The sequence below is a fragment of the Toxotes jaculatrix genome, chromosome 15 (genome assembly GCF_017976425.1).
Source record: "Toxotes jaculatrix isolate fToxJac2 chromosome 15, fToxJac2.pri, whole genome shotgun sequence".
Lineage (NCBI taxonomy): Eukaryota > Metazoa > Chordata > Actinopteri > Toxotidae > Toxotes > Toxotes jaculatrix.
Window position 1 is genome coordinate 11,976,735 of NC_054408.1, and position 62,540 is coordinate 12,039,274.

Sequence of the window (62,540 nt, forward strand, 5' to 3'; positions counted from 1 at the left end):
GTTGCTACCAACTTTTGCTCCCATATACTGTCCTGTGTACAACAACAGGCTGTTTTCAGCTGACTGTTTTCTGAGAGAAACCATCCAAATCCTCTGGGGAGCACAATGGGGGCTTGAGACAAAACTGTTTTTGCATTCTTCTCGGGGTGGTGGTAGTGTTGGCCAACCTAAACCCCACACAGAAGATTATTCATCTGCTGTAGTCTTGAGGCTCAGGGATTGACGAGTTGTTCCCAGTGGTCTGGGCCGTGGAGTATTTTGTTTTTCATAAAGTGACAATAAATCTTTCCAGAGCAAGTAATAAAGCTATTTAGAATCACGCAGATGTTGTATAGGAACAAAACACCATAACAAAGTCTCTTGTTCTGCGAGTGCGTCCTCAACGGTCTGTTTCTGGGTTTGATACCAGTAATTTTTCTGTCACAGGAAAGGCAAGAACGAATGAATTACAAACTTACTGGGTGTCCTTTCTGTCCTGACATCATGGAACACGTTTCAGAGTATGCATGCAAACATGACCAGCAGTTAATAATGAAATTAAATTATTATAAAAGTATTCATAAACATTATCATGTGACGTAGGTGGACTGTAAAAGCAGACTAACCTCTTTGGGAAATAAAACGAGTCCAGGAATGTGACAGATTCTCTGTTGGTACAAATGTTCTGTCAGCACCATCAATCAAGCGGTGCCACTCTGCCCCGAGGCAAACCACAGTGGCATCAAACCAAGAAGGGCACAGAGTGGAAAGCTGCTTGCTTTAAAACACACACCCAACAAAACAGACCACGGCCTGCTGTTGTAAATCACATGCACACCAAAGGCCTTTGAAGAATTACAGAAAAAAAGAATGTATGAGTTATAACAAATAAACATATAAATAACTGAGGCATTTTTCAGAGCAGTAACTATGCACAAGGGATTGTGTTGGGAAATTCAATGGTTATTATAAATGTATTGTATCATATTATTACAGAGAGGAAATTATCTCTATTTTGGATAACAATTAAAGCGTTGCCATGCTGTAATTATTGCCATTGTGTGACTTCTCTGTGTGACACTTGTGCTATATACTGTACACAGAATAGACATGAAATCAATATAGAATCAGGATTGGACTGAAATAACACTTCATGTTCAAGTATGAGGGTTTATGCAACCGTTTCCTCTCATTCGTGTTGTGCTATCATTACACAGCTTTGTGCTTTGATTTATTGCTGTCTCTGTTAGAGTGATAAAATGTTGAGTGATAAAATGTTGAAAGAAAGTGTGCCCATAAACAGCTCAGAGGAGTGTCCAAAAGGAGCGTTTTAAATCATAGCATAAGGCTGACGAATTTTGTTTCTCTTTTGCAGTTGTTATTGCTACAAAAATTACTTTTTTGAGCTATTATAGCATTTGTTAACCTGGGTGTGGTATTTTTACTTTGCGGCAGCAAAACTATGCTTTAAGTATAGATGTCACTAGTAAACAAAAAGCAGTTAAATCAGCCATGTGATGTCCAAAAACAACTCCTATGCAATAACCCTGTAATACTGACTCAGCTCACAGTACATACTGTACATGTGATGTGTAGCATGTAGTATAGGATACACATTGTGCAGTACCATTAGTATCTTTTTATTATCACTTGTTAATCCAGTCAGGCTGTATAGGCTGTACATTTTTGACATATTTTTTAACACACATAATCTATCTCTGTACATAAGAGGAATTTATTATTTGCAATATGTGTTCAATGTTCTTGGCACTTCTACGAATGCTTGTACTACATACAATGTGCTGCTCCCTAAACCAGACCACAACACATCTCGTCATGATATAGACACTGTATGTTTGTTGTTGTTTGTGTGTGTATAGTATTTCATCTATTTTAAAATAATTGTGCATGCGCTATCTTTGTTTAACCTTATTGTCTTTGTTCAGTTTCACTAAGTTTAGTTTTGATTCTGATTCTGAATCCATTTTTGTATTCCATATTAAAAGTATAGATGAGGAACTTCCACATTAAAAATTACCACTGCCTTTGACTTCCAACAGCTAATTCTCTGTACCTCCGTAAACAAAGAACAGTATGATCGTTCGTGTCTCAAGTGCCTCAGAGTTGTCTATAACACACATTTGATATTCCATCCACACGTCTCCATGCAGCACCAGTTTCAATTTTCTCTCTCTGGTCCCATTTACAGTGTCCTACAAGGTGCCTCCAACAGGGCAGTTTCTCTCCGTGGGGTCACTCTCTCTTGGACTGGCCATCATGAAAACAACTGTCAATATGTTAATCTGAAACACTCAGAGCCATTGTGGGCTCACTCAGTTACTCCTTTTATCCCTCACATTTCTGCCCTGTGCCGCAACAACACCATTGTCCACTCCTGGAAGATATTGAGAGGAAGCTTTTGCTTTGAATAACAATGTTTTGCTCACAATTTCTCATCCACAATTCCATGCAGATCTGTTAATAAGGCATATGATTTGCATCGTATTTCATCACCACACCTACCAAAAGAAAACTGAAAGCTAGAAGGTCTGTGGACATGCAGTGTAAAGATCATGGATGCCCCTGTTTACAGTTACATCTACCACACTGAATCCTCATAGATGTAATGAAACTCCCACTACAGACTTCAGAGATTCTTCTCATGAGGTGAATACAAGGTCTGTCAATACAATATGATTTCCTTTGTTTGCAGCTCTCGCTCAAAACAACACTCACAGATCTGAAGACAAACACTGTGGCAGTTATATGTCTCTTGTAGGCCACTGTGTCCTCCGGGGTGTTGTTGGTTTTAGGATATTTGACTTTTGCTTTAACTTGGAGGTCTTTGTAGAAATTGTTGATATGCTTCCAAGGACTCCTGGAGTAAGACAGACATAGCTGCAAGGTTTTTCTAAAGCTGTTTCCATTGGCCTGTGTTTACCTGACACTTGGATTGACAGCAGAGTGATTGGAAATATCCACCATTCACTGCCGTGAGCTCCTGAGTGCACGGAAAGTGCTTTTGTAGTCTGGCTGTAATGGGCCAAGTTTGAATTGAAGGTTGAGAGAAATAGCCTCACTGCAGTCGCGCACTGTGAGGAACTGACACACCACAAATAATACTCAGAAGTGGGGTCCTGATAGCATCACAGGCACAGAGCAGGTACAATAGCATGCAGGTTCTCATTTCAGTGCACTTTCACAATGTTGTAATGTGCACAATCAGATGGAGGGGAAGAAGTCCAGTCAAATGCAAACTCAGATTGTGTCTTATTGTGTGTTTGTTAACATAATCATTGCAAAAGACATCTTAAAACTCAACAGCTGATCACTTTCTAATTCACAAGTGAAACACTGCCGCTGTTAGTTTTCAAAAATACATGAGAGCAAATAAATGGCATAATGGCAGAATTCAGATGCATGATGGGTCAGATTTTCACATCAGTGCCATCAACAGGGTAAATCTGTCCAGTAAACTTCAAAATAGGTATACACTGATCTAATCCACTGGATTGATGTCAGCCATGACTTGACTGATCCACATGAAATACATTAATCTCTTTGTCAATGTCTTTATAAAATTCCCTGTTTCCTCTGTTGGTTACATTTATCCAGCAACAGCAGGCCACCGACTCAGTTCTTAAATCCTATGCATTCTTACCAGTAATAAGTGTTACATGTCTTACATACTGTAAAAATGATTACCACAATGAGGTAAAAAGATTTTAACTTTGAAAAACAGACGGCACTGGTATTACATGAAATAATGTATCTGCTTGGAAATTAGACTGCCTTGGGTTCTGTTTCACCTTCAATCACAACACATGATATATCCAAAAAGTTTTTTTACCTGGTGCTAAAGCATGCTGTGGCTAAATACTTGAAATCCCCATTTGCATTTCGGGAACATTTGCAGTTGTGTGCAACATTTTATTGATCAACATTGCTAATACTTACAAAAGTGCGTTCTAAAGATGTGTATAAATGGTAGCAACCTATGAGGAAATGGGCGCATGTTCATGGTTTCCTGCTGATGTTAAAGGTGTGGGACCTAAATGGTATTTCATAGCAAAAATCATTATGTGACTACTGACAGGCTATTTAGCGGACTGGTAATTAGTGCTGGCCACATTGCTCCTGGGTTAAATGCTGAGGATGAATCCCATGTATTTGGAAAATGGGTAAAATATCTCTGTCTAATTTTATCCATATGGCCTCTAGTTGTTATTTTGAGCAATACAAATGCTTCAAGCTGCCTTCTCACTGCACAGGTCTAAATCATTAGTAACGACAACGCAACTAATAGTAAACGATTACTTTAGCTGCATTGTCGTACTACCATTAACGCGAATACTGTAAAACTGAAAATGCATAATAAACAGGAAGAATCCAACAAAGGATGACTGGCATGTCGAGTGGCCAATAATAAAACAGTGTGCGACGCGATTAACCAATCACGTTGATGAAGAACGGCGGGATTTCCTGTGTGTGACGCAAGCGCTCCCAGTCAACAGTGGAGGCCCCACCCTTTGTGTAACCCACCGCCCGTCAATCAAAATACAAAGAAATCTGACAGTTATCATCTTATTTCTACGCGTATACAATCAATATAATTTGCTCATCATGTCCGGTGGCTTGTGACTATCAGGACTCTTCGTTTCACGACAAGTCACGCAATGACTGGTATGTAACATCTGTCTTACTCTTCACCCTCCGAGGCTAACAAGCTACCTCGGGCATCTTCTGGCTACATTAGCTCGCTAGCAGGCTAGCAGGGAAGTCTGTGGGTGATAATGCTAATCACCGCCGGCTAAGTTAGCATTAGCAGCTAACTAGGCTAGCTTGTGTAGGACACATCACTAAAAGTCAGTTCTTCTTAAACTAATCATCGCCACATGGCTGTTTTCTCTATAAAGGTTTGTAGCGGTGGTTGTGATTGTGTTTTAGCTTGTCAATTGACGTTACAACAATGTTACAGATGTTGTATATCTGGTTTGTTTAGATAACGTTAGCTTCGCCTGCTCCCACTCTGTAAGCTATATTCTTTTTACTACACAGCCCCAGAACAGCCAATGAAACCAGAGGATATGGCTGCCTTGGACGTGGACAGCAGTCAAAGCGACTTTCTTCAGCAGGAGGAGGGCAGGGGCAGTCAGGTAAGGGTTCATTCTCCGGATTTTGACTCTCTGCTGTTTTCAGTAACCGAGTGGCGCTTACTGAAGTTCACACATTTCAAACTTGGAGGGGGGTATTGTACCCTGATTTGAACCTCTCAGGCAACACTTCCTCGAAGGCTGCTTTCAAATCCCGCCTCTTTGGCTGGAATAGAAGTGACAGACTGTTAAATGCCAGCCAGTCCTAAACATTACCAGCCTGTTTACTCTGGGTGCTGCTTGAGGGGCTCAACACAGGGCAAGAAAGTCCTTTAACCTCCAAAACGTCAGACTTTGCTCTTTAGCAATGAGTCACACTTTCTATGGGGCCCAGACTAATGGCCACCCACTTTCTTCCTTTTAAATTCACCCGTTGTGGGTAGGACTCTCAGCCATCACCCCTCGACCTTCTAGCAACCACCTGCACAAAGGTTGGGTCACCGTCTTCAGAGGTGGACAGAGGTGCTGCTGCTGATGTGGTAAGTCGGCACCTCTGCTAGACCCGACACAGCCACAGCAGATGTGAAGCCTTCAATGACAGCTGAGCAAAACTGGTGGTGGGAGTGTAGCTTGCGCTTGCTTTCATGGCATTACAGCCACTGCATTTTGGCATCAACACTGGATGATATCTCATTACTACAACTGGAATGTTTTTAAGATTTTAACTACTGGAATAAACTCACTAAGGGTGCCCATATCCTTCTAATCATGTGACATTTATAGCCTACATTTACTGGGGCTAAACCTAGTGGCCTCTATGTATGACCAATTGAGCGCAGATACATTTATCAGTGGAAAAGCAGTGTAACTAGACATTCCATATTTGCGGTATTATACTGAAATGGTAACTCATTCTGATGCTTCAAGCTCAATTTGTTATGTGCTCTGATAAAACATCAACCGTGAACCACAATTGCACCAGGGAAAAATGAAGTTATTTAATGATTCAAGACCAGTTGATGTAGGTCAAGATGTAAATTTACTGTTTTTGTTGTTAGATTTGGTTGTGCATTTGTCCTTTTTGATGACATTGTTTATCAGCAACTGTGTGAGTATGTGTTTTAGGTTTTAGGGTACAGCTCAAACAGCCAATTGAGTCAGGGTTGTAGGATCTTATTGTCCCAAGTTTTTGTTGACAAGTTGTTCTTCAGTCACCTTCAGCTCTTCAGTGATAAGTTTTAATAATGAGGGTATATAATATAGCACATATAATATTTGTCATTGCTTATTTGTGTTTTATTCTGGAACAATAAAACAGAAGTGTGAACTAGGGGAAAAAATATATATATAGTTTAAAATATCTAGTGGTTTTCTTTTTTTGTCAGATAAAGTTGATATGCTGTGTTTTGGTGCCATTTCCAGTTGGTCCCATTTAATCACTTTATTGACACTAACTGTATAGTATTTCTAAATATTTCGCAGTGTCTCCATCAAAACCAAATGAGACCAAAACACTGCTGAAAATCTTCCAGTCTGACAGAAGACATGAAGCAAGGAGAACCACGTAAAGGCTTTCACTTTAAAGCAGCTGCAGTAGAGTTGAGTTTGTATTTATAGTAAATTAACATAATTACAACTGTGGCAGAATGGCAGTGTATATAAGAAATCTCTGTCTGGTTGTGTTCACATAGCACCCTCTTTGATACAGTCAAGACAATCCCTGGTGTGTTCACCCATATGTTCTGGTTAATTTTGATTGAATTCTGTCATTCAGAATATGTTTTGGATCAAACAAACAACACTGAAAAGGCTTGAAAAGCTGGTTCTGACAACCAGAGACTGTCAGAACCAGCAACTTTTAAATGCATTTTGCTGCTTCCCTTTCCGTTGTGTGTCTGTGCAGCACTGATGATGCACTGCAGGATGACAGGACACTAACATTGTCCAATGAATGAGCTGTCACAGTCAAACCTCAGTTGTGACCTAAGGTTTACAACTCTGTTATGATATGTGATAGTGTCATATTTAAGCATACTAGAACTGAAAGACTGAAAGCCTACAAGGGACCCAGGGTATCAAACACAGCCATTGATTTACAGTAAATAAAGCTGAACCTTACATTTCTTGACTCCTCAGCTTCTACTGACCCAAAGAATTTTGCTCATTTTGCTCTTTGCCTCCCAGTGTTTCTGATGCTGATTGTGTGAACTGCTAGCATCATTTGTTTTTCATCAAAATACTGGGCCATGTGCAACGTTACTGTAACTGGATGTCTGCTCAGGTGCTATGCATTGCCTAAGCCATTTCATCCACAAAAGGTGCTTGATCATTTTTTTTAATGTCAGTCATTTTCTTTCTCAGACATCTGATCCGTCTACTCAGCTTACTGGGACTGATAAATGGGAGGTGTTAACACCCACAACAGCAGCAAAGGATGAATCTGGAATGATACAGATCCAAAGTCAAGGAATATTAACATCAAATGGACAGTATGTTCTTCCTCTCCAGAACTTACAAAGTCAGCCAATCTTTGTGACGTCGGGAACAGCCACCTCCAATGCCAATGCAGTGCCTAACATTCAGTACCAAGTAATTCCTCAGATTCAGACAGCAGATGGACAGCTGAGCTTCTCCACATCCGGCGTGGAAGGAGCGACTCTGACTCAGGATGCCACGGGGCAGATTCAGATCTTGTCTGATGGTAGCCAGAGTCTCAGTGTTACATCAACTGCAAACATCCTTAATAACAACCAGAACCTCATATCACAGACTGGTAACATCCAGCAGATCCAGGGGGTTTCAATCGGCAGCTCCACCTTTAACAACCAGGGTCAGGTTGTTGCTAATGTGCCTGTGGGTTTGCCTGGGAACATTACTTTTGTTCCTATTAACAGTGTGGACTTGGACTCCCTGGGCCTGTCTGGAGCTCAGACTATAGCAACAGGGGTCACTGCTGATGGCCAGCTAATTATGGCAAGTCAGCCTGTGGATGGCTCAGAGAGTCAGGTGAAGACAGATGACCACCTCTCACAGACAATACCAGTCAGTGACTCAAATGCAAATCCTGAGATTTTTGTGCCAACGTCTTCCTCTCAGCTACACGTTCCAGCAAATCAATCAGGTCTGTTGGCACAAGATTCCTCGTTGTCATCAGTGGCTACGGAACAAGCCGACTCAAGTTCTGCTCTCCAAGAAAGCTTCATCCAACAAAATCAGGAGCAGAGCATCCAGGCATCCTCTGCTCCACCCATCATCCAGCTGCAGCAGGTGCCTGTTCAGTCCACCAATGGTCAGGTGATGCAGACAGTGGCGACAGGAGGCCAGAGCGTGCAAAACGTGCAATTGATCAACCCAGGAACCTTCATCATCCAAGCCCAGACGGTCACACCATCGGGTCAGATACAGTGGCAGACCTTTCAGGTGCAGGGAGTGCAGAACCTGCAGAACCTCCAGCTGCCCACCACACTGCCCCAGCAGATAACCCTGGCTCCAGTCCAGACTCTGTCACTGGGTTCCAGTCCAGTCAGCATCAGCACAGGACAGATCCCCAACCTGCAGACAGTGACAGTCAATTCAGTGGCTCAACAGGAAGGAGACACAGACACCCCTGCAGGTACAGTAGCTCTTTCTTTTTGTTCACAGAAAATACACAGGAAACAGCCTGAAACTCACACAGGTGTTTTCACTCATGGTGTCTCAGCAATGTGTGGCCGTGTACCAGCTGTGCTTGACTGATATATCCATGGCTCTCTTATTAGCTTTGATGCACTTGTTAGGGCGGGACAGATTAGACCTTCATCATTCTGATTAGTACATGGAATTAGGTGACCTCATGTCAAAACCTCCTCCCATCTTTAACCTGAGCATAGGTCTACGTAATTTTTATTTTGTTGCATTTACATTTAAAATCCTACTCCTTTGACATCTGTCAGAAGGGTGAATCAAAGGTGAATTGAAGTTTGCCTGTGTTACTCAAAGCACATAGTCCACAGGGGCATCTGTGTGCTCTGTCAGGGCTTTTGTCAGATCTATTTGTCTTTTTAAGATCATCTGTACTAGTGAAAAGATTTAAGACAAGGTTATTTTCATTGTGAATTAATCTATCTTTTTTCTTGTCTATCAATAAATAGACCTTTTTCACACAAGACAATTTGACATGTCACAGTAGGAAAAGCAGTGTAAATAATAAAATCAGTGATGCCTTAATTCCATTTACCTGCTTCAGCTTCAGGGTCCTGGTACTGTGCATGCTAACACTGTCACAGCGTACTGGGCCGCCTGAACAGAGCAGAGCCATTTTTCATATTGTTAATTACACCTATGCTTTTCCTGCAATGACAAGTCAAAATGTCGGCTGTGAAAAAGGTTTATAATTTAATCTATAAAGTAATGAGAAATGCAGACCAACAGCTGCTTAATTTGCCTGTCCAGCAATAAAAAAATAAGAAACAAAGTTTCTGAATTTACAGTTACATGAAAAGGAGATCAGCAAATCCATCATATTTAAACAGCTGTTAACAGCAAATTCTTTTTTTGATAATTTGTCTAAACATATAGAGTTTTCATTCTAAACATAATTTTTCTACATTAAGAGTCTCAACAAAATACATTGTGTGTATCTTTTAAAGCCACTTTGTGTTGGATTATTGTGTAATTACAGCTATCAAAACATGGCAATGAAGTTTCTGATTGTAGCAAAGTCCATCCATCTATTTTCTGCCACTCATGTGGCCCAAAAAGTCCACAGGGTGCATTTAATTAATTATCAAAATTGTCACTGATACATTTTCTGTCAATCAACTAATTATTTTATCCCTGTGCTTAATATGGAGTCTTACTTGTGAAATTCGCTGCCATTCTGTCAGTCACATGCAATTATAAAACACCTCTCACTGTTCAGACTGTTGGGCATGTTATTACCAGAGCTCATGTTGATATGAACGTACACATTAATTTCAGACATTCAGATAAAGGAAGAGCCAGACTCTGGAGACTGGCAGCTGAGCACCGACTCTACACTGAACACAAGTGATCTGTCCCACCTCCGCGTCAGGCTGGTGGATGAGGAGGATCAGTTGGGCCAGGAGGGCAAGAGGCTGCGCAGAGTGGCATGTACTTGCCCCAACTGTAAAGAGTCAGGTGGAAGGTGAGTCAATCTTTATACTCTGTACACTGTGTGTTCGATCTTAAGTGGTTCTCACCTCTGCACGGAAAATAAAACATACTGGGACCCTAACTGTCAGTGCATGTGTTTCTCAGAGGATCCAGCATGGGGAAAAAGAAGCAGCACATCTGCCACATTGCGGGATGTGGGAAGGTATATGGAAAGACATCGCACCTGCGAGCACACCTGCGCTGGCATTCAGGGGAGCGACCTTTTGTTTGCAGCTGGATGTTCTGTGGGAAGAGGTTCACACGCAGCGACGAGCTGCAGAGACACAGGAGAACACACACAGGTGCCCTTTTTTTGCTCCCACAGTGTTTGCACATCAGGAAAACATCAGTAAAATCAGTAAAATGTGTTAATTTGTGCCCCACAAAGTGTGAGTCATGTAAGAAATAACAGCATTTGTCCCCTTCTGGATTTACATGTAAAATGTAAAGGTTAGGATTGTGATAACCATATCCAGATTTCACAGACTTGGTGGTAATTTTCCTGTTCAGAATGTTTAAACGGTTTGTTCTGCACCATAATTTGCAAGATTTGTTAACATCAAATTATATAACAAAAACATTACAAGAGATGCCTGTAGTGAGCTGTAGCTTTCTTTTTTATTTTTATCCATGATTCTCTGTTCAGTCTGGACACAGCTTTCTGTCAGCTCGCCTGATCTGTTTTGAATTTTATAGAATATTCTTTTGTAATTATAATCGTTGATGGAGTGACATGCACATCATGCTTTTTTTCTTTTTGTGTGTGTGGGGCTGGTTGGCACTCAAAAGCTTATGCAGTAATATAACTTTGGCTGTAGGTTACTGGCAGTACACAATAAAAATCAATTTTTTAGATTTCATTTACAGTTCTACCTTTTATTATTTTATTTTACGTCTTAATTTTCTTTAATTAGATTTTTGAAACAAGCAAATCGAATTGTTGTGCCACCGTCTTAAACTTATCTCCCTACCTAAGAAATATGTCCTCCAGCTAGATGGCATGTTTGACCCTCTCCAAAGGTATTCAGACCATCCAAACTATCTTTCCAACTATATTTTCTCTCTGGCAGGAGAGAAGAAGTTTGTCTGCCCAGAATGTTCCAAGCGCTTCATGCGGAGCGACCACCTGGCGAAGCACATTAAAACCCATCAGAACAAAAAAGGTGTGAACTCTGGCAGCTCAGTGGTGGCCTCGATGGAATCCGCGGGGTCCTCAGACAGTATCATCACCACGGCAGGCGGGACCACCCTCATCCTCACCAACATCCAGCAGGGCTCCAGCACCGCCCAGGACATCCTGGCCAATGCAGAGATCCCTCTCCAGCTCGTCACCACGGTAGCGGCCAGTGAAGTCATGGAGTGATTTACACTCCACTTATGAACTTCTACAAACTCTCTCATACTGTATACTCCTACCTATGTTTTTATTCAAGTTTTGAAGAAAAACTAAAATTATAAATATATATATATATATTTTAACACAAATAGTCAGTCCATGTCCATACTCAGTTTTTACTGAGGAAACAGTAAAACTAGTGTTGGAGACTAAAAGAAGATAAAGGTGGAAAAAGACATTGCAGTAAACACACAAGGAAATGCCTTATTTTGTACAATATTGTGTAGTTGAATATGTAGGATATCATTTTGTTTTGAATCTACTTATTTGTTAATATTGTGTTTTTCATGAAAAAGTATTGGTAAGTTGAGCGATTTTCTCTTTGCCTTTTGTTGATGCTATGTTCTGATGATGTCCTTGGTAAGCAAGATTTTCTCCATATTCCTTTCAGCAAAGACTAAATCTCACAACAGAGATAATTTTATCCAGCTGAAGTAACGTTATTGCTTATGTCCATGCAAATTTCTTAATGTATTTTTTTTTCACTGTCCTCCTTAGAGTCAGTCTGTTTGCAAATTAGCAAGCCCTCCTTGCTACTTTTATTTTTTAAAAACTTTGCTCCCACTAACTTCATTTTGCAGGTGAAAATGAAAAACAATCAAAATTTTGTATTGCAATTCCTCTTGAACATATATTGTTGATATTATACACATTACTTGCTTATTAAATATTTTGACTGAACCGCTATTTATATCAGGCTTTACATCGAAAATGCATTTGTGATATTAAAAGTCCGAAATATTTCATATGGCTCCATAATATGTGATTCAAATGTGTTTTTCGTTTAACCTTTTTTGGAGGTCTTCAAAACAAAACAAACAAAAGCAAACAAAAAAAAAACAACATTCATTTTAAAATGAAGTTAAAAGCCATTTTTTGAAGGTCATTGCCAAATTAGATTACAAACTCAGGGTGACTTGTGACTGTGTGATATGAGTAAAGTAAATCACCCCTATAGCTTCTTGGACCATGGTGGGGTGTTGTGAAGAAATGTAATTTGATGGACCAAAAGCTGAGGTGAATTAAGCTGTCACCATGTTACCTATGTTTGTTGAATCTATGTTTTTTTTGTTTGTTTGTTGTATTTGTTTTTTGTTTTGTTTTTTTGTTTTTTTTTTGTACCAATAAGGACAACCCCCTTAATGGAAACAGCTTTGCAGAATTCTTCACCAGTATCTTGCTCCATCAGTCCTATCATGCAGTTGAAAAAATCTGTGTATTACTAAAAGCGGTACTCTTTTAACAGCACTGTTGTCATCACTTTCATCTTGTTTGTTGTTAATCCTTTTGTATAAAAATGTTTTGTATACTTCCCAAAATACTGCTTTATACCCATTGTCAGTAAATGTACAATGTTTCTGTCTTTGTGTTGATTCTTTTCATTTACTGTATGTTGCATTTCACTGTTCCATGTTAGTTGTCTTTTTTCTTTTTTTTTCTTTTTTTTTTTTGACCCCGTCCCAAATCTCAACAGTTGAAAGTCATGTAATGTCTTCATTTTTTCCACCCATTGCGACATGGTCCTCGTCAGGAGATTATACTTAAGCCTTTAACACTGAAGTTTTATCATCAATCAAGTCTTCTGTATAAATATGTCAATATAACATCAATATAAATCTTTCTGTTACACCTGAATTTCCTTTGATTTTTGCTTCATTTTTAAATTTTTTTTAACATGTCTTAATATGTTGCACCATGTCTGCTTTCTGAAGGCCACAAGTTTGAATTTATCCTTGCACCTGAAACCTTGTGTTTTGTTTCTTTTTTGAAGACATGTCATCCAGCCAGGAGCTTCATCCTCCCTCCCACAGGGATTACACTCTGGGTTAGTAGTCCAGTAGATGTCACTACAGCCAAGGGAGCAGGACGAGAGGTATGTCTGACCCCTTGACCTTCACTGTGTAGCGCTGCTAAGATGAAGACAGGAGTCACTGAGGCCAACAGGAGGTGTGGACCCTCAATTAACTGCAAGTTAATGTCACACAGAAATGTCAGGAACATATTCTGCTGCCGGAGAACAAGGTACTGTCTCATGACTTTGAACAAATCCTACAGAGGCATGAGAGGTAACAGCTCCCTTTGTGTGACCTGGATTCATGTATATTTGAGCAATAAGCTGCTTTGTTTTGTTCCTTACTCTGTACACACAGTTTCCTGTCCTTATACTTTGCCAAAAAATACTAATTGTTGTGTATTTGTTTCATATTTTGTTATATGAGCCTGATATTATCAACCCACAGCAGCTCACACATGCTAGATGACTGTCTTCATACATTAAATGGGGCATTTTACTAATTAGGCACTGTTGCTATTTTTTTTCATTAATGTAAGGCTCAAGACAGCAGCATGAGGGAGTTGAAATGTATTATACTCTACCTGGTTTTAGTGCCTGTGAACATAATTAAAACGATAGTCTATGAAAAGCTTTATCTGGTAAATCAGAGTGAAAAGCACATGCTTTTTGAATCTTAGTCAATTTGCAGAAAACGAGTCAGAAAATGTGGCCTATAACATTAAAAAGGACTCGTCCGTTTTGTCGTTCCTTTCATTTGCATAATTTAATGAATCCAATTCATTGTAATGCAATACCAAGTGCACCAGGAACATAGAATGACAGTTTGAGTTAATGAAATGTGTTAACGGTATCATCATTTACTTGTATGTTAATTAGTCCAATTAATTTCCCCTGCTCGGTAATCTGAATATTGTAATAATCTTTGCTCCCCTGCAGGAATGAAGTCTATGATACACAGACCTCTGGGACAATCTGCGTCGAGAATTGTGGTTTCTCCACTTGTGAAGTGTGGCATATTTGAAAAATGTAAGTGCCTTGAAATGTTTTTTAGGTGTGAGATTCAGGAATGTGTCTGCATCAGGATTTTTTTTTTTTTTCCCTGTGCTTGTTTTTTTTTTTTTTTTTATGACTTGCCTTAAGCTTTTTTTTTTTTTTTTTTTTTTTTTAATGTAAATCACACCCACAATTGGAAATGTGAAATGGAGGGACATTGTCTGGTGTCAGAGCCAGGATAACTTTGTCTTGCTTGACAAAGTGCTATTGCCTCTTAACAGGAAGAGGCATGTTTCCTCTGGCCATTGCAGATAAAAGCTGCCATCAGTGGGCAATCCTCCCCGGCAGCTCAGCGGGTTAAAGGAGGAAGAGAGACCGTGTGTCTGCTGAGCATGACACTGTCCACAGTGTCATTTCAACTGACCACTTGGACTGGAGGCCAAATTTGTCAGCAAACTGTTTAGCTCTTCTCTCTTACATGTTTATGTCAGCTTAGAATAGAAGAATGATCAGCGCAGTTAATGAATCTGGAGACGTAGCTTCAGTGTATAGTTAAATTGAAAGAAACACACCCACACGTGCCAGACAAGTAAAGCTTCTTGTGGCTTTGATTTGCTGAGGCAAAAAAAGTTTTTGCAGCACACATTTCGTTCCTCCTTCTTACATATGTGGTTTGAAAATTATGCAGAGCGAATTTTGCGAAAGAGCAGTGTCTTATTTTGGAGAGTAAAAGGAAAGCTTTTTCAATTATGCAGCTTTAATATTGTGTTTTTGTGACAGACAGGTATCATTTCAGACAGTACTTCCACCAGAAGTTGTTTGTGTGTTTTTATTGTACCAAATAGCTTTGGTTCTTCTAGCCCAGTTTGAATAGCGGTGTAATTGTACATGGTGCTCAACTTCTCTTCCAATTCATGTGCAAAATGCATAAATACAATAACTTTGCTGAGGGAGAGGAACACTATAATCATGCAATAACATTTCCGACTGTATGTGTGATAGAATTCAAAATGCTATTGGGATTATGGTTCTTAACCATTGGGAGGTAATGTGAACTGCTGGCAGAAATGACTTATTTCATTATACTGTCCCAAATATACAAAATACTTCAGCAAGAGGGCTGCTTCTTCCCTATCCCTGCCCAATTTTAACTGTTTTCCTCAGTTGTTGAAGGATAGGCCTGCAATTTTGCAAAATGACTATTATTTGCCTTTCTCAAGGAATCAACAACTTGAAAGTACAGTGCAATGAATTGTTGGGGCTCTGCAGCTGCATTCATTTACAATATGTCTTTTCTGTGAAACATCTCACAGGATTTAGAGCATAAAGCCTTTATTTAATTTCCGTTTGGATATAAACTGCAAGTCTCTTCATAAGTGAAAAGCACTTACCACCCTGCTTAATATTTTGCTTGCAGCAGGGTACTAATGGTGTTTTTCTCTTAAACCATTAGGACATTTGAAACTACATTTAAAAATGTATCTTGTGTTTCTACATTCCTGACACATTCTTGCCCTTGATCAACTGCAAAAGGCAGACAATAGCGCAGATCATTTTCCCCAGGCAAGGAAACACAGCATGGATCAACTCAATAACCTGATATTCTCTGTCTACTGAATGTGGCCAATTTAGCAAAGGTCAGCGCCTTTTTTTTTATTCCAGAGACAATTTGGTGACCTCCCTCTGGAGCCCCAGCAGGACCAGAGGAGACAAACAGAATCGTCGAGCTAGAAAGTGCTTGTGTTGACATTGCGTTTAGGTCTGGACTTCTCAAGGTGAACGGATACCTGGTGTGGGACAGGGGGGCTATTATGCAAACCTGATAGCCAGGACCAGCAATCGCATGCTTGTGAATTTAGTTTGTCATGTATTTTCAGCCGTTACTTACGGTATCAGGGTGGGTGGTTCAATTTGAAGCTGTACACTGGGTAGAAAAGTATGGTCCACGTCTGTTGGTGTAAATCATCTGCAAATCATCTTCCATCAACCTTTTATATGCAAAAGTGCCATTCACAGCTTCAAATTAAACACTCTTGTTTCAGGGAAATTATGGTCTTACTGTGTTCTATTTTGAGAGCAATCAATCTTTGCTATCTTTATAGTAAAATATGTACTGTATGTATGTTTTTTTTCAGAATGAGGTGTGAAAATTGGAGTGCCAACAATGAGACACCGCCATCAAATTTTCCACATTATGTCATCCTTTGTACTTGCACACAGTGTAGGTCTCCTTTTAGCGGGGAGACAATTATACAAGATTATGTTAGAGATGTATGAGAAGATTGGGAGGGATCATTTTTAGCCAGTCCTCACAGCAGTCATAGTTCTCCCACTGTATGAAATAACTCTTTGTCTTTATTGTGCACCTCAAGGTCAAATGTGACGATGGCTTCAACTTCCTCGGACTCAAGTCGGAGAAAAACTGCAAGTGTTCGCTCAATATTTTCTTTTGGCGACAAGAGCTGGCCTTCAGTGTTACTCAGCCCATCAAAAACGATTTCAGATATGAAAGGGGACGTTTTGTATCTGAAAATGTACATTAAATGGTGTCAACAACATCCTGGAGGTCAGAGTAGAGTCCCCATGGAGACTGAATCTGGCTGCTGCGTTCGAAGACTCGACACCCCCCTGAGTGGCGGCTCTGTGATGGCTCTCAGTTTCTCTCGTCATGTCCCTGGCAGCTTTGACACAGGTAATATGCATGCAGGCTGACAGTGCCTGGGATGTGCTGCAGAGACAATGATGTACATATCATTTTCCTCCCTGACTGATTGAAGACTGTAATCTGTGCTGGACTTTCTCTCTGATTACACACGTCTCAGGGAGCAAAACAAGGACTCTGAGACGCCACTGGGCAGTGGGCTCATCCAGGGCTTTCAGCCTTCAAGAGGACTGAAGTCCGCCTTTAAGGTGAGCTCAATTTTCGTCCCATTTACACTATTGTTACAAGTGTCGGATAGAATGCATCTGGTAGATAGTGGTCAAACAGTGGCTGTCTGAAGATGACACAGGAACAGAGATGTATCTGGCACCCAAGGTCATCCTATTCCCATCTCCAGCACAGTCGCAAATGTTTAGGGCTTCTGTATAAAGGCACTCACAAAGAGAGAAACAGTGTCATGAATTTTACATTCGCCAGCTTTGTGCTCTCTTACTAAATGCAAAGTGTCCCCTACAGCTCAACAGGCCAATACTATACCTGTCCAACAAGCCCAGGCATGAAATGCAGACAGAGAAAATGTTGCCTGCAGCTGTAATACTCTGTCGTTTTCTGTACAGCGGAAGAGTTCCACTGGTCTAATGATGAAGCAAACCAGTGTTTCAAGGTTTTTTCTTGCATAATATATAGTGTTAGCAAACAGCGCTCTCAGACATTTAACATGCTCTTAACCTGCCTGTGTAACCTTGTGAGGTACACTTGTGTCTTTATGTAAAACCAGAGAGATTTCTCTGTTGACAATAGGTCAGTCCTTTACAGAAGGTACCTAGCACATTACAAGGTTGGTCTCGAGGGAGAAGTAATGGGTTCTGGGCAATTGACCAACCTGCCATGCTTTACTGCACCTGCACTGAGTTAGAGCTGTCATCATTACCACTTCCTCTAACGTTCCCCCGCAGCAACCCAGACACTCCCACTTACAGCGATATTTCACTTTGGTGGAACATTTTCACTTTTTATCATGCATCCCCTCCGTACACGAGTGGAGGCAGTCTAGCTTTAAGATTCAAAGCAGTGAGGTAACCTCTAACAGGCCTTTGGGGTCCCCACTAAAACATAACGTTTCCAAAATAGCCCCCAGTTACCAGCTATGATTCTGACTTGAACTTTTCAGATTGAGAACCATGCTTGCCAAAAAGAGAAAAAAAATCTTGAAGATAAAAGGTTCTAAAAGGTGTCTACTGACATTTTCTCTGTGTCAAAATATGAAGAATATGAGTTCAGTCAGTTGAACGGCATTTATCCTCTATTTTAGTTGAGTTATTCAAAATGATTGCGAGATTGTGGAGTCTGAAAATAATCATTAGGCAGTTCTGTAAAAAAGCAGTTTGAATGGTTCATTAAAATGAATCAAAAAAGGAGCATGCTTCTACGTGTTAGTTAATCAGGATGTGCTGTTAGGAAGAACCTTTAATGTAATTTGTATTTTCCATCTTTCTTTTTCATTAGTACAATCCTGTAGAAAATTGTTGTACATTAAAATGAGTGCAGCCATGCCACGTACAGGTCAGGAGTCAACACTGTGAAGGTCACAGACACGTACAACTTACTGATTATAGAGCCGTCTGAAATCTGGTCTAATCAACAATTACAACTAGTCTCCTGCGCTTTAATAGTAGTTACAATATTAAGACCAAGGAGGACAAGGGTCAGTAGCGTTATCCTGAACAGACAACCTTCTCTCTCTCTTCACGCCTCAACAAGGTTTGACATCAGCTAATGTCACGACAAATTACAGGAAGTTGAGGCTGAAATCTGTATGCTAACACTTAACAATCCATCACATTATTTTATTTATTTAAATTATTTTGCCTTTACTGCAGTTATCAAAGCTCGCTCACTCAGTATGTAACAGCTATTCTCAAGTACAAAGCAACAAATGACATTACTGCAATAAACATTTTCAGCATTCAGGCTTTTAAATGACAAATACCAGAAATGATCAAGGCCTCAGCAAAGCAAGCCTGGAGCAACTTCGCTGTGACTTGCAGATGTTTTTCCCTCAGTTTTCACTTCCTCCTCCCACACATGTCTTGTATCAGTATTTGCCGGATCCAAAACGACCAGCTTTGAAAATGAAGGAGAGGAACTTTACATTGTGCCAGAAAAAGGAATGGAAATTACGGGCAGTGTCAGATAATTGAGCTTGTCGTAAGAGACATGTTAATAACAGACGGAGATGCAGAAGACTTGTCACTCCGTACCCTGGGTGACAGACTCTCTCTGCTGTTGATGAGCTGTTTTAGAGGGGAAATTGTTCCACGCAAACACCATCGTTATTACAAGCTGGCAAGCTGCTCGCTTGTGTACCCAATTCTGCTTGAACTGACAGAATCCAATTGACCGGCACATATTCATGCACTTTATTTTCTTTATTCTCACCAACAATGCAGATAATTACTGCACCAAGTAAAACTGAAAATAGAATTTCACTGTGTCCCAGAAAACAATGCCAGAGCTGTCTCAGCAACATGTCTGCTGAAATTGCCGTGACTGGGAGACCTACTGTAAGACAAGCAGCAATCCAATATTACTTGTCAACTTAAAACCTACTGAAACCATATTGGCATTCTCTTCTTTTATAAAAGTGTGAAATAACCTGCATATTTTATGCTGTCACTGTCCTCTCTGCAACAAAGCCAGGCCACATACAAACCTTTATTCAGCAAAGCACTTAGAGATCTATCAATGTGCTCAGTGTTATGTTATGAACCAGTCTTTTCTTATGGGCCTCTGTGTATCCTGTCTTGGGTAAACACATCCATCTACTATATCACTCAGTTTAAGAAGTTTGTTTCACTCTGTTTCTTTGGCCTGAGACAGTGCAATCAGCGTGAACATTAAAAAAAAGAATCTACCAAAGTCTGAAATTACAGTATCAACATTTGAACTTGGGATGTCATTAATAAGAGCAGCTTTGGCTTACTTCTTAGGCAATCAATGGGAGACTGATCGTGTGTGCAGAATATCCTTCGACTTTTAAAACTTCATTAAGAGTTACTTACTATGACACTGGAAAGTGTAGCCTTATGTTCTGTATATGACAGTCTTATGTGGGTTATCTATAAGAAAATAATAAGAATACAGGCATGGTGTAATAAAACAAGCCATATTTAGGTACTGAAATTACATTTTATTCTCCAATTTATTTTTTCAGTAAAATCATCTCCTGATTAAGTACACAAGCCATTTTACTTTAAACTGCATCAATATGCATCACTGAAATCAGGCTACATGGCTTCTTTACCACTGATGAAATGAAATTGTAATTTGCTACTTCATGTTTTAATCCAAAAGACAGAGCTGTACGGTGATTAATTTACTCTTCATAACTGGCCTTTTCGTGAAGTATTTTTTGAAAGTGGGTTCTTGAACTATCAGAAGGGTTGCCCTGAAAATGATTACCTTGTTTTTTTGTCGTTTGTTTCAGTTAAATTCACAACTAACTAGTTATTTATCGAAGTGCATGTGGTTTTCATATTACATATTACATATTACAGCTGAATAAAGTTGAAAGAATATATATGGACATTATCCTGATAAGTTTAACTACTAAATGGATTTAACTGACTAAAAATGACCAGACAAAGATTTTGGTGTGGTTAAATTTAGCCTGAATTTCAGGTCTACGTTCCTATCATTAATCCCCTTGGGAGTTAATGCGATCAGCGGAGTAGCAAATGGGACTTTGTCTCTGATGCTTGTGCCCTCAGAGAATAGCGTCCATGGCGGGATGGTTAAATGTCTCCCAGGAACCAGATCACATCTGCTGGGTTCACGTCCCTCTGCCACCTCTAACACAACTCATTAATGAGGATCCTTTTCTGGAGCCATGTCAGTGTGCCATGTATGGTTTTTTGGGTTTTTTTTTTTTTTTTTTTTAACTCTTTTTAACTTTGTTGTGAGGCCCACTGTTTTGTGGCTGTCATACTAATGTATAGGGACACTCTGGTGCCGCTGTCCAACAAGTCGTCCGTTATCTGAGGGAAATGTGTCCGTCCAGAGGTGAGGGCGGCTTTGTGCTCTCAACCAGGCCACCTCTCAGCCTTTGTGCCAGTAACAAGCTCAGCTCAGGCTCCAACGAAGCGAGAAATTGTAAACTCTCCGGAGAGGCCCAGTGGAGAGATAAGGGCTTAGTGTTTGCTGGCAATGTGCATGGGGATGAATCTGATACGGCCGAGTCCCACGCCAGAATGGGAGTGATGATACCTCCCCTTCTATGGAGAGTTATGTTTAATCCCCTTTGCCAGTGTATTCACTTGCAAATATTCCTGTCACCATTAATATGTATTAACATCCTTCACACACTGTTCAATACAGATTTATCAGACTCTATTTTTCCTCTTGTGCTCACCATCGTCTCTCTGCTGCTCTTGAACCACAGCTTTTTATAACGAGAATAGACCTGAATGTGCTGCTGATGTTCAAGCAGCAAACCTTTGCCTGGAGATACAGCAGGGTTCAATATAGACTCCACTGATAGTCTCCAAATAAAGCACTCAGCCGAGACCAAAACCACCATAGTTTATCATTCATTTGTTCAAATACAGTTTTCATTACCTTTCAAAAAACAAATATTCCACTTTGTGACTATAAGGTCTTTAATGAGTGTGATGTGATTGTAGCATTAACAAACAAACAAAAACTGAGTAAATTTGCGGTGTGAATTAGAGTTTAATCAATGTTCTAAAAAGTCTCAAAACAAACGAAACTCAGAATTACAAATCCCAGAAATGAAAAATTCTTGAAAAGTCTTTGAATTTGTAAAGTGTTACATAAACATTTCAGCGGATTTTATATTTTTTTGTCAAAAAATTTTAGGTGAACCTAGTGTTTGCCTTTACACTGATCCTTACATTCATATCTATTCTATTCACCTGCCATGCATTTCTGTTTCTTTTGAGACGAGAAGCAAACCAATTGAACTGTTTTGCCTGAAAATCAGTATTGAATTCATTTTTACATTTTGTCTTAAAAAGGTTTTAAAAGTATTAAATAAAACTCTCTTATATCTGCAGGCACATTGTAGAGGCTTGACTCACCTCTCTGTTTATCATAGTCAATTTAGATTTAAATGTAAAATTGGTCACTGTTGATGTTTGACTTCAAGTCGTTGCTAATTCTGAGTTACAGAACATGATATAATCTAACAAGATAAAGAATGCTGGATAGGATTTGTGTGAGATTTTGTCTGTTTGGTGGTCTAATCCAGACAAAGCCCAGAGAAGCTCATTACAGCCTCGTGAGGCCTTAAGCCTGTGCTGTCTGCATTAAAGCAGCCAAGAACTGTCTGTCAGCTTCCTGGCAGAGCCCAAATCAAGCTGTCAATTACTGGACGTGTTTATGGAAATTACATGTTTGTTAACATGCTGGAAAAATGTGCTCTCGGCTCAAGCAGCATGTGTTCGGAGAAACAATTTTGCTCGGAAATCACCTTTCAAATGGATGAAGGTGATCCTCATCAGATCACAGACACGAGAGGCATTTTAACTCTCCCTGTCCTGATACGTGTGAGGAAAAGCCCAGACAGAGAGAGCCACAACTAACAATCAAAGGTGGAGTCCGGGTATGATGCTGTGTTTTCATTTATTAAGTCATTTCACTCAGTCTTGGCTGTTGTTCAACCTCTTTTGTTACTCTCAAAGATGCAAAAGCACAGATTTGGTGACAAACACTGCAGTGAATAGGGAGGCATATTCGAGCTTGAGCACTAACTCATGCGTTTGACATCAAACAGTACAAAGAAAACATTACATTAAACACATTTGATTAAATATACAAAAGGTGAATTAGCCACTAGAGGGAGCGGCATGCTCTGATTTCTATCAAATTAATGATTTAAACTCAGTATTTCCTTTTTCACCATGTGTATATTTACGTCTCGCAGCGACAAAGACTTAACCATTTCCACCTGAAGAACGGTTCTTTTAAAGTATAGCTTCACGTTAAATAGATTCACAACAATGCAGTGTGAAAATGAAGCTATCTCCACCTTTCAGTGTAATGTCTCCGATGAGATGTTTATGTCAATTTCCCTGTTGATTTTCTCGCACATAAAGGCCTTGATTTCAGCCTCCAAATGATCATGAAATTGAGCCAATCGACATGCATATCTCAGATGTCTGGTCGAGCTCATCTTAGACAAGGTAATTTTGTCAGAGCAATTACCATTGTAATGTATTCCAAAGTCAGGGCATTTTCTGCTGCTTAGGTGAGCCGCTGACAGCATGTTTTGATTTTTAAGCAATTGTGCTTTTCACTCCGAGATCACGCCAAGGTCTGCATTTCTCCCTATGTAACAACCCGCCATGATTCCATTATTTCACATTAACATCTAATTACTCTCAGACCCGCAGCTATATTGAAAAAGCCACTGCGAGTTCTGGGGTTTGACAAAGCTGTAAGTAAAGATGGGTTAGGGGGTTGGTGGGTGTTTATGAAGAAGAAACTCCAACTGTAAGACATACCCAATTCCCAGTGGACCCGTATTACCTGTCAGGGATGATGACAATGCCCTAGAGAATGTCACTGTGCAGTAAAACTGTCATCACACAATTACTCTCACCATTACTGGCCCTACATCTCCATGTAATGACTGTGACACACTTTACAATTCAGATTGTATTCTCAGTCATTGGCACTTAAATGCTGCACTCCGTTTTTATGAAAAGATAAAGATCTCTGTAATCTGCCAGAGCTCAACCATCCCTTGAAAGCTTGTCAGGCGGCATTTTGTCGTTCACAAGAAGTTGTCATACCCCGTAGCATCTCCCTTTGTTGGGCTGGTGAAAGTGTCTTTTTGAGTGCACTATTGTGTGCTTGTTGATATGTGCTTGCTTATGGAGTCAGACTGTGTTTTGGTCCAGCTAGATATGAGTTATCACAAGAGAAACATGCAATGTGGCGTATTATGTACATTTCGAATGAGAATACTCATCAGCACATAACACCAGAGGATCCTTTAGTCATGGATCATCAAATTAAGACCTGAATGATGCCTGTTTTGTTGTGATGTGGCTGAGATGTTCAGTATGCTGTGCCCTCAGATTTAGATTTAAACGTTCTCCCCGGATTCTTGCATCTTAAAGGGAACAGCTGGAGATATTCTATATTTTTATTACTCTCTGTGGCCCAGCTACACATTTTAAAACTAGTCACAAATACAAACTTCCATTTTTAATAAAAGGCGAAATAATTTCCTAAAACAGCTGGCTAGTGTAGTTTTTAATGAAACATTACTCAAACAATCACAATTTTCATTTGTGGATTAATACACATTAGGTGCTCTTGTGACTATTTAAACCAGCAGGATGGTGTATGAGGAATCGACTCTAAACAAACTACATAGTTTATTCATATATATGGCACATGTCACCCAGTGAACAGTGTGGCTGACTGATGAGATTTTGACAGCAAAGATCTATGGCACAGAGGACTAAGATGTATCAGACTTTAGCTACGCAGATGATACTTGTTAGTAGTTCATGATAGATCACTGTTGTGATAAGAAATAAACATTTGATTAAAGCAAAGCTGCAATAAAAAGAATATGGATGAGATAGAGTGCTCACCTGTGCAGGAAACAATGAGGCAGTTTATGGTGCTGTAAATTAGAGTTAAGTGCACTGTTATCAATAAAATCTTGAACATGTTGCACCTAATGTTTGGAAACTTGTATATGTGACCAGAGAAGATCAAATTCCTTAAAAAGAGGAAAATACCGATTTGCTGTGATGGATTTAGCTGTCGATGTGATTGACCAGTTGAAACTGTCAGACAAAGAAGAAGGTTGCTATTCACCAGTGATTTTACTCACTACCGTGACATTGTTTTCATTTTTCTTACACATTTAAATTCCCAAACAAATCAGTGACAGTCAGGACTGATTCTGTGATGGGTCTCTGAAATAATCCCATCAGCCCGCTGTTATCTGTCGAAATTGAAAACATCGAGCCTCCGCAGAAAATAGAGTATTTGTAGCCCTTTCTTGCTTAGAAGGATCAATTCATTGTTGGTTTTGCTCTCTTTGTGAGCTTTGTTGTTGACCATAAGAAAACTATAGAATATCAGAAGACTTATCCTTTAAGTGCAATCCAACTGCACCACCAACTGCAAAAAGCCAAACTGCCAGCCTGCGTGTGATAGCAGATTGAGTTTAACAAGCCAGATGGGTTGTAATTGTCTGATCAATCCAATGTTTGTGAGCTTTTATGCCTTTTATTATGGTTTGTTTTCCTTACGTGCTATTTCCTCTGCTGATTGGCCTTCCCTTGGGGAGTGTCTGTGTCAAAAACACTTTTGCTGCCTGACCAGCGTTACTTCTCTCAGGATGTGGAGTCATACTGTGCTCTGCCTGAGTTGGGCAGCACCTCCCATGAAAGTGACTGGAGCAGCATTATCTTCCACGCCTGTCGGCCATGCCACTGCAGTTTCACCTTTTCAGAGCAGTTGTCTGGCACAGCGCTCTGTGATTAATGCTGTCCTGCTTTCCTCTGTGCAGGGGTTAGTGAAGAAGCGTTTCTTCTTCGCAGCAGTAAGGAGTAAAAAATTAGGTTAGACATTTTGAAATGTCATTTGGCTCTGCTAAACCTTTTGAATTCTCATGTAGCTGTTTAAAACTTACAGGGATCAGCCTTTGCTCTCTTCCCTCACTTTACATTAAGATATCAATATACCTGCATCGACCAGTTGCTTCTCTCCTTTAATACTTTTATTTTTTTTTAAGCTTACACAAGACATATACACATGTCTTACTTAGAACTTTACTTAGAGTGTTATAATGCAGGCATTGTTATTTTCATGGCACATGTAACAGCAGGCCCTCTTTCCAATCATAACTAAAGAGTTGGTCCCTGTACGGATGTGAAGAGGTTAACCCTTAACTTTTGGAAGCCGCTGACTGGTTCTCTTGCCTCTCCTTTACTTTATCACAGTAATTGAGACTCTTTCATGGCACTTCTGTTTCTTTTCCTAGATATGTAATGTACTGGATAGATCCTTAACATGCTCAATCACAGAGAACTAATTTGACTGTATTGTTTGACAAGTGTTCCTTACAGCTTGGTGTGAGTGAGATGCAATCTAAGAACAATTATGCCATTTTCTGAGAACAGTATGGGGCAGGTAACAATCATTTTAGATTTTCGCAGGTTAAATGTAATGACCACTCTAAGTGCTGAGTTTCAGAGTTTGTGAAGGATTTTTTTTTTTTTTATTCAAACCTGACTACTGTTGCTCAGGATGAGAAAAGAAAGTGAAATATTGGCATGGTATATGTATATCTAGTGTAATATGTGAATTGTGGTTTGTTTTAACTTCTTTAAATTTTCTGTGGGTTCTGTGTCTGTCTGGCACATGAAAAGAGGATATAGTCATTTTCATACATGGTGAGAACTTAATTCTAATTCTCCAGCACATCAGGCACCTAATCTTAAAAAATGGTACGTAAAAGACCCTGAAGGTGCTCTGGCATTTGGGAGGTAGTGAAGTAAAAGAGCTCAAGGTTGCAGAGGACTGAAACCCATCTGAGCCCCGTCTTTGAAGCCCCTGTTGGACTTTTAAATTTTTATCACTCCTGATATTTGTTCTCGATGGCAAATTAACAGCCTTCCTTGTGCCATTCAGTTTCCTTTCTGAAGACAAGGCTTAAATTTTGTCTAACTGCCTGAATTTACTACTCTTCTATTTTTCACACGACAGAATCAATACCAGGACTGAAGAAGAGAGGATAAAAATTTATGGTATCTTGCAATTTAATGGTTGAAAAGATGCAATTTGAAAGATCATAAATTGTGAAGGAGCTTATGCTTCATTGCACTTGATTCAGTGCTTGCTGTTAGAACTTGATTTGCGAGTGTCTGCAAAGTGTGATTAACGAGGCGATCAATGTGCAGTGCAGCACACTATGGCACTCCTAATGCTCTTCATTAGAATAAATAAAATAAATTGACTGCAGCTCTGTGAAAACTCTGTAATGGTTAAAAATCAAAGAATGTCATCCCCCAGCCACGATTTAGCTTCTCTCAGCCTGCATCCACCTTGATCACATTATCCTGACAGCCTTGTCTCTGAACCTGCAGGGGCCCTGAGACAAGCTCGGGGTGAGGGGAGTAAAAGGAAGTGGTGTGTCGGCGGGGGCCACAGACTCTTGCTTAGTTGACTGGTAATCATAAATCGGAGGGCTTTTGTACTGCAAGTGTTCGGGGGAATGCAGTTTGTGAAGTATTAATGCATGAAATAGCATTTCAAGCTGATAAACAGTTCGCAGAATGGTCAGTCCGTGCAGATTGCTCTTCCCTCTTTCTTTTCCATGAAGGCATATTGTTTGTAATAACATTTACCAGGAGAATTTATTCCACTTCATTTCATGTTTTCTTGCCAGACAGCTTGGTATTGCTGTTGTGGAGGGAGGTGGCGTGTCAAACTCAACTGTAACATTCACTCCTCCTGCCTGTCCTCTTGGGATTATTGTCTTTTCAGATTACACTACGTTGGATTGGCCACAATATGAGCTGTCATGCAGTCACTTAACTCGGCCCTGCAATTGATTTCTTGCTTTGTCTCCCTGTGGCTGTTAAAATCAATTAGCTATAAGTAACTGGGCAACAAAATGCATTTGTAAATGAGCTGGTATTGATATTTTCATCTCTCTCCATTAAAAGCAAAGTATCGACTCAAAGGTTTATGTTATGTGTCATGTTGTCTCCTTGTCTACATTATTATCTGGAAAATATGAAACACGCCGTTACAGATCCATGAGTATACACCTGATGAACATCCAACCTGACTGCACAACACCAATAGTAATACTGCATGTGTCAGCCACAGCAAATATCACATTCATAACATCAGAACAGCTGCAAGAAAACACATATTTGTTTATATCTGTTTCTACGTGCGTGGATAGAAGCTGTTTATTCTGTGTTACTCTCTCAACTTGCTGATGTGATTTCCTCTCCAGGGAGAAGAGATTTGTGCGCAGTTGCAGGCTTATAGCTACTGATGAGATGTGGCTCTGTGCCGGAAGATGATAGGGTACCTGATGGAGTCCGCACGACGACCGTCGACCCTTCCTGCTCTTGTCTTTGCAACACCTTTGTGCTGCTGCTGCAGGGTGAGTCACCTCTCCTGCCACTCAGCCCAACCTTTATTAGCTCTCTGCCCATTAAACATGACCTGAGTGCTCATTTTGCATGGAGACATCTAATTGTGTGCTGCTGAGGCACTAGTCCTAATAGGCTAAGTGCTGGCTCCTACGGTGACTACACGAACTGTGTATGAACTGCAAAACTTTCCTCCCTCCTGTGACCCCCAACCACTCATTATTGTAATCATCTGAGAAATCACACTTTCTGATCTAATCACGTTATGTTTGTGTAAATTAACTAATAAATTACAGATAAAAGCATTCCCTCCTCACAAATATTTCTATTACAGAACTGTTAAATGGTTTACAAAAAAATATTCATCATTTAATTCCAGTTACAACTAAAACTAAAGAAACTTTGTACACGGTCTAATCACCATTTTAGGAAATTATTGGAAGTGATGTTTATTGTTTGTGAAGTTTAAAATGAGCAGTATTTTAGTAAATGTGTCATAGCTTCAAACTGAAATGCATTCATATGTATTTGAAGTCCCTCATAAAAGAAGAATTTCTGTTGTTTATTACAGTCCAGGTAAGCTTAGCATGGCACCACCATTGCTGAATTTTGTGTTTTTCCTGCAGAAACCATCCATGTCAAAAACATATAAACCTGTGATACTTTTTTCTCAGGGTTAAGGTCAGACAGTGCAACAGAAACTCCCAAGAACCTGTTAAAGTTGACTATGTCTATTTTAAAGATTCCATTAAACTCTGACTAAGACCACTTTTAATCAGAGTTAATAGAACAGGTTTAAGAATAAAGTTCCCCTGCGAAGACAAAATGGTTATTGTGAGCTTGCGAACATTGAACAATCAGATTTTTTTTCTCTAACCCTGTAACAGATGTCATGGATTTTAAAGAGGTATAAAATGTTTTCATCGTAGATACACGATCAAAAATGTGAAATGAAGACATTTTTAAAATTAAAAAAAGATTATTTCTTTAAATATACACTTTTGTTAATTAATAAAATCCGGTAATCCAGTAACATAATAATGACATTTATTTATTAAGTGTTAATTTCCTAAATCGTATGTTTTCCAGTTTAATATTGGTTTCACCAGGATATACTTAGAGTATATTCACTGTTTTCTGCCTTAACTTCTAATAATTTTCCTCTGTTGTCTGAGTTAAAGACCAATTCATACCTTTTATGTCTAAAAAACAATAAAGATACACTTACGATTTTTGATCCATTATTCCAATACACTGACATTTAGGCGTCAAATCTTTCCCCTTATTTTACACCTGATATTACTTTTTATTTTTCTGAAGAGAAATACAGTGGACTGTGAGTGCTGTTGACAGTCTGGATGATCATTGTCCAGGTGGTTAGTTTCTGCAGGGTTTTCTTTTCTTATCCAGGGACTGTTTTAGTCATCCATAATGGGAGGTTCATTTCTTGTCCCTTGTTTGCTTGAGATTTCCGCAGCAACTGTGGGTCAAACCCCAGACATGGTGGCCACTGATATATTCCATGAGAGAGTACTGGATACCCTAAAGTAATTATTGCAGCATCCCAAATTTTTTTGTTTTTTTGTTCTCTTGATGATTTCCCTGGGTATCTCTTTTCAAAAGGAGGACAATGTGTGCAATCATTTCTATATTTTTGTTTTCCACCATCAGCCAGAATACTGCTAATAATCCATGAAGGCCTTTTTTTTCTGAAAGGTAAACTGTAACCGAGCACAGCCAAATGGGAAGGGTCAGCGCCGAAACAAAACAGATCACGTTTTTTTTGTTTTGAAACTGTGTTTAGAGGAGGCTTCATGTTACATGGCGTGTTTCCATGAATCACAGACAGCACAATTTATTTCCAAAGATTGCTTCAAGATCATGCTAAATTGCTTACATGAGATAAACAGATGTTGACTGGACGTGGAAAACCTTGTTTTTTCAGTACATGATGTGGTAATGAAGTTTATGTTTAAAAGTTTTCATTTCACTATAGCAAACAGATGCACACAGCTCAGTGTGAGGTACATCAAACCGAAAAACAATTGCATCCACCTCTCTTCATGAGTGTTGGGCATCCAGCCAGAGTGAAATCGGATACTAACGAAAATACAAAAGAAGAGCTTCTTCTATGAGTCTGTGAGTTATTCACTCCAATAAAATAATAAAGAATAGAGATAAAGAATTGATTTAGGAATGTGCTACCTTGGATACATGCAATTACAATTAGAGTACAGAAATATTCCTTCGCAAGTAAAAGACCTGCACTGAGAATGTTACTGAAGTAAAGACACATAAGTATTATGTATCAGCAAAATATACTAAAACTATGAAAAAAAAGAAGTACTCAGTGTGCAGAATGGCCCCTTTCAAAGTGTTATTGGATTAGTATTATTATAGATGTATTTACAGTTTTTTAATGCTCAGGCAACAGTATGAGTACTTTACATACTGCTGAGCAGCTTAATCTATTACAAATAAATACATTTTAGAGGCGAAGAATTTGTTTTGAATGTAAAGGAGTAGGTTTTTAATCCGAGACATAATTTGCCGCTGTGCACTTTCTGTTGTGTCTTTTAGCTCCCACTGTCCTCCTCCATGCTGAGGACAGAAGCAGCATCGGTCCATTGCTTCCAGGGGGATGAATATCGTTGTGTAAAATCATTGCTTTGAAACTTTAACAACACACTCCTCATCACGTTGCAGCATAAGGAGCTGGGAGGGGGCACAGGGCAGCCAAGTTGTGAATAGGCCTCATCAGTGAGGGTGAGGGTTCAGATCCTTATATTAGTTATACAGGAGTCACCCTCCCCGACCTAAGGCAAATAAGCCACTTAACGCAATTATTTGCAATCACTAAAGGTGGTATTCATTATAAAAGGATTTTTCTTTCTTGCCTCAACATAATTTCCCATTGTTCATGTGAAAATGGCAACCAAAAGAGCATTTTAAGTGTTATTGTGGAGAGAAGGGCATCTTTTCTTTAAAGACTGCTTCAAAGTCTGAATAAACTTCCAAATTGTGTGATAAAACTGAGCCTTATTGTGCATTGACCCTCGCTGAGAGAGAAAATGGCAGGCTTCTGGAGCACATTGTATTGGGCTGATTTGTAAATATAAGCTTTTGATTACTCCATCATGAATATTTCAGCCGTTACACATTTCATGCTATTGTAATACGTGGGACTGTTTTTATTAACCTTATCAGTAGGTATTGTGGTGGGAGATATTTTATCTCAGCCATACACTTTTTATCTGATACCTGGCGCCTATAGGTGTGAAATCACGGAGATGGAAGTGTCTATAATAAGATGATTTCTCACAAAAGAAGAGGCAGCTCTGCGAACAGAGAGAGCGGGTGCATAATTATTCCAAACTTTCCTTCTAATGTTTATCTGTACATCTGTCTTTGTTTGATTACAGTTTCAAGAACAGAAGCCTCACTCCCTTTAGCCTCCTATCTGCGCAGGGCGTAGTGTGCTATTTGGTAATGCAAACCAAATATCTGACTAATTAGCAGTTCCCTCACGTTGCTATATGTTTTTTCGCTCTGCATATTTCTGCCTTCCAGATAGTAATGCAATTAAGCACAACATTTTTTTTTCCCTCCACAAAATTGCTTAAGTAGATGTAATTAGGGAGTGAATGTTTTGATGAGGAGAACAGAACTTATGGAATATATCCATAAACCTGCAGTCTGGAACATCATACAGTTGCTATAGGAAGTATGTGTTTGTAACTTTGTGTAGTGTTTGTCATTTAGTAAATAGGTTCTTATTTTTTTAAGGTATTTTAAGGCAGACTGTTTTTCTGCTGAGCCACAGGGAGGCAGAGTGGCAAAAAGAGTTAATTTTGTACTAAAATGACTGTAACTTTGCAAAATACCCACTTGATTTGACTGACTGTAACTGCTGGAGCCCCGTATTAACTTTGGTTAAACTTTGGGAAGCATTCTTGCACAGATAGAGGACTGTGGATTTTGTCCCCTCATCTCTCGCATAGAAATAACTTCAGTTTCTTTACAGCCGGAATGAACAGGAGCGACCAAAAATTGCCATCCTGTACCGGTGCATATGGGCATCTAAGCACTGTTTTAAGACAGACTTGAAAAGATGACAACCTATTGTTGTTATTAAAATTGCTCATTAAAAATAAGGCATCTCTTATTATTTTGTGTCATTTAGACTGCTGCGAAAAATCTTCATTTACTAACGAAACAACCGAACCCATCCCTTCTCCCATTGAACACCATATACTGAGCTGAGAGTGTGAGAACTTGGGGTGGCATGCGCATCTGTATGAAAAGTGGTGGCAGCATGATGCGTCACAATCGCCTCTGATCAGTTACAATGGAAATAAATAATTCATGCTGGAGGAAATGAGTCTAATTAGCAGGCAGTTTGGGTCCTTTGATAAAGCTGAGGACTAATTCTATGAAGGGCAGGAAGCTCTGTCATCAGTCAGCCCTGAGCAGATTAGCATCTATTATGAATGAGGGATGCGCACCCTGGTGAAACCAAGTGTGTCCAGGAGACAAACTTAATAACTCCTGCGATGGGACAAACTTCCCCGCGCCCTCCACCTGCACCTCCTCCCCAGCAAACACACATATATCCACCCTCCTTTCTCCCTCTCTCTCTCTCTCTCTCTCTCTCTGTCATCAGTCTACACTCCCATCCTGCAGGTCTATTGTGTGCAGGTAGAAGCAAGCGGCTGCAATGGAGGGACTCGCCCCTCTGTCCATCACCCTGACAGCTGTGGAAATACATTCGCCATGCTGCATTAAGGAGCCTCCACAGTATTTAACAGGAAACTTAAACACAAAAGGAATGTGGGGCACCTTCTCTCCGCCCATTTTCCATGTCCGCTCACCAAATTCCCATCATTTAAAGAGCATATCACTTCATTTTAGTGCGTTATTTCCTCACAGGACTTGTTTTACCAACTTCTGAAGAATGAAGAGTGGCAAAGGGATGCTCAGTGTGATGTAGATGTGATACTTGTGAAGCAAAATCATGCCCACATTTTCCCTCTTTCTTGCAAGAACAACACAATTGAGGCCAATTAGAACTGAGTGCAGAGCCGTTGTGACAAGCAAAGGTCCCGGTATCAAGGAGGACACGCGGGGGCGGGGTGGACCTGTCAGCGCTACACTGAGGGAGATAACAATAAATAGCTAATAATGACACTTAATGAGCTTGATTAAGTTGATTTGTTATGGAAAAAGTGCAACAAATGGTGGATGTACGTGATGTGATGAGAGATTGATTTTAATAGATAGGAAACTCTGTTGGGGCTTTGCTGCACAATGGAGCTGCAGAGGGAAAATAAGGTACAAGGGGACGCTGAATGGATTCTCACGAGACATATTTGAGATAATTAGATAAATTTCACACTAACATACATCATTTACTCAAGGACATGATGAACATGTTACAATTCTCAGCATACAGGGGATGTCATATATTTTCAAGAAACGGCTGGCCTGATTATTTTCAACTTACATGTTTCCAACAAGTGCAATATGTTCATACAGTATATGAATGTCGTTAAATGCTATTATGGGAGCAGTAATGACTGCCAGATAATTATCCCTCCCACTCAGACTTGACGGCTGCTGAATTTCTCTCATTTCACCACATAATTGTCTATGATTGAATTGGAGATTTTATATACTTTTCTGTTCTTTCAGGCTGAGTTGACTTTCCACAGTGATGGTGGAGGTTATCACAGGCCCTACAAGTCGCCCGAATTGCCCTGTAAACAACATGCAACAGTGAACAAAGTTTCCCTGGCTTTCAATACGCCTCTCCCAATTTTCCCTCGAAAGCGACAGAAAGTCAGATGAAGGGAAGTTTAATTAAGTAAGAACCTGTTGAGGAAGATTTCCAATCATGGTCTTCAGAATGAGTGCATTCAGCGTATTCATCTCCAGGCGATATGCTCTCTCTTTATCCAAGTGTGCGCTTCTCTAGTTCTCTAGAGGGACCCCAGTTAATTGAATACATTAAAGTAGAGCGCCGGGGGCTTTATTTATTTTTCTACTTTAGTCAGACTTGTTTAAAGGAGACCAACTGCTGATGTTTGGTCCCTTCTAGAGTTTAAATGGTCTCCACACTGGGAGTGGCATGCAGGAGTAGTGGTTTGAGAAGAGATTTGATGTAATCCACAGCCTTATTTATTCGCCATGAACCCCTGCGTGAGCCTAGTTTATGTATTTGGCAGTCATTCAATTCTGCATCTTGGCCCTGAAGCCTTATGTATCTATAGGACTCAATATGGAGGAACCTATGAAGGTTTCATTTTGTTCCCTTTAATGTTTGTGCACTGCTGCTCCTGCTGTATTCTTTCTCCCTTATAATGTTTATGACTAGATGTATAAACTGACCTACGACATGTGGAGATATCTCATAATTGTGGTTCTTTCTCAGCTATTTTACTGTAGTTTTTGGGTCAAAAAACAAAACAAAACATGAATTCACATCATGTGCCTTTTGGACACATCTTGTGATTTTGTATGAAAAATGTTTTCCCATATTATACTTGGCTATGTCTGACAGTTTTTAAAGATATAGAAACTCACATCTATATTTACATTTAACATTATATGCTTTAAAAGGGATTTTTTTTTTTGGTCAATTTAATTTGCCTGTTTATTTGGACACCCTGTAAAACTGACAGAAGTGTAATGACTTATCATAAATAAGTGTACCAAAAACTTTAGGTCCGTCAGTTCAAATGTTAGTTTCCTCATTGGTTGCCACTGAAGCTTACACCGGCTAACGGGAAGATGGATTTGAAGTTAATGCTGTTACAAAGCAAACATATAAGAAGCTGTGAGTACATGACTTTCAATTACATTTTACAGACTAAAGACTGAACCTGAACCTGGATGGGTCAGAACGAGTGCAGAAATGACAGAGCTGATTCTTTAACGAGCAGCTTGACTGGTGGACTTTGGGGGTATTAACATCATGTGATGTGTGAAATCCAGACGGTAGCTTACTCCCCAGAGGGCACCGAGATCACATCCCTGGACAATACTCATTAGTCAACATGCTCTTCACCTCCATCGTCACATTTATCACAACCACACAGAAAACTTACTTGTACAAGCACATTATATGCTCATTAATAACCTGGTACAACATTCATCTTGCTGGAAGGGAATTAATTTCCTTGCTGTGGTGCACTTGTTCATTTAAACCAATTGTCAAAAATCCTATTCTTTGCTGAGCAGGAGTTTTTGTGTCCCTTCAATCATAGTTTAAAAGCTAATGGGACAAATATTATTTTGCATTCTGTTAAACTGGCTGGTCATCAAGAAATAGAACGTTTTAAAAGGTCACAACCTGCTTTTTTTCCCTTAACAAATATTTAAATTAGCAATATAAAAAAAAACAAAAGTGCTTTTTGAAGATGTGTTTTCTATGAGAAAGTTCTTTAAATTAACCACAGTTTAATGTGAATATGTAAAACACTGTAATTGGAATACTGGGATGCCTTTTAATAAAAAGGGCTAAAGTGAGATTTAAAATGAACAAGGTGATTAAGAGCGACTGTGCTGGACATTTATATAGCAGGACTGCACATAATGAATAAAGATTCATGCTTTAGTCCCAAATTTAAATTTTTGCACAAAATGTGCCTGATGTAGGCAGCTTTTAATCACCTTACTGACAGGAGTAACTGCTTTCGTTTAACCTTGACTGAAGATCATGAATTCTAAAGCATTTAATTGGATACATCATTTAACAGAATGAACAGAGCAAATTTTCACCAATTCAAAGGCTCAGATTGACAGACAGTGGCAGTAAGACCCACCACAATTAAAGCTGATCTGTATTCACTGGCCCTGTCACCCATCGCCATTAGTGATGTGACTGTTTGATCATCTCTGCAGAGAAACTTTGCTGAACTTCACCTTGTTTTGAAAGGACTCGACGTTGAATGAAAGACGGAGGTTGAGGAGGGGAAGGGGGCTCTGGAGGATAGACACACACACACGCGTACGTACCTACCTCTGGGACCAAAGCTCCCTCAGATGCACCTCTGGTTTAGCAGCAGTAACCATCCTGAAAATGGACTTGACAGCTCAAAAGAAAACAGTGCAAGTCTCACACCATTATATTTATTATCTCCATCAGTGGCTTAATTGAAATGTTTCAAAATCAGAAAATAACAATGCCATCTTTTTTGAGACATTGGAAGTAATGGCTTTGTCTCGTCGCTCTCTGCAGACAATTGCCCCAGTGATGTGAAAAACTGTGTCAAGTGGTACACAGTGAAATGTGCGGCAGACACTTAATTGTTTTCCTGCCTTTGACTTCAGAGAGAACAAATTCAATCTGTGTGCCAGACATATCCTCTGTGACTAAGCCTAACCAGCCAAAGCATGTTTGGTTAAGCAACCAGCCCCAGGGTTAAATTTCAGATTTTGCAATTACAGTTTTTTTTAATCCACAAAAATACAATGTGTTATTTAAATGAACATAGCTTTGGGATGTTTCTGTTAACCAGATCCAATATAGTGGTTCACAAAGTGAGGTCTGGGGACCCCTGTGGGCCCCATGCAGTGCCCTGAGGGTTCTTCAGAAAAATGAATTGTAGATTAATTTCACTCTATTTCAACTCACAGTTTCAAACAGGGAGAATAAAGTGTCTGTTTTTGGGTCATCAGCAAGATGTCTCTATATGTATCACTGACGCCTTTAATATTTTATGAATTTCTTGTGAAACTAATTGAAAATCCATATTATTTTAAGTGAATTAAGCATTTCTCTGAATAGTAATGTTTGTAATATAGGCAAAATCAACACAATGCAGCTTCATTTCAAGAGGATTTACTCACAAAAACATGAATCTGCATAAAATCACAGGCAACAGCTCGAAACACACTCAGACCAAATGCTTTCATTCCATCCTCTTGGGAAAAAATCTTCTCAAAGATTTTGCAACTGGGATGACACACACTGGCCTAATCCAGCTGGAGTTGATCAGCACTGACATTTTGGAACAGAAGAAAGGCATGTTAAAGGAAATGCAGATTAGGGAAACCAAATCAAATCCACTCAAGTGTTGTTCATTCTGCCCCCACCACAATACAAACCATGTGTGCTGCTTTTAAGTGGTGAAAATAATCTTAAGATTATAGAGTGGTCTCTGGTGCTAATTGTCTAAGAGCCGTTTTTCTTTTGCTCCCATTAATTCTTCCTTTAAGAGCTTGCCCCGAATGTTTTAACTGGATTTTGTCAACTGTTAGCTTTGGAGATATTGTTTGATGGCAAATATAATGAGAGAATCATCATTTCAACATGTGTGGTGAAACCGATCTCACAAATGTTCGCCAGGACAGCTGTCGTAACAGATTTGAAATGTTAAGAAGTTTATCCTGCCTCAGAGGAAAAGCACTTAGCGCCTGCTCACTGATGTGTTGTTCTCATGCTCAGCGAGGGAAGAGACTGACAACAGTTTTGAAGCATGAGCAACTTTACAGCCTCCATGCGAGATTCAGCACAGATGCACTCAACTACATACAAATGTTGTATTTGAAAAGTCTCAGATTCAGCAGTGTCAGACATTTTATCCTTAAAAAAAGAAAAAAGAAAATAAACAAACTTGTGTGACTCATTTCTATATTACACACACACACACACACTCAGAACCGTGTGTTGCTTTTTTCATTTGAATGTTTGCCACTGTGCAGAATGATGCACACTATGTGTAGTGTTTGACACTGGAAGGGTGTTTTCACATTCTTCTGCTGCACATGGGAAAATCGTCTCTGTCCTCACATTAAATCAGAGTTTAAGACACGTGCGTACGAGCGTGATTTGATGACATCACAACTAGTTTGGAGCCAATCATGGTCCAATATGCAACTAATAGTAGTGTGATGTGGACACTCTAAACCTACAACACACATGCACTGAGAATGGGCTTCTTTTGGTGCAGCAGAAGAAATCCTGAACAATATGAAATGAAAAGTATTAGTGTATTCACACATTCTGGATTTTGCCTCACTGAAAAATCCAGAATGTGTATTCACACATTCTGGATTTTTTGAAGTAGCAGATGTGATGTTAAGAATTGAACCTTTAATTTTTGTGCGGGTGTGTGATGTTTTTTGTTTTAAGAAATGACAAATTATAATTTAAAACGGAGTATATTTATACAACTGTAAGCATGCCTGGAGGGGATTTTTAAAGTAACCTTAAATGATGGATACAATAGTTCATTACAAACTGAAACTGTTCAGCTGTAGTTCTGTGCCACAGAGTCTTTCTCACCTACACTAAATGTACTTTTACAATGTCTAAACACTCTCAAGAGTTCTGCATCCACTGTTGATTTTTCACCGTGGTGCACATGCACACTCCCATTCATCTGAACAGGTCAATCAGTAAAAAAAAAAAATAGAAAAAAAAAAAAGTCCAAAGCAAACCATCCACACCATCCATTTATCCTACTTTACCTCCCAACACCCTCCCTTCTCTCGCCTTTTACACCAGCAGAGGCCATCACTTGTCTGGAGTTAATGGTGACACAGGGCAGAGCAGCATGCATAGGTGCTTTCATGACTGATTGATATTGTTGGGTTTAAGGCTGTAATATTAAACAAATGGTCCATTCTAAAAGGTCCATGGGGAATTTTGAAATTCCTTGCTGTGAAACAAAAAGAGACTGCTACAGCACCTATTGGTTTGTAAGTGGTAACCACAGAAGTGAGTACGCACACGGCAGGAAAGTACATTGGCTATCTAAGGATGAGGGTTTGTAATCTGTAATTATCATGCTGGATTTTAACCAGTCACTGATCCATTTTGAAAACAATGATAATAACACTTATTCCAAAATGTTCTGTTGTCAATAGCAAATTTTTGTATTGTTGAAGAGGAATTAACAAGAAACACTATCTGTATAAGATTTCTGGTGAACTCTTTCTCCTCAGCGTCCAGGAACAAGTTTTTGTTCCCATGATTTTTGTTGCTGTGGCTCTTATGACTTTTTGACAGCTACACTGATGCAGCACTTCATTTTATTGTGACCGGAACCACTACTTTCATTCCTTATGAACATGTTTTTTGTTTTGTTTTTTAATGTAAAACCACAAGTTTGAAAGAAGTGACCCTGTGCATGAATACAGATTGATGTGAGGTTATGTATATTTCACATGTTACTGATTTGTTTGGACAGCGTTACTCAGTGTATCCACTCCGCTGAAAGTCGTCCTGGGCTTGTCCATTTGCCTGTAGCCTGGATTCATGGCCAGCCATGAATTGTGTGTTGAAGGGTCTGAAGGAGAGAGTTAATGAAGTAAAAATTAATGAAGCACGTGAGCACCACCATCTCAAGGCTGTAAGCTCCTCCATGCCCCATTTATAATGTATGATCTCAATAAAATCAATCCAATGTACCAGTTCTCACTCAGGGTAAGAATAGATTTACAGATTACAGCCCTGTGTTCCCCTGGTCATAATTACCCACCACCTCTACCTTACCCACCCACCCACCTCTCCCTCCTAGAGTTAAAGTGTGCTGCTGGACTCCTTTGGAAAATTTAATGCAATCTCTTCTTTAAAGACACAAAGTGTATCAAAATGTACTGATTTCCTGCCAGACACACCAAGACTCTGGGTCTTTTCTGGTTTGCAGAGCAGCATATTTGTGCTGTGTGTCATTTTATTTGATTAAATGTGAGGTAAAGCTCTGAAAGTCTTTCACTCTCTCCTCCTCTCCTGAAGACTTGGTGAAAGTTAAAGAAAGATAAAGTGCAGCAAGTTGCCTGTATTAGAGCTCCCCCTTCAGGTGTCACAGAGCACTATGTATCAGGAGACTGAACTCCAACACATGATGAGGAGCAGCAGCGTTACACTACAGTACGGCCAAATATGTATTAGGAGCACTGATGAATAATGACCATCTATTTTAAATGCTTATTCCATTTTTGTTATTAATTTTTTTGACAAGCACCCCACTTTGTTCTTGCTGACAAATACAAAGAAAATACTTTATGTCCAATACAAAATGCAAATAAAATCCCCCAAATTATTCTTACTGTGTTGTTTATTATGCAAAATGTGTAGGAGCACTCCTGAGAATTTTTTTAATTATTTACAGCCCGCTGTATACCTATTATATGCTCTACACTCACTACATATAAAGTTTGCAGGATATTATTTGCATAATTTTCATTTGTTCTATATCATTAGTGTTTTTTCCTGGTTTGTCTTTTGTCATGGAACTGAAGCTGTAAACTGAGTGAAGCTGCTGTCTCGAGTAGTTTAAAGTATAAATGTCAATTACCGTTTAACACGTTTACGAAATGTATGAAACCCAAGAGGATAAGAAGCAGATTTTGTTTTAGATAAAGCCATACAGGCTTAAGACATGCACATGAAAAACAGAATTGTCAAGTTCAGCTGCCTGATGTGCCTACCCCTCCACCTCCATGAACAATTCTGTATTTATAATGTCATCTTATCACGCTCCCCTTGAAGGCAGCAGCAAGTGCACTTATGCCTTCCTTTGTTAGGGTGAGTTGGCAATTTCCTGTGAGATGGAGCAACTGCAGGCAGCCCTTTTCTTTGATAATGTCTGACACCTGGACCAGACTGCTGTTTCCATCACTTTGCAGGCTGGAACAGGAGGAAAGGAACATGTCATAAGCCTCCTGCCACCCAGAGTCACTCACTGTGCATTTAACAGCACTCTCCTCACCACACTTTCCAGGATGTAGAGGTCAGAGCCAGAGGAAGATTCTTGTGGGGAAAGTTGCCTTGCTGAGCTGCATCAAAAAGTAGTTACAATCACTATTTTTTTTTTTTTTTTTTTTTTGGTATCTTAATGCTTCTTCTCATTTTCTCATCAGAAACGTATTAACTTGTACATATTCACTGCAGTAACTTTACATGGCATACCATGGTGCACCATCTAAAGCTGGTTAATAAGCAGCAAGCCTGAAAGGGTGTTTATTACAGAGGCCTGACAGATTGATTCTAAATTATAATTAATCAGTTGATTTTGACCCACAGATTGTGATTGTGCCCTGTGAGTTTCATTTATTCAGCTTTTCTTCTGGCTCTACTACAATCACCGTAGACCTGCAGGACTCTCAAGCAAATTAACAGTCTTCACGCTACCCTGCAGCCATAATGAAAATATCAGTCAATCAAAACCCATATTATGCTGTGAAATCCTACCACATATCTCCACACCTGCATACAAATAGAAACTGCAGAATAAGCGCTCAACCTGTTTTAACTTTATGGCTGACAGTATATGGGCGAAACAATATTTAAAAGCCTTGCTGTGCTGAGCACGTCCACCTGAAGCACCACTGTACTGAGATTTTCTGCTGTGCTGAATGTTGACGTGCAATAAAACAGATAATCTGGACATTAAGATGCTTTGGGGAAATTCAGCCTTAATTCCAGGAGGCTGGGAAAGCAGGGCATGCAGGGATGCGGGGGCCCATCTGTGACCTGTCTGCAGGTCCGGTGATGTATTGCTGTGGGCTGGATGGCCACATTCAGGGCTGTGTGTTGCTGCTCAGTGTGCCATGGCACTCAGGGCACTTCAACCCCCAGTCCCTCCTTACAGGTACCCCGCAGCCCGCCACCGTGCGCTACTCATTTACTGCTACACTGGTTTTCATAATTAGCGCCGCAAGGCCTCATTAAATCTGCTCTAATGAATAAATATTGTATTTCATAGCCTGATTACCAGATCAGCTCAATGCTTGAGCGTTGTAAACAATTACTTCCCTAAATATTCATCACCCCAAAGTGGATGATCATTGGTATTTAATACAGGACTAGTATTTTCAAGTGCATCTTTATTATACTAATAATAGTTTTTGAAATGTTCCTTTTGGAGGAAAAACAGAAGGAAAAAAGAAGAGATGTTGTGTTGGAAGTTACATTTGTACTGATGTGTTCTGATTTTATTTATATAGCATTTTATTGTTGCAATACAATACAACCACCCTGCAAGAGATCCTGTCTTTAATTGTGAAGTTTATGTTTTTGTGTCAGAGGAGTCATTTCAGCTGTAATGTAATTTTTAATCATTGACCATAATTAGTCCCACTGATTTGCAAAACATAGTGCATTTTACCAATTTTTACAAATGTCAATATTAAAATAGTTATCCAGTGTATTTTTGTATGGCTGGTGACATATGACCGGGCTTTTTTTTTTCATTGCTTTGTCAATAATATTTTATTTTATTATTTTGTTTTATTGTTGTGACAATAGTTGTGTAATTAACAAACACTAGATTTACAGACTTAATTAGCAATGTACTGTCAGACTACTGATTGGATTTGTAAATCGACACAATTATTTGATGGTAATATCTTATGAGCTAGTAAATGTTTAGTCACTGTTCTTTTAGTCACTCATACCACCAAATGGCTCAATCACATGACTTGAATCGTGATTTAGGCTCTTGAATTCAAATCTTTAAGACACAGTCAAATAAAAAAAAAAGACCTGTGGTAATTGTACTGCTGTCTCTATAAATAAGTAAATTAAAAACAAGTTTAAAAAAATCTATAAATATTTATCTAAAAAAATCAAAATGCTTCAGTTTTCTCTTCCAGTGCAACATTTTTTTCGTGTCTCATTTCTCAATCAAGAGCATGTACATTTGCAAAATTCTATCCAATCAGAAGCTGTTTGAGTTGACGAGCTGACCTACAAAGCAAGGTAAATAAAATACCAGTTTCAAGATTATTTTCTTATCCTTCTTTTTCGTGGCATGTTAGCTTAGCAGCTATACTTTTGAATCATTATTTCAGCCAAAAATATGGGAGATTGTCAGTAAGGTTATCTGCACCTGAAAAATGCATCTCTACACATGAAAAGCATGTTTGGGCAGCTAGCTAGACTTAGTTTCTTCTACCTATTTATAACTATTATTAGGGCCCGAACACATAATAGTGCAAAGGCCCTATTGTTTTTCTAATATTTATTATTCTTATTCTTTTTCTTCTTCTTCTTCTTCTTCTTCTTCTTATTGTTATTATTATTAGGCCCTGTTGTAATTCTAATGTTTATTAGGGCCCGAGCACCGAGTGGTGCAATTTTTTTTCTAATGTTTATTATTATTAGTGGTGTGGGGTGTAGCACCGCACACTATTGTTATTCTCGTTTTTTATACACCTAGAATTTCGGTTCGTAACTCGTCCCACACTGTTGAGCGCACAGAATACATCAAAATGTGTGGCTCGATCGTGCTTGTATTTTTTTTCTCCAGAATATTCAGGTTTCACGACATAATTCATGAAAAACTGCAAAAGATTTCCCATAGAGAATGAATGGCACCAGGTCAAAAAAGTGTCAAAATGTTTTTTTCAAACATCAACTGCTCTGGCATACTTTCGCCTAGAAACACCATTCAAACTTTAAAATGTAGACACATGTCTTGTGTATTCGAGGTGTATTCAACTTTTTTTCTAAGTTGTGTAATTTTTGAAAGACCCCTCAGAGGTCGAAAAATTCAGTTTACAATGGGTATGTATTGCAGAACATTCCAGCCTAGAGTGGGAGCTTAGAGTGTAGAGGTTTTTAAAAAAAAAAGTCTCAGAAATTTTTTATTCACACGACGACTACAGCCACAAATTTTACTCTACAACAGTGATATTCTCCAACTTTGTAGCCACACTTGTCTTCTTTGTCACAATGTGTTTACACAATGTATCTACTTCTTATCTTTTGGATTTACGTTTTTGAATAGTCTGCCTTTTACTGACATGAGTCGCTCTCATCTGCTCCATTGACTCCAATGTAAATCGAGAAGAGGATGTTTGGGGAAAAGCAGAAAATACTCTTTTTTAAACTTGCCGTATTATCCACATTTTTGACAATAGGACAATAAAAAAATACATCACTGTGTTCCTTAAGGTCTTGTGGCTTTGATGGTGAAATCTGTTTGGCGAGATCATGTTTGGCTTTTGAATAAATAGCAGTAGTTTGACAGGCCCGAATTGTTTCTGAACAAAAACCTATAAATCTGTAGCTCTAAACATGGGGGACATGAACCAAAAGGGGACCTTAGCCAAAGTGACAGCCAATAGTAGTTTTTGCTTATGTTTAGTTATTTGCACTTTTTGCCCTCTTCTGTTAAAAACTGAATAAAAATCTTAACTGAAAAAGTAAAATCATAATAAAACACAGGACAAGGATTTTAGGCAAATAAAAAAATACGTTTTAAGTCAAAATTTAACACAAAATCATTCAATGATCATGAAAATTCAAATTTTCAATTTTCATTCAGGTTTGCATTTTGCAGTTACGTCATTATGACGCGTTGCTCCGCCCTACACAAAAGTAGATAAGCTGCTTTTATGAGTAAAAAAAAGTATTGATAGTGGTACTGGTATCAGAAGTACTGGCCCTGTATTTATTTGGTATGGGATCATACCAAATTTTGCGGTATGGCACACTCCTATTAGTTTCTATGTTTTGTTTCGTAATACATGGCCAGTGACATTATGGTCTGGCTCAGTTATCACTGGCCAATCATTAGCCAATCAGAGACGACGACCCACCTGGTTGTTAGAGGGGTGGGACTTAAAAGGGGCAGGTGGAGGCCGCGAGCACGCTAGAAACAGGTGAAGACAGAGACGCTGCTCGTGTGTGTACATTCAAATCTGTGAAATACTGTCGTTCATCAGGTGAAGACCCGGGACTTTGAGTCATTGTGTAACCTGATAGAAGCGGACGCTGAGCCGTGTGTTGGAGCTGGTTTCAGCTCGTAGTTCAGCTAAACCACGGTACCACTGCGACCACCACACGCTGCACCGAGTCCGCCATTACCGCGCCGGTTTGGAGGAGAGGAGAGCGTGTGCGCGGAACGCCGACTTCCACCGAGTTTCTGAGTGAGTATGGAGACAGTGCGAGCACACCGAGGGAAACAGACCAAGTGTATCAACTTGTGAATCTCTGTTCTTCAGATGCTGCAACAGTTGCGCCCGGGGCCTTTCCACCCTGTGAGCCACAGGCGCCACTTTGTGCTCACGCACGCGCACACGCTCGCGCACACAGCCTCAGTGCGTGTGTCTCCATCGCATCGCTCACCTTGGACAGACGGCTGGGAAACGGTTTTTCTGGACTTTCTATGAAAAGTGAGTACACACAACATTTCAGTCCACGATTTCAGACGAGCCCCAACGAGCGCGCCAACGACATCGTTCCGAAGACAGTCACAGTTTACGGTGCCATGTTGCGCTGGTGCCACCTGGAGTTATGTTTTAAGGTGGAGCTCACCTGGTTCTGTAGTAAATATTCCTTCAGTCTTGGTGGTTTGACATATTTAAATTCTGGACCGTGATGTGGTTCATGTGGTAAAGATAAAGGCTGAATATGACACGCGGGACAGCGCAGCCGCACAGAGATAATTAGGCCTCAGCGGCCTCCTCAGTTCACGTTAGTAAACCCTCGGTTTACTCCCAACGTGCTCAGGTTATCAGGGGTATGTGGAGACAGGCCTGTAAGTCCTCAGAGTTTTTACCCACATAAACATTTATTAGTTATATTAGAGTCCAGAACTGCGGGTAAGTGCGCGCGGACTGTGGCTGTCTGGAGCGCATCTGCGGCTCACAGGTGCAGCAGCGGCCTGGGTGAAGGTGAACCTGAGGGTGGTGGTTCGCTGAGTGAAGCTCGAACTGTAAAATACCGTCATCATTTTGATCAGTGTTGATTTTCCGTTTTACTCGTTGAGCAGAATTTAATCAATAAACAATATTTAAAGATTGTGAAACGCTGCTCAGTGAAGAGAACATGCTGCCGATCTCTAAACCACCTGCATTCAGTCTGAAAATCTTCATCTTTCAGCTTCACCATAGTCATCCTCACTCACACATCACAGTCTCCAATATGATCAATAACTATGACAGGAATGTTCTATAAGCTTGATCACAGCAGGAGAAATTATAATTCCCTGATCAGTGTGAGGTGTGTGTGTATAAAGCTTCACACAGATGGATTTATATTCAGTGAACTGATGTCCACAGAGTGTGAGTGTTGGACAGGATCAGTCCACTCTGTCTTTTCACAGGTGAACTGGCTCTGACCTTCAGACTCAGACTGAGCTGCTGCTGCTTCTTCTTTTTTCAGGTCCACAAACAGATCAGCATAACAAGAAATCAACTAATTGTAAGTGAAGTTTTTATTCTGCTGCTGGGGTGTGTGTGCGTGTGTCTTTTACACACACGCACACACGCACACACACACACACACTCACTCACTCACACACACACACATACACACACACACACACGGCCACTGTGCCAATCTGTCTCACCCTCTTTTTCTTTCTGTCTCACATACTGCCACCATGCCATAATTATTTGTCCGCCCGACCGTTTGCCCGTCTGTCACTCTCTCTCCCTTGCACACTCTCTTGCACTCTAACCCTAACCCTAACCCTTTCAGCATTGTAGCGTCGATTTTGACTACGTTGGATGAAGAGGCTATACGAGGTATTAGTTTCATTTCTTTGATGCTGGGATGTCTGGCCGCCGTGCCATAACTTTTCCTCCTGCAGAATTTGTTCCTGTCCATCCAATGGGACTGCCATCGGTTGTGTCTCACTCTATCGGGCTGTTGGTCGGGCGGTTGTTTGTTTGATTATTGTTTTTTTAATTATTGTTTGCTCGTCGATTTTGACCACGTGGGATGAAGAGGCTATCCGAGGTATGCAACGTTCATTTTTTTTGATGCTGGGATGTCTGGCCGCCGTGCCATAACTTTTCCTCCTAGAGAATTTGTTCCTGTCCATCCTTCCAACCTGGCTGCTGTCCGTCCATCCAGTCTTCAAGAGGTATGTGATATGTGGTGTTTGCTCGGCCACCATGCCGTCACTTTACCTTGTCTCGGCTGCTGTGCCATTCTCTGTCCTTCTGTCTCACTCTGTCTCACACACACATACACACAGACTGACACTCACACCTCTCTCTCTCCCTCCCTCCATCACTCCCTCTAATCAGCCTGCTTGGGGTTTATATGGGGGCCCAGCATTGGGACCGTTTAGGGCCTGGCTCCCCCCCCCATTAGCTTTATTGGCTGATCAGATCAACCAAAACACCAAATTTCCAAAGCAGACAGATGATTGGCAGAATATACAGTGATATATCTCAGCAGTTATGTCACATGACAAAAGGCTTCAAACAAGACAAATTGAACTTATGACCATAGTCACAAGTGTGGCATTTCGTTAAGTCAGACCCTCCTTTCGGCTTTCAGTTTGGGTAGTTAAGGTCAGGTTAGGTTAAGGAGCTAAGGATTTATGCTTCAGTGTGTCCTCGCAACTGAAGTAAGACTGTGTGTGTCATAGGTCTACAGTATATAGAAGAGATTACTGTTGAGGTAAAAGGTAGAGTGTGAGCAAGGAGGCGTCTACAGCTGCAATGTTGGTGTGCTGGCCATCTGTTATGCTCTGATGGCGTTTCCTCCAAGTAGGTGCTGTATTTTAATCAGATTTTTTAATTATTTATTTTTACTGTCTCCACATGTGCTTCCCTGTAAATTCTTTTAATCTGTTGATTAACCTTGTTACTTCCTGGTGATAACTTCTCTAAGATCATCATGATTGATTAGTACTATATAATGATTTGCCTGTAGTTTTGACTGGTCTAAATGGAATTATTGATAGAACATTGCTATTCTGATCTGATTGGGGATCCTCCAAAGTAAGACTTGTTGTTTTTTTTGTTGTTTTTTTTTTTTGTTTTTTTTTGTTGGTTATTTTATTTTATTTTATTTTATTTTATTTTTTTTATTTTTTTTTTTTTTTTGTTATTTATTTATTTATTTATTTTAAATAGTATTCAGCCTGTGTCCTGAGCACAGTTGCATTGCTGTTCATCATCACCACCCAAATTTTGATAGAAGCTTTATTGTACAGGCAGGGTGAGTTGGACTTTGAGGTCAAACACTGGCTTGTCTCGCTCTGCCAAGTTTCGTTCCAAGGGGAGACTGGAGTAGGACCTGTCTGGGTTGATGCAGGTGTGGTGAGGAAAAGTTTTGCAATTATTAGGGTCTTTTGGTGTCGGCACATAGGGAGGCCTCCCGCCAGGGGAATTTTTCTCACCCCTGTAAAGCGCTACGTACGGTAATTATTTGGGTCAGGTTTAAGTGTAGGTGGGTTCGTACTTTTTTTTTTTCTTTTTTTTATTGCGTGGTGGACAGGGTAAGGGAAGGAAGCCTGGCAGAGAGACGACTCAGATAGCTCAGACGACTGTAAAGATGCACCCAGTTTGGGTATATTTGCTTCATTTTCCATCTAGTGGTGATGATAATGAACACAGTGACCACTGTGAAAACCTAAAAGATTTGTCAAGTCTACCAGGTTGAACAATAATGGTATTTTGCGCCTACTGAGCTATGTTCTATTGTCATATGTGAAATGAGACATTGTCATGGGCTGAATTGAAGAGAAGGTCTTAAGGATAACCGGCTTTGTCTTGAAGTAGAACTGCTAATCTTTATAAACCTGAGCAGAGTGACAGCCATTTCAGAAGGCAAACCTGAAAAGATGTTTACAGATGATAGAGAAACCTTTCACTATGTTTCAGAAACCATGTCAAAAACACTAGAGGGGAAGACACATTCAAGGCCTCGTTCTAGTGCTTGAAGAAACTGAGGAAGACATGTTGAAGTTTGGACAGACCATATGTTCTGCTTAAATTATTGTGTAGCTGCTGTAGTTCAATTATGAGCGAACTGAGGTTTTATTCTGTGGCTGAACCTCCAGTGATGGTGATACTCTCTTTATCCATGTTATTTACTTTCACCTTGTCTGTTGCACACATTGCTCCCAAATTGTCAGTTTTCTGTCCTTTAGCACCTTTATCATACACTTGTCATTTTATTTATTTTAGTTTAACTTTACATATTTATGTGTAGTTTTTTTCTTTTATTTTCATAGTTATCCTCTTTCTTAAATTTTTTATTTTGAATTTATTTAACTTTGTCACGTGGATGAAGAAAACCTTGTACTCTGTAGTGCTTGATCATTTGTTTTTTTTTTTTGTTTTGTTTTTTGTTTTTTGTTTTTTAATAATTTACATTTGGACTTTTCTGTCTCCGAGCCCAAAACATGGAGCTGTCAAACTGTTGATATGATTATTCTGCAAAAGGTGTAAAGTGCAGTAGGAGACAAAAGCGTCTTCTCAGACTATCTACTGTACGTCAGGACTTTGGGCTTGCTTATTACTGCTGAGCCTCTGTGGAAGGGTTTGCAAAGATCACAAGACCACAGCAGAACATGCTAAAGAGGAGTTCCACAGACAATACAGAACTGGACTGTGATGAAGTTTCAAGTTAATGGACTGATGGATGGATGACTTCAGAGACACCCAGCAGACTTTCCACGCTGCAGGGATGTATGCACTAGACTGTTCCACCACAGTATGTGAAAGCAGCAGACACCAGAGTCAGGAGAGAGCAGCAACCAAAGGTAAGATCTGAGGTCATGTTGAAGGTTTGCTTTAGTCTGTTTGCTTTTTACTTATTGCTAATGATTGTCCCCCCCCTCTGTTTGAGTCATATGTCGAATCTTAAGGAAGGCTTGAAGGGGAATCTTGCGACCTGACCTGATCCACCAAGCCCTGGATACCGCCTAGATCTCCGGACCTCACCTCTGAAGGACTATTGCAGCCCACATCGCACAAGTCTGCAAGCTGCTCTTCAAACTACAGGACACAACCAGGAAGTGAGTCTGCTGCATCCAGGAGGTGGATGTGCTGATTTTCTGCATAGTTTATTCTGTTTTTGGAACCAAAATTTTACCAGCTCTTCACTTGCGATGCCACAAAAGGAGACGGTCTCTCAAAGTTCAAACGAAACACAGCTTAATCTGTGATGTTGGCTTTCTCAAGTGGTTATTCAGCAAGGAGAGGCTTGAAGAAACAGAGTGAGGAAGACATGTTGAAGTTTGGACAGACCATATATTTTGCTTAAATGATTCTGTAGCTGCTGTAGTTCGATTATGAGTGAACTGAGACTTTATTCTGTGGCTGAACTTCCAGTGATGGTGTTCTCTTTATCCATACTCTTTACTTTTACATGGTCTGTTGCACACATTTCTCCCAAATTGTCAGTTTTCTGTCCTTTAGAACCTTTTTCATACACTTGTCATTTTATTTATTTTAGTTTGACTTTACATATTTGTGTTTGTTTTGTTTTTTTATTAAATTCTTTTGTTATTGTGAATTTATTTAACTTTGTCACCATCCCTGCAGACTTTCCACCCTGCAGGGATGGATGCACTGGACTGTTCCACAACAGTCTGTGAAAGCGGCAGACACCAGAGTCAGAGGAAGTGAGGGAGTGGCAACCAAAGGTGAGATGTGAGGTCATGTTGAAGGTTTGCTTTAGTCTGCTTTTTACTGATGGCTAATGATTTTTTTTTCCTCTGTTCAAGTCATATCAAGAATCAAGAGTCTTTATTGTCATTATGCGAACATAATGAAATATGTCCAACCTTAAGGAAGGCTGGAAGGGGGATGTTGTGGCCTGACCTCTCCACCAAGCCCTGGACACCGCCTAGATCTCTGGACCTCACCTCTGAAGGACTGTTGCAGCCCACATCGCACAAGTCTGCAAGCTGCTCTTCAAACTACAGGACATGACTAGGAAGTGAGTCTGCTGCATTTAGGAAGTGGATGGACTGATTTTCTGCGCAGTGAAGCTTAAGTGCTGATTAAGCACAGACTGTAACAATTTATTAACTCTGTTGTTGGAACAGAAGTTTTACCAGCTCTTCACTTGTGATGTCTGAAGCTCATAGATCACGTGTTATGAATTAATTTTCCAGCTGTTTTTTATATTCAGAAACAAACACAATCTTCTTTGTATGTGTATCAGAATCAAAGAAACCTTACATTACATATGTACATCATAGGTGTACTATTTTTAGAACTGATAACTGTTGAGTTAAAAAGGTAGAGTGTGAGGAAGGAGACTGGTTTAAATGGAATTATTGATAGAACTTTGCTGTTCTGATCCAATGAATTGTTTGTAAAAGTGTTTCTGATGTTGGCTTTCTCAAACAGTTATTCAGCCCATGTATAATGTTCTATGAATGCATTTAAAATATTGTTTTGGCATCTGAGATACATTTGTGATCACATTTTTTGATATTGAGTGAAATCATTGATCAGTAAATGGTGGAGATAGACAGGTCTGATGTAGATCGATTGATCAGCCTGTTTCCTGAGCAAAGTTGCATTGCTGTTCATCATCACCACCCAAATTTTGATAGAAGCTTTATTGTACAGGCAGGGTGAGTTTGACTTTGAGGTCAAACACTGGCTCGTCTTGCTCTGCCAAGTTTCGTTCCAAGGAGAGACTGGAGTAGGACCTTTCTGGGTTGAAGTAGGTGCAGTGAGGAGAAGTCTTGCGATTCTTACGTTTTTTGCGTCGGCACATAGGGAGGCCTCCCGACAGGGGAATCTTTCCCACCCCTGTAAAGCTACGCACAGTCAATTGTGGACAAGGTTCACTGCAGTATCAAGCGACATGGGGTTATTTTGGTCAGGTTTAAGTGTAGGTGGGTTCGTACCTTTTTTTTTTTTTTTTTTTGCGTGGTGGACAGGGTAAGGGAAGGAAGCCTGGCAGAGAGATGACTCAGCTCAGACGACTGTAAAGATGCACCCAGTTTGGGTATATTTGCTTCATTTTCCATCTAGTGGTGATGATGAACACAGTGACCACTGTGAAAACCTAATAGATGTGTCAAGTTCACCAGGTTGAACAATAATGATTAATTTGCTCTTTCTGAGAGATGTGCTATTGACATGAAATGAGACGTTGTCATGGGCTGAATTGAAGAGGAAGTCTTAAGGATAACAGGCTTTGTCTTGAAGTAGAATTGCTGATCTATATAAACAAATCTGAACAAAGTGACAGCAATTTCAGAAGGCAAACCTGAAAAGATGTTTACATATGATAGAGAAACCTTTCACTATGTTTTAAAAACCATGTCAAAAACACTAGAGGGGTAGACACAGTTAAGGCCTCGTTCCAGTGCTTGAAGGAACAGAGTGAGGAAGACATTGAAATTTAGACAGACCATAATTTCTGCTTAAGTGATGCTGTAACTCGATTACGAGTGAACTGAGATTGTATTCTGTGGCTGAACTTCCAGTCATGGTGATACTCTCTTTATCCATGCTATTTACTTTTATGTTGTCTGTTGCACACATTGCTCCCAAATTGTCAGTTCTCTGTCTTTTAGCACCTTTTTCATGTCATGTTATTTATGTTTGACTTTACATATTTATGTGTAGTTTTTTTTCTTTTGTTTTCATAGTTATCCTTTTTCTTAGATTTTTTGTTATTGTGAATTTATTTAACTTTGTCACGTGGATGAAGCAAACCTTGTTCTCTGTAGTGCTTGATCATTTGTTTTGTCTTTTTTTTTTTTAATTTCTTACTTTACATTTTGCCTTTTCTGTCTCTGAGCCCAAAACATGGAGCTGTCAGCCTGTTGATATGATTAGTCTGTAAAAGGTGTAAAGTGCAGTAGGAGATAATAGCGTCTTCTCAGACTGTCTCCATGTACGCCAGGACATTGGACTTGCTAATTACTACTGAGCCTCTGTGGAAGGATTTGCAAAGATCACAAGACCACAGCAGACCATGCTGAAGAGGAGTTCCACAGACAATACAGAGCTGGAATGTGATGAAGTTTTGAGTTAATGGACTGAGGGATGGTTAAATTTGGATACTCCCTGCAGACTTTTCACCCTGCAGGGATGGATGCACTGGACTGTCCCACAACAATCTGCAGCAGCAGACACCAGAGTCAGGGGAAATTAGTCAGAGGAAGTGAAAGAGCAGCAACCAAAGGTAAGATCTGAGGTCATGTTGAGGGTTCAGTTTAGTCTGTTTGCTTTTTACTTATTTCTAATGATTGTTTTTCTCTATTTGACTCATATGTCCAACCTTTAGGAAGACTGGAAGGGGAATGTTGTGGACTGACCTCCTCCACCAAGCCCTGGACACCGTCTAGATCTCTGGCCCTCACCCCTGAAGGACTGTTGCAGCCCACATCGCACAAGTCTGCAAGCTGCTCTTCAAGCTACAGGACATGACCAGGAAGTGAGTCTGCTGCATCTAGAAGGTGGATGGGCTGATTTTCTGCATAGTGAAGCTCAAGTGCTGATTAAGCACAGACTGTGACCATTTACTAACTCTGTTGTTGGAACCGAAGTTCCAAACTCTTCACTTCTGATGACTCGAGGACACAGTCTTAGGAAAGTTCAAACGAAACACAGCTGAATCTGTGATGTTGGCTTTCTCAAGCAGTTATTCAGCCCATGGATGATGTTTTATGAATGCATTTAAAATCTGTTTTGGCATCTGAGATACATTTGTGATCACATTTTTTGATATTAAGTAAAATCATTAGGTCAGTAAGTTGGTAAGTTTTCCATCATTAAATGGTGGAGATACACGGACAGGTCTGATGTAGATCAATTGGTCAGCCTGTGTCCTGAGCATAGTTGCATTGCTGTTCATCATCACCACCCAAATTTTGATAGAAGCTTTATTGTACAGGCAGGGTGAGTTGGACTTTGAGGTCAAACACTGGCTCGTCTCGCTCTGCCAAGTTTCGTTCCAAGGGGTTGAAGTAGGTGCAGTGAGGAAAAATTTGTGATTCTTACGTGTTTTTTTTTGGCGTCGGCACATAGGGAGGCCTCCCAGCAGGGGAATTTTTCCCGCCCCTGTAAAGCGCTACGTACAGTCAATCGCGGACAAGATTCACTGCAGTATCAAGCGACGTGGGGTTATTTTGGTCAGGTTTAAGTGTAGGTGGGTTCGTACCTTTTTTTTTTTTTTTTTTTTTTGCGTGGTGGACAGGGTAAGGGAAGGAAGCCTGGCAGAGAGATGACTCAGCTCAGACGACTGTAAAGATGCACCCAGTTTGGGTATATTTGCTTCATTTTCCATCTAGTGGTGATGATGAATAGTAAGATGTGTCAAGTTTACCAGGTTGAACAATAATGAATAACTTGCTCCTTCTGAACTACGTGCTATTGACATACTTGAAGTTGAATTCCTGAATCCAAGCCCTGGAGAAACTGTCTGAACACATGCTAGTATCTGTGTTTTTTAAAAGAAGTGGTATCTTCCAAAAAAATTTAAATAAAAAAAAAAAAAAAAATAGAGATTGAAGTCAAAGGATTTTTTTGTCCCTTTTCTTGTATGTTTCTCATTTAATTTTGTCACTTGGATGAAGAAAATCTTGTATTTTATAGTGTTTTGTATTGACTTTTATTTAGAGCTCACATTTTGGCAGTAATTTGGTGTCATTAACAGGATTCAATTAGCCAGAACTTCTCTATTATATAGTGAATAAGGTCAAACTGAGTCGACTCATATGACATAAGATGTGATACTAATACGACATAGTGCTGTTGTAAGTAGTTATTGTTCATTTAGACTGTTGCTGACTCTGTCTTAAAGCTGCCCTTTTACCAAGTGAGTGATTTTATGGGTTAGGGTTAGGGGGTCAAATTATTGTTTTAACTTTAGGTTCTTATGGGATATTCTGCTGTTTCCAAGTTTACCAATCTCAGTTTTTATTAATTTTTTTATTTAATTTTTATCTATCTTTTCCTCCTTTTCCTAACTCCTCTGTGCCCCCATCCCCATCTATCCACCCTTTCTGTATCCTTCCTCTACCCTCCCTTCCTTCCCTCCTACAGAGATTTTCCATTCTAGTCCATTTTTATCATTCCTCTCCCCTCTGTGAATCGGACCCTTTTCTATCCAGCCTACACTCCCTCTCTTCTTCTTCTCCCACCCTCTCTTTTATCATTCTTTCATTTACAAAGGTCATTATTTTTTTTTTTTTTTTGGTTTCTGCTTTACAGTAATAGTACAGACAATGAATGGGACAGCACAGCACACCGCACCATTCTTGCGATTTCCAACAGGGGAATTGTCTAGTTATTCTTCTTCTTCTTATTATTATTATTCCTCCCAAACAACTGCATTTTTCGACCCTTTCCCATGTCCATGCTTGTCAGGTCTGGCGAAAAATTTGATATTTTGTGGTCATTGTAAACGAGGGCAGGGGGGCAAAATGGCTCCACAGCGCCCCCTTGAAAAATTCAAAACCCCCCTCGCATTGGGCTTGTCGTAGGTGCACGAAAATTGGTACACATATTGATCATACCGAGATGCACCAAAAAGTCTCTTGACACCATGACCTCAACCCAACAGGAAGTCCGCCATCATGGTTGGAAGTTGGCGATTTGGGCAAATTACACCATTGGTATGCGAACTCGGGCTAGGGATTTCGCCCGATCGACTTCATATTTGGTGGACCTCACCTCAAGACCATAATGATCAAAAGTTATAAAAGGCTTTTCTCTAAGTTAAAGGGCGTGGCCTCTGTGGCATTTCATGAATTTGCCATGAAATTTTGAACGGCTCTCACGTCCACATACTTTATCCAAACATCTTCAAACTTTATGACCATGATGAGGGCTCTGCCCTGAACACCTCCATATGTCAAAATCCCGCCTTACTAGTGTCGCACCCTGCAGGTAAAAGGAAATGACCTATTTTTACACCTGGCCATAGCGAGCCTTCCGGTCAGTGGCAGGCAGTCAGATGTTGCTCGTGAACTTGTGTGTCTCAAAGTGTCATCAGCAGACTTGCATCAAGACACAGAACTACTGGCAGAGTTCGTGACAGACCCAGGAGTGACAGACTGCAACGAGGACCAGTACCTAAGGACCTATGCACTCAGACATCATTATGCAACTGCCACACAGCTGCAGGCCCATTTACGAGATGTGAGGGGTACTAGGGTTTCCAGAAAAAACCATTCGCAACCGACTTCACCGCTTTGGCTTGAATGCCAGACAACCGTTGCAGGTGACTCCACTGACACCGCCGTGAACATTTGCAGTGGGCGAAGACCATGTGACCTGGACAATGCAGCAGTGGTCTACTGTCCTGTTCACTGATGAGTGTTGGATCACCTTGCACAGAAATGATGGTCGTCAGCATTGCTGGAGAAGGCGAGGTTAGCGATACATGGTTCCCAGGGTTCGCTTTGGTGGAGGAGGTGCAACAGTCTGGGCAGGCATCACCAGTCAGCGCAAAACAGATTTGGTTATTGTAGATGGCTCAGTCACTGCATGTTCTTACCTCAGAAACATCATAGAACCCATCATCATCCCCCAATTCCGCCAGCACACCCCCAACTTTCTGTTCATGGATGATAATGCTCCGCCACATCGTGCCAGAATTGTCACAGCTCGACTTCAGGAAGTCGGAGTGCCTCATATGGTAGGGCCAGCAATGTCCCCTGACCTGAACCCCATAGACCATGCTGAAGCAGAGACTGGATGATCGTACCCCACCCCCACATGACCTGGCAGAACTGCTTGTAGCACTTGTAGAGGAGTGGAACGCATTGCCTCAGAACAACATCATGGGGCTAGTGAGGAGCATGAGACGTTGCTGTCAAGCTGTAATTGCTTGACAGCAAAATGGTGGAAACACCCGCTACTGACATTGTCAATTTTTGTTATTTGGGGCTATCCTTGTAGTTGTCTAAATTTTTGGGGTAATAAATATTAAACTAATGAAAATGGTGTTTCTTCTCATTCGTAATTAGTAATATCAAAGGGACTTTTACTTATTTCATTAAAATTCAGACCAAACAGGAAAAGCACTCATGTAAATAATAATACAGACTTTCTTCCTCTTAGTACTTCTTTCTCTTATTTTAGTATTAAAATTTTTTTTCATGTTCAACTTTGTGAAAAGTGAAAAGTTATCAAAAGCTTTCATCAAAATTACAGTGTGGCTGCGGTGCCGCCACGAAATTGACCCTTCGCCAACACAAAAAATTGATGTATTTGTGCCTGTATCTCCCACATGCTTCATCCAATGTTGAACAAACTTTACAGTCAGGATTCAAACTCTCAACTGATTTATATGCTGATTTTCCTGATACACTCATAGCGCCCACTGCTGGGAGGGACCCATGTCTTTTCTGTTGTTGTATGCTGCTGTGCTTCTCTGGGGAGAAGAGCAGAAGAAAGGAGAGGACATAATCTGATACATTTGAAATGTTTTGTCATGGTTCAGAAGACACTAATTAGTAAAAGTTATCAAAAGCTTTCATCAATATTACACGGCATATTTTTATATTACTATACTATGACAATTTTTATAACATTTTGAGGTCTTACAAAAATATGACTTTTTTTGGCTGATTTTGACGCCTTACCCCCGTATGACGTTTTTTATGACATTTTGAGGTCAAAAAAAATTTTGACTTTTTTTGGCCGAAAAAAACGCCTTACTATACTATGACGTTTTCTATGACATTTTGAGGTAAAAAAAAATGTTGACTTTTTTTGGCCGAAAAAAACGCCTTACTATACTATGACATTTTTTATAAAATGTTGAGGTCAAAAAAAATTTTGACTTTTTTTGACATTTTTTGACGCCTTACTATACTATGACGTTTTTTATGACATTTTGAGGTCAAAAAAAATTTTGACTTTTTTTGACATTTTTTGACGCCTTACTATACTATGACGTTTTTTATGACATTTTGAGGTCAAAAGAAATTTTGATTTTTTTGTCCGATTTTGACGCCTTACTATACTATGACGTTTTTTATGACATTTTGAGGTCAAAAAAATTTTTGACTTTTTTTGGCCGAAAAAAACGCCTTACTATACTATGACGCTTTTTATGACATTTTGAGGTCAAAAAATTTTTTGACTTTTTTTGACATTTTTTGACGCCTTACTATACTATGACGTTTTCTATGACATTTTGAGGTAAAAAAAAATGTTGACTTTTTTTGGCCGAAAAAAACGCCTTACTATACTATGACGTTTTTTATGACATTTTGAGGAAAAAAAAATTTTGACTTTTTTTGGCCGAAAAAAACGCCTTACTATACTATGACGTTTTTTATGACATTTTGAGGTCAAAAAAATTTTTGACTCTTTTTGACATTTTTTGACGCCTTACTATACTATGACGTTTTTTATGACATTTTGAGGACAAAAAAATTTTGACTTTTTTTGGCCGAAAAAAACGCCTTACTATACTATGACGTTTTTTATGACATTTTGAGGTCAAAAAAAATTTTGACTTTTTTTGGCCGAAAAAAACGCCTTACTATACTATGACGTTTTTTATGACATTTTGAGGTCAAAAAAATTTTTGACTCTTTTTGGCCGAAAAAAACGCCTTACTATACTATGACGTTTTTTATGACATTTTGAGGTCAAAAAAATTTTTGACTTTTTTTGGCCGAAAAAAACGCCTTACTATACTATGACGTTTTTTATGACATTTTGAGGTCAAAAAAATTTTTGACTTTTTTTGACATTTTTTGACGCCTTACTATACTATGACGTTTTTTATGACATTTTGAGGACAAAAAAATTTTGACTTTTTTTGGCCGAAAAAAACGCCTTACTATACTATGACGTTTTTTATGACATTTTGAGGTCAAAAAAAATTTTGACTTTTTTTGGCCGAAAAAAACGCCTTACTATACTATGACGTTTTTTATGACATTTTGAGGTCAAAAAAATTTTTGACTTTTTTTGACATTTTTTGACGCCTTACTATACTATGACGTTTTTTATGACATTTTGAGGTCAAAAAAATCTTTGACTTTTTTTGGCCGATTTTGACGCCTTACTATACTATGCCGTTGTTTATGACATTTTGAGGTCAAAAAAAATTTTGACTTATTTTGACATTTTTTGACGCCTTACTATACTATGATGTTTTTTATGACATTTTGAGGTCAAAAAAATTTTTGACTTTCTTTGACATTTTTTGAGGCCTTACTATACTATGACGTTTTTTATGACATTTTGAGGTCAAAAAAATTTTTGACTTTTTTTGGCCGAAAAAAACGCCTTACTATACAATGACATTTTTTATGACATTTTGAGGTCAAAAAAAATTTTGACTTTTTTTGACATTTTTTGACGCCTTACTATACTATGACGTTTTTTATGACATTTTGAGGTCAAAAAAAATTTTGACTTTTTTTGACATTTTTTGACGCCTTACTATACATTGACGTTTTTTATGACATTTTGAGGTCAAAAAAATTTGACTTTTTTTGGCCGAAAAAAACGCCTTACTATACTATGACGTTTTTTATGAAATTTTGAGGTCAAAAAAATTTGACTTTTTTTGGCCGAAAAAAACGCCTTACTATACTATGACGTTTTTTATGACATTTTGAGGTCAAAAAAATCTTTGACTTTTTTTGGCCGATTTTGACGCCTTACTATACTATGCCGTTGTTTATGACATTTTGAGGTCAAAAAAAATTTTGACTTATTTTGACATTTTTTGACGCCTTACTATACTATGATGTTTTTTATGACATTTTGAGGTCAAAAAAATTTTTGACTTTCTTTGACATTTTTTGAGGCCTTACTATACTATGACGTTTTTTATGACATTTTGAGGTCAAAAAAATTTTTGACTTTTTTTGGCCGAAAAAAACGCCTTACTATACAATGACATTTTTTATGACATTTTGAGGTCAAAAAAAATTTTGACTTTTTTTGACATTTTTTGACGCCTTACTATACATTGACGTTTTTTATGACATTTTGAGGTCAAAAAAATTTGACTTTTTTTGGCCGAAAAAAACGCCTTACTATACTATGACGTTTTTTATGAAATTTTGAGGTCAAAAAAAATTTTGACTTTTTTTGGCCGAAAAAAACGCCTTACTATACTATGACGTTTTTTATGACATTTTGAGGTCAAAAAAAATTTTGACTTATTTTGACATTTTTTGATGCCTTACTATACTATGCCGTTTTTTATGACATTTTGAGGTCAAAAAAATTTTTGACTTATTTTGACATTTTTTGACGCCTTACTATACTATGACGTTTTTTATGACATTTTGAGGTCAAAAAAATCTTTGACTTTTTTTGGCCGATTTTGACGCCTTACTATACTATGCCGTTGTTTATGACATTTTGAGGTCAAAAAAAATTTTGACTTATTTTGACATTTTTTGACGCCTTACTATACTATGATGTTTTTTATGACATTTTGAGGTCAAAAAAATTTTTGACTTTCTTTGACATTTTTTGAGGCCTTACTATACTATGACGTTTTTTATGACATTTTGAGGTCAAAAAAATTTTTGACTTTTTTTGGCCGAAAAAAACGCCTTACTATACAATGACATTTTTTATGACATTTTGAGGTCAAAAAAAATTTTGACTTTTTTTGACATTTTTTGACGCCTTACTATACTATGACGTTTTTTATGACATTTTGAGGTCAAAAAAAATTTTGACTTTTTTTGACATTTTTTGACGCCTTACTATACATTGACGTTTTTTATGACATTTTGAGGTCAAAAAAATTTGACTTTTTTTGGCCGAAAAAAACGCCTTACTATACTATGACGTTTTTTATGAAATTTTGAGGTCAAAAAAAATTTTGACTTTTTTTGGCCGAAAAAAACGCCTTACTATACTATGACGTTTTTTATGACATTTTGAGGTCAAAAAAAATTTTGACTTATTTTGACATTTTTTGATGCCTTACTATACTATGCCGTTTTTTATGACATTTTGAGGTCAAAAAAATTTTTGACTTTTTTTGACATTTTTTGACGCCTTACTATACTATGCCGTTTTTTATGACATTTTGAGGTCAAAAAAAATTTTGACTTTTTTTGACATTTTTTGACGCCTTACTATACTATGACGTTTTCTATGACATTTTGAGGTCAAAAAAAATGTTGACTTTTTTTGGCCGAAAAATACGCCTTACTATACTATGACGTTTTTTATGACATTTTGAGGTCAAAAAAATTTTTGACTTTTTTTGACATTTTTTGACGCCTTACTATACTATGACGTTTTTTATGACATTTTGAGGTCAAAAAAATTTTTGACTTTTTTTGACATTTTTTGACGCCTTACTATACTATGACGTTTTTTATGACATTTTGAGGTCAAAAAACATTTTGACTTTTTTTGACATTTTTTGACGCCTTACTATACTATGACGCTTTTTATGACATTTTGAGGTCAAAAAATTTTTTGACTTTTTTTGACATTTTTTGACGCCTTACTATACTATGACGTTTTCTATGACATTTTGAGGTAAAAAAAAATGTTGACTTTTTTTGGCCGAAAAAAACGCCTTACTATACTATGACGTTTTTTATGACATTTTGAGGAAAAAAAAATTTTGACTTTTTTTGGCCGAAAAAAACGCCTTACTATACTATGACGTTTTTTATGACATTTTGAGGTCAAAAAAATTTTTGACTCTTTTTGACATTTTTTGACGCCTTACTATACTATGACGTTTTTTATGACATTTTGAGGACAAAAAAATTTTGACTTTTTTTGGCCGAAAAAAACGCCTTACTATACTATGACGTTTTTTATGACATTTTGAGGTCAAAAAAAATTTTGACTTTTTTTGGCCGAAAAAAACGCCTTACTATACTATGACGTTTTTTATGACATTTTGAGGTCAAAAAAATTTTTGACTCTTTTTGGCCGAAAAAAACGCCTTACTATACTATGACGTTTTTTATGACATTTTGAGGTCAAAAAAATTTTTGACTTTTTTTGGCCGAAAAAAACGCCTTACTATACTATGACGTTTTTTATGACATTTTGAGGTCAAAAAATTTTTTGACTTTTTTTGACATTTTTTGACGCCTTACTATACTATGACGTTTTTTATGACATTTTGAGGACAAAAAAATTTTGACTTTTTTTGGCCGAAAAAAACGCCTTACTATACTATGACGTTTTTTATGACATTTTGAGGTCAAAAAAAATTTTGACTTTTTTTGGCCGAAAAAAACGCCTTACTATACTATGACATTTTTTATGACATTTTGAGGTCAAAAAAAATTTTGACTTTTTTTGGCCGAAAAAAACGCCTTACTATACTATGACGTTTTTTATGACATTTTGAGGTCAAATAATTTTTTGACTTTTTTTGACATTTTTTGACATTTTTTGAGGCCTTACTATACTATGACGTTTTTTATGACATTTTGAGGTCAAAAAAATCTTTGACTTTTTTTGGCCGATTTTGACGCCTTACTATACTATGCCGTTGTTTATGACATTTTGAGGTCAAAAAAAATTTTGACTTATTTTGACATTTTTTGACGCCTTACTATACTATGATGTTTTTTATGACATTTTGAGGTCAAAAAAATTTTTGACTTTCTTTGACATTTTTTGAGGCCTTACTATACTATGACGTTTTTTATGACATTTTGAG

The 62,540-nt window shown here is 39.0% G+C and overlaps 1 protein-coding gene across 3 annotated transcripts; it reads left to right on the forward strand.

Annotated features, from left to right (window-relative positions):
- The first annotated feature begins 4,505 nt into the window (after positions 1 to 4,505).
- sp3a (sp3a transcription factor) lies at positions 4,506 to 12,984 on the forward strand. Of its 3 annotated transcripts, none has more exons than XM_041057842.1 (7): positions 4,506 to 4,662; positions 5,038 to 5,135; positions 5,516 to 5,611; positions 7,434 to 8,685; positions 10,032 to 10,218; positions 10,332 to 10,528; positions 11,297 to 12,984. In XM_041057842.1, the coding sequence occupies exons 1-7, from the start codon at positions 4,656 to 4,658 to the stop codon at positions 11,587 to 11,589; spliced, it is 2,130 nt and encodes a 709-aa protein (XP_040913776.1). In that variant the 5' UTR covers positions 4,506 to 4,655; the 3' UTR covers positions 11,590 to 12,984. The 3 variants fall into 3 exon arrangements, with proteins under 3 accessions (XP_040913776.1, XP_040913777.1, XP_040913778.1); XM_041057843.1 differs by having other exon boundaries at positions 5,525 to 5,611; XM_041057844.1 differs by lacking the exon at positions 5,516 to 5,611.
- Positions 12,985 to 62,540: the final 49,556 nt, after the last annotated feature.

What these genes read in the sequence shown, in the direction of transcription:
- sp3a (XM_041057842.1), top strand. An exon ending in AGGAGGGCAGGGGCAGTCAG is followed by an intron (nt 5,136 to 5,515) that starts GTAAGGGTTCAT and finishes CGTTGTGGGTAG; the next exon opens with GACTCTCAGCCATCACCCCT. An exon ending in AGACACAGACACCCCTGCAG is followed by an intron (nt 8,686 to 10,031) that starts GTACAGTAGCTC and finishes CATTAATTTCAG; the next exon opens with ACATTCAGATAAAGGAAGAG.